The sequence below is a fragment of the Chiloscyllium punctatum genome, chromosome 15 (assembly GCF_047496795.1).
Source record: "Chiloscyllium punctatum isolate Juve2018m chromosome 15, sChiPun1.3, whole genome shotgun sequence".
NCBI lineage: Eukaryota > Metazoa > Chordata > Chondrichthyes > Orectolobiformes > Hemiscylliidae > Chiloscyllium > Chiloscyllium punctatum.
The window spans coordinates 102,959,101-103,022,526 of NC_092753.1; the positions used below are offsets into that span (position 1 = coordinate 102,959,101).

The window sequence follows — 63,426 nt, forward strand, 5'->3', positions numbered from 1 at the left end:
TCACTATCCTATCGACCTGCGACTCCACTTTTCACTTACTATGAACCTGTACTCCAAGCTCTGTTTTTTTCAGAAACACTCCCCAGGATCTTACCATTAAGTGCACAAGTCCTACTTTGATTTGCTTTTCCAAAACGCAGTACTTCCCATTTATCTAAATTAAACTCTGTCACTTCTCAGCCTATTGGCCCATCCACTCAAAGTCCTGTTGTACTCTGAGGTAACTTTCACTGTCTAAGCCACCACTAATTTTGGTGTCATCTGCAAATTTACTAACCATACCTCCTGTGTCCACATCCAAATCATTTATAAATGACAAAAAAAGTAGTGGACCCAGCACTGATCCTTGTGGCACACCGATGGCCTCCAGTCTGAAAAGCAATTGTGCAACACCACCCTCTGTCTTCCACCTTTGAGCCAGTTCTGTATCCAAGTAGCTAGTTCTCTCTGTATTCCATGTGATCTAACCTAGCTAACCAGTCTACCATGTAGAACCTTGTCAAATGCTTACTGAAGTTCATAGAGATCGCATCCACCACTGTGCCTTCATCAATCCTCTTCATTACTTACTCAAAAAAAACTCAAGTTAGTGAGACATGATTTCTCACACACAAAGCCATGTTGACCATCCCTAATCAGTCCTTACCTTTCAAATGCATGTACGCCCTGTCCCTCAGGATCCCCTCCAACAAATTGCACACCACTCATGTCTGGCTCACCAGTCTATAGTTCCCTGGTTTTTCCTTATCGTCTTTCTTAAATAGTGGCACCACATTAGCCAATCTCCAGTCTTCTGGCACCTCACCTGTGACTACCGATGACTCAAGTATCTCAACAAGAGACCCACCAATCACGTCCCTACGATCCCACAAAGTACCCAGTGGACTGACTATGCACAGGTCCTGCACCAGTTCCACAGCTTGAATAACATCCCACCATTCACTGGGGGGAGACTGTATTCCCACAGTGGCTCAGTAGTTAGTATCAGATCACCGGGGACCAGGGTTCAATCCCAGCCTTGGCTGACTATCTCTGTGGAATTTGCACTTTCTCCCTGGGTCTGCGTCAGCTCCCTCTGGGTGCTCTCTCAATCCAAAGATGCCTACAGTGTTCAGGGATGTGTAGGTTAGGTGCATTAGTCAGGAGTAAATGTTGAGTAATGGGGTAGGGAAATAGGTCTGGGTGTCTATGAGTAGTTATCCACCTTTATGCATTTTAAGACATCCAACACCACCATCTCTGTAATATGAACGTTTTTCAAAATGTCGCTATTTATTTCCCAAGTTTTCTAGCTTTCATACCCTTCTCCACAGTAAACACTGATGCAAAATACTCATTTAAGTATCTCCCCCATCTGCGGTTCCATACACAGGCACCCTTGCTGATCTTTGAGTGGCCCTATTCTTTCCCTAGTTACCCTTTTGTCCTTAATGTATTTGTCGAATTCCTTTGGATTTTCCTTAACCCTATTTGCCAAAGCTATCTCATGTCCCCTTTTTGCCCTCCTGATTTCCCTCTAAAGTATACTCCTACTACCTTTATAGTCTTCTAGGGATTCACTCAACTGTTGGTGTCTATTCCTAACATATGCTGCCTACTTTTTCTTGACCAAAACCTCAATGTATCCAGTCATCCAGCATTCATGATACCGAGTAACCTTGCCCTTCACTCTAACAGGAACACACTGTCTCTGACCTCTGGTCAGTGGTAATCCCCAGGCTGTTCAGTGATGGTAGCACTGTCAAATGTCATTGGTCAATGATTCGGATTTATTTTCTTGGAAATGGTCATTGATTGATATTCTAAACCTGGATATTGTCCAGATCTTGCTGCATTTGAACATACTTTAGGAAATTGGAGCAGGAGTAGGCAATTCAGCCCTTTGAGCCCAGTCCGCCATTTAACATGATCAGGGGTGATGTTATCCTGGTCTCAACTCACTTTTCTGCCTGTTCCCCATAGCCCTTTATCCCTCTTTTAATCAGAAACATTTCTAATTCTGTCTTGAATCTGTTGATGGATGATGTCTCCACTGCACTCTGGAGCAGTGAGTTCCACAGATTCACTCCACCTGGAGAGAAGTCATTTCTTCTCATCCCAATTTTGAACTGACCTCCTCTCACGTTATATCTATGTCCTCTTGTTTGAGACTGTCCTACAAGGGGGGAAACATCTGTTCACCTTCCTCCTTTAGTGTTTTATACACCTCACTCAGATCTCCCCTTGTTCTGAACTGAAGCACAAGTGCAAGCTGTTCAACCACTCCTCATACGCCAGCCCCTTCACTCCTGGGATTAACCAGGTGACCCTCCCCTGAACTGCCTCCAGTGCCACACATCCTTCCCCAAGTAAGGAGACCAAAACTAGTCACAATACTCCAGGTCTCACTAATGCCTTATATAATTGTAACAATAGTTCTTTATTTTTATAAACCAGTCCTTTTTAAATAAATGCCGGAATTCCATCTGCCTTTCTTTTTGATATTCTTTATCACTTCAAATTGAACCACATGTTTGCAGAGCTGCCCGACAGAATAGATGTTATTTCAGATCAGTCTTCAACCCACCTTTCTGTGGATTGATCATTTATGTCAATATCGGGAAAAGGCTGGAGAGGGGATGGAGGGGGGTGAGGTTTAGCCATGAGTAGGGGTGGTCGAGGTTGGATGCTCTGCAGAGGGTCAGTGCGGTCTCAATGGCTGAATGGCCTGCTTCCACACTGTAGGGATTCTTTGATTATGAGTATACACCGTATCTGTAAACCCACTTACTGTGGTTCATACATAAGGTCACCCAGATCCCTCTGATGTACTTTGAAACTGCTTCCTATATAAATGATAATTTGCCCTTTTAGTTTTGCGACTGAAACGGACAGCCATCATATTAAACTCCAGCTGCTAGATTCAGACCAACTCTACTAACCTATCAACATCTGTTGATAAATGTTATTTCCACATCACTGCCTGCTTTCCCAACTTTTCTTTTAATTATTCATTTTGTGGGATGTGGGCATCACTGGCTGGTCAGCATTTATTGCCCGTCCCTAGGTGCCCGTTGAAAAGGTGGGAGTGAGCTACCTTCATGAACCTCTGTAGTCCATGTGCTATGTTGACCCACGATGTCATTAGGGAGGGAGTTGCAGGACTTTGACTCAGCGACAGTGAAGGAATGCTGATATTCCTGGCCGTGAGTGGCTTGGAGGGGGATGTGAAGGTGGTGGTGTTCCAATATACCTTCTGCCCTTGTCCTTCTCAGATGAAAATGGTTGTGGGTTTGGATGGTGCAATCTAAGATGTGTAAGAGACTGAGGGGGAATCTTATAGAAGTGTATAAGATCATGAGAGGCATTGATGGGGTGAATGCAGTCAGTCTTTTTCCCAAGGTTGGGGAATCGAGGACTAGAGGACATCACTTTAAGAGTAAAGGGGAAAGAATAAGCAAACGGAATGAGCTGTCAGTGGAAGTGGTTGATGTGGGAACATTAACAACATTTAAAAGGCATTTGGGACAAATACATGGGTAGGAAAGGATTAGAAGGATATGGGCCAAGAGCAGGGAAATGGGGTTAACGTGGATGGACATTTTGGTCAGTATGGACCAGTTTGAGTCAAACGGGCTGTCTCCGTGCTGTAGGACTCTGACACTGAGGATCTTTGGTGAATTTCAGCAGTGCATCTTGTAGATGGTACACGCTGCTGCTACTGAGCATCAGTGGTGGAGGGAGGGGATGCTGATGGATGTGGTGCCAATCAAGCAACTGCTTTGTGCTGGATGGTGTCAAGCTTCTTGGAGCTGCCCCCATCCAGGCAAGTGGGGAGTATTCCATCACCCTCCTGACTTGTGCCTTGTAGATGGTGGGTAGTCTTTGGGGAGTCAGAAGATGACAAGGGAAGTTAAGGACCGTATAAAGACAAAAAGGAAAAAGTATAACATAGCAAAGATAAGTGGGAAATCAGAGGACTGGGAAGTTTTTAAAGAACAACAGAGGATAACTAAAAAGGAAATATGCAGAGAAAAAATAAGGTGCGAAGGTAAACTGGCCAAAAATATAAAGGAGGATAGTAAATGCTTTTTTAGGTATGTGAAAAAAAAAGGTTAAGACTAAGATTGGGCCCTTGAAGATAGAAACGGGTGAATTTATTACGGGGAACAAAGAAATGGCAGAAGAGCTGAATTGGTACTATTGATCCGTCTTCATGGGGAAGACACAAGCAATCTTCCAGATGTAACAGTGGCTGAAGGACCTGAACTGAAGGGAATTTATATTTGCCAGGAATTGGTGTTGGAGAGACTGTTAGGTCTGAAGGTTGAGAAGTCCCCGGGGCCTGATGGTCTACATGCCAGGGTACTGAAGGAGGTGGGTCGGGAAATCGTGGGTGCATTGGTGATCATTTTCCAATGTTCTATAGATTCAGGATCAGTTCCTGCGGATTGGAGGGTGGCTAATGTTGTCCCACTTGTTAAGAAAGGAGGGAGAGAGAAAACAGAATTATAGACCAGTTAGTCTGACCTCAGTGGTGGGAAAAATGCTGGAGTCAATTATAAAGGACAAAATTATGACACATCTGGTTAGCAGTAACAGGATAGGTCAGAGTCAGCATGGATTTATGAAGGGGAAATCATGCTTGACTAATCTTCTGGAATTTTTTGAGGATGTAACTCTGAAGATGGACAAGGGAGACCCAGTGGATGTAGTGTACCTGGACTTTCAGAAAGCCTTTGATAAAGTCCCACACATGAGGTTAGTGAGCAAAATTAGGGCGCATGGTATTGGGGGAAAAGTACTGACTTGGATTGAAAATTGGTTGGCTGACAGGAAACAAAGAGTAGTGATGAACGGCTCCCTTTCAGAATGGCAGGCGGTGACCAGTGGGGTACCGCAGGGATCAGTGCTGGGACCGCAGCTTTTTACAACATATATTAATGGTATAGATGAAGGTATTAAAAGTAATATTAGCACATTTGCTGATGACACAAAGCTGGGTGGCAGGGTGAAATGTGAGGAGGATGTTAGGAGATTACAAGGTGACCTGGACAGGTTAGGTGAATGGTCAGATGCATGGCAGATGCAGTTTAATGTGGATAAATGTGTGGTTATCCACTTTGGTGGCAAGAACAGGAAGGCAGATTACTACCTCAATAGAATCAATTTAGGCCAAGGGGAAGTACAACAAGATCTAGGTGTTCTTGTACATCAATCAAGAGGAGGAACATACTACAGCGAGACTTCGGAGAACTAGGAAGAAGGCTAAAAAGCAGGACGTCCAAGGTGGTTATCTCCGGTTTGCTTCCAGTTCCTCGGGCTGGTGAGGACAGAAACAGGGAGATAATGGACTTGAACGTGTGGTTGGGGAACTGGTGCAGGAAGCAAGGATTTAAATTCTTGGATCACTGGGGTATGTTTTATGGTAACCATAAATTCTACAAGAGAGACGGCTTGCACCTTAATAGATCAGGGATCAGCATTCTGGCAGGCAGGTTTTCTGCTGCAACACCACTACATTTAAACTAAGTAGCGGGGGGAGGGGACAAACTGGATGTTTAAAAAGGAAATTGAAGGGGTAGTTAGAACAAGAGAAGTCAAGAAAGACAACTGTATCAAGGAGGCAGAAAACTGGAAAAGGCATCATGCTGTAAAGTTGAGTGAAATAGGGGTTGATGGGAAGGGTGAGAGCAGTAACAAATTAAAAATTCTATATATGAATGCACGAAGCATTAGACACAAGGTGGATGAGCTTGAGGCTCTTTTGGAAATTGGCAGATACGATATTGTGGGGATAACTGAGACGTGGCTTCAAGTGGACAGGGCCTGGGAAATGAATATTCAAGGCTACACGTGCTATCGTAAGGACAGACTGACGGGCAGAGGGGGTGGGGTGGCCTTGTTGGTAAGGGAGGATATTCAGTCCCTTGCGCGGGGGGACCTAGAGTCAGGGGATGTAGAGTCAGTGTGGATAGAGCTTCGAAACACTAAGGGTAAAAAGACCCTCATGGGAGTCATCTACAGGCCCCCAAACAGTAGTCTGGATGTTGGATGTAAGTTAAATCAGGAGCTGAAATTGGCTTGTCGCAAAGATGTTACTACAGTTGTTATGGGGGATTTTAACATGCAGGTAGATTGGGAGAATCAGGATGGTATCGGGCCTCAAGAAAGAGACTTTGTGGAGTGCCTCAGAGATGGATTTTTAGAGCAGCTGGTGCTGGAGCCGACCAGGGAGAAGGCAATTCTGGATCTGGTATTGTGTAACGAACCAGAATTGGTCAGTGACCTCAAAGTGAAGGAGCCATTGGGAAGTAGTGACCATAATACAATAAGCTTCAATCTGCAATTTGAGAGGGAGTGGGTACAATCGGAAGTGACAATATTTCAGTTGAATAAAGGGAAATATGGAGCTATGAGGGAGGAGCTGGCCAAAGTTCAATGGTGCAATACCTTAGCAGGGAAGACCGTGGAGGAACAATGGCGGATATTTCTGTGTATAATGCAGAAGTTGCAGGATCAGTTCATTCCTAAAAGGAAGAAAGATCCCAGGAGGAGACATGGGCGGCCGTGGCTGACGAGGGAAGTAAAGAAACATATAAAGTTAAAAGAGAAAAAGTATAACTTAGCGAAGATAAGTGGGAAAACTGAGGACTGGGAAGCTTTTAAAGAACAACAGAGGATTAGTAAGAAGGAAATACGCAGAGAAAAAAATGAGGTACGAAGGTAAACTGGCCAAGAATATAAAGGAGGATAGTAAAAGCTTTTTTAGGTATGTCCAAGGCAAAAAAATGGTTAGGACAAAAATTGGGCCCTTGAAGACAGAAACAGGGGAATATATTACTGGGAACAAAGAAATGGCAGAGGAATTAAATGGGTACTTCAGATCTGTGTTCACTGGGGAAGACACAAGCAATCTCCCTGAGGTAACAGTGGCTGAAGGACCTGAACTTAAGGGAATTTATATTTGCCAGGATTTGGTGTTGGAGAGACTGTTAGGTCTGAAGGTTGATAAGTCTCCGGGACCTGATGGTCTGCATCCCAGGGTACTGAAGGAGGTGGCTCGGGAAATCGTGGATGCGCTGGTGATTATTTTCCAGAGTTCGATAGATTCAGGGTCGGTTCCTGAAGATTGGAGGGCGGCTAATGTTATACCACTTTTTAAGAAGGGTGGGCGGGAGAAAGCAGGAAATTATAGACCAGTTAGTCTGACCTCAGTGGTGGGAAAGATGCTGGAGTCTATTATAAAGGATGAAATTATGGCACATCTGGATAATAGTAACAGGATAGGACAGAGTCAGCATGGATTTATGAAGGGGAAATCATGCTTGACTAATCTTCTTGAATTTTTTGAGGATGTAACTCTGAAGATGGATGAGGGAGATCCAGTAGATGTAGTGTACCTGGACTTTCAGAAAGCTCTTGATAAAGTCCCACACAAGAGGTTAGTGAGTAAAATTAGGGCGCACGGTATTGGGGGCAAAGTACTAGATTGGATAGAGAATTGGTTGGCTAATAGGAAACAAAGGGTAGTGATTAACGGCTCCATTTTGGAATGGCAGGCAGTGACCAGTGGGGTACTGCAGGGATCCATGCTGGGACCGCAGCTTTTTACAATATATGTTAATGATATAGAAGATGGTATCAGCAATAACATTAGCAAATTTGCTGATGATACAAAGCTGGGTGGTAGGGTGAAATGTGATGAGGATGTTAAGAGATTACAGGGTGACCTGGACAAGTTAGGTGAGTGGTCAGATGCATGGCAGATGCAGTTTAATGTGGATAAATGTCTGGTTATCCACTTTGGTGGCAAGAACAGGAAGGCAGATTACTACCTCAATGGTATCAAATTAGGTAAAGGGGCTGTTCAGAGAGATCTGGGTGTTCTTGTACACCAGTCAATGAAGGCAAGCATGCAGGTACAGCAGGTCGTGAAGAAGGCTAATAGCATGCTGGCCTTCATAACAAGAGGGATTGAGTATAGAAGCAAAGAGGTTCTTCTGCAGCTGTACAGGACCCTGGTGAGACCACACCTGGAGTACTGTGTACAGTTCTGGTCTCCAAATTTGAGGAAAGACATTCTGGCTATTGAGGGAGTGCAGCGTAGGTTCACGAGGTCAATTCCTGGAATGGCAGGATTGCCTTACACGGAAAGACTGAAGCGACTGGGCTTGTATACCCTTGAGTTTAGAAGACTGAGAGGGGATCTGATTGAAACGTATAGGATTATGAAAGGATTGGACACTCTGGCAGGAGGAAACATATTTCCGCTGATGGGGGAGTGCCGAACCAGAGGACACAACTTAAAAATACGGGGTAGACCATTTAGGACAGAGATGAGGAGAAACTACTTCACCCAGAGAGTGGTGGCTGTGTGGAATGCTCTGCCCCAGAGGGCAGTGGAGGCCCAGTCTCTGGATTCATTTAAGAAAGAATTGGATAGAGCTCTTAAAGATAGTGGAATCAAGGGTTATGGAGATAAGGCTGGAACAGGATACTGATTGGGAATGATCAGCCATGATCATATTGAATGGCGGTGCAGGCTCGAAGGGCTGAATGGCCTACTCCTGCATCTATTGTCTATTGTCTATTGTCAATGAAAGCAAGCAGAGCTTAAAAATGTGTTGCTGGAAAAGCGCAGCAGGTCAGGCAGCATCAAAGGAACAGGAGATAATCGACTTTTCGGGCATAAGCCCTTCTCCAGCATCTGCAGTCCTCACTTTCTCCTAATGAAAGCAACCATGCAGGTACAGCAGGTAGTGAAGAAGGCTAATAGCATGCTGGCCTTCATAACAAGAGGGATTGAGTATAGGAGCAAAGAGGTTCTTCTGCAGCTGTACAGGGCCCTGGTGAGACCACACCTGGAGTATTGTGTGCAGTTCTGGTCTCCAAATTTGAGGAAAGACATTCTGGCTATTGAGGGAGTGCAGCGTAGGTTCACGAGGTCAATTCCCGGAATGGTGGGACTATCTTATGTTGAAAGATTGGAGCGACTGGGCTTGTATACCCTTGAGTTTAGGAGACTGAGAGGGGACCTGATTGAGACATATAAGATTATTAAAGGATTGGACACTCTGGAGGCAGGAAACATGTTTCTGCTGATGGGTGAGCGCCGAACCAGACAACACAGTTTAAAAATAAGGGATAGGCCACTTAGAACAGAGTTGAGGAGAAACTTCTTCACCCAGAGAGTGGTGGGTGTATGGAATGCTCTGCCCCAGAAAGCTGTGGAGGCGAAGTCTCTGGATTCATTTAAGAAAGAGTTGGATAGAGCTCTCGAGGATAGTGGAATCAAGGGTTATGGGAATAAGGCAGGAACAGGATACTGACTGAGGATGATCAGCCACAATCATAATGAATGGTGATGCAGGCTTGAAGGGCAGAATGGCCTACTCCTGCACCTAATGTCTATTGCCTATTACTCTCCGCAGTATTCCAAGCCTCTGAACTGTTCTTGTAGCCATTGTGTTTATGTGGTGAGTCTAGTTGAGTTTCTGATCAATGATAACTCCCAGGATGTTGATAGTGGGAGAATTCAGTGATGGTAACACCAGTGAATGTCAAGGGATGGTTAGATTGTCTCTTGTTGGTGTTGGTCATTGCCTGGTATTTGGGTGATGTGACTGTTACTGGCCACCTGTCAGCCCAAGCCTGGATATGGTCCAGATTTTGTTACATTTGAACATGGACTGCTTCAGGATTTGAGGACTTGTGAATGGTGCTGAACATTGTGCAATCATTAGCGAATATGCCCACTTCTGACCTCACGATGGAGGGAAGGTCATTAAAGCAGCTGAAAATGGTTGGGTCTAGGACACTACTTTGAGGGGCTCCTACAGAGATGTCCTAGAGCTGAGATAACTGACCTCCAACAATCATAACCATCTTTCTTTGTGTCAGGTATGACTCTAACCACCGGAGAGTTATCCCCAATACCCGTTGATTCCAGTTTTTTTTAGATTATATTCCCTACAGTGTGGAAACAGGCCCTTCGGCCCAACGAGTCCACACTGACCCTCCGAAGAGTAACCCCCCCCCCCGACTAATGTACTTAACAGTATGGAAAATTTAGCATGGCCAATTCACCTGACCTGCACATCTTGCTTAGGCTCTGTGATGCCACCCTCTATCAAATGCAGCCTTGATGTTAAGGGCTGTCCCTCTCCCCTCCCCTCTGGGATTCAGCCCTTTTGTCCAGGTTTGACCCAAGGCTGTAATGGGGTCAGGAGCTGAGTGACCCTGGGGGAACCCAAACTGGGGGTCACTGAGCAAGTTATTGCTGAACAAGTGCTGCTTGATAGCTCTGTTGATGATGACGTGTGTCACTGTACTGTTACAACATGGGGTAAACTCTCCGGCTTAATTTAAACCAGCAACACAGAAAAGATTTATCCCATGCAGTAATCTTTGAAAATTTGAGAGGCCAAGAACTATTTAAAGTAAAATTTAACAACTTTATTTCTGAAAGTATAACAGAGAATAATAACTAACATCTATTTACAACTCCTTTCTCCCACCCTGGGCGGCACGGTGGCACAATGGTTAGCACTGCTGCCTCACAGCGCCAGAGACCCAGGTTCACTTCCCGCCTCAGGCGACTGACTGTGTGGAGTTTGCACATTCTCCCCGTGTCTGTGCGGGTTTCCTCCGGGTGCTCCGGTTTCCTCCCATAGTCCAAAAACGTGCAGGTTAGGTGAATTGGCCGTGCTAAATTCCCCGTAGTGTTGGGTAAATGTAGGGGTCTGGGTGGGCTCCTCTTCGGAGGGTCGGCGTGGTCTTGTTGGGCCGAAGGGCCTGTTTCCACACTGTAAGTAATCTAATCATCTATCTTTTACCTTCTCCTTCTACAATACCAGTCCGATAAAACTCCTGATTAAGATTTACAAAACAACACTTCTTATCTCAAAACCAGGCAGCTTTTAGTTCTTTTCCTGTATTCCTGTCTTCTTTTCTCCTTGGGGATTCTGCTTCACAGGTTACTGATCAATAAAGGTACCTTTAAGAGAGCTATTTTTCGGGGGGGTCTGTACATGCTGGTAGCTTGGCAGATCTCCTCCCAAATGTTTAATTTTCCCTGGTCTTTTACTCCCAAAGCATCATATTGTGTCATTGGCTTTTAAGATTGACAATATACAAAATTCAAACTTGATTGGAGTTTTTTTTAGGGGGTATAATTTAAACTGATTGGTCAAATTTGAATCTGTTTCTGTCTCCAAGCAACCAGCAACCCAGTAGTTGGAGCAGATGTTAATTGTGTCTTATTGAGAACACTTGGTGCTGTTACTGCTAGCTTTTACTCTCTAGCATGTAGCTGAGGGTAGGGCAGTTGACGTGGTGTACATGGACTTCAGTGAAGTCATTGATAAGGTTCCACATGGTAGCCTTTTGGAGAAAATGCAGAGGCATGGAATTGAAGGAGATTTAGCAGTTTGGATTAGAAACTGGCTTTCTGAAAGAAGGCAACAAATGGTGATTGATGGGAAATATTCAGCCTGGAGTCCAGTTACTAGTGGTGAGACACAAGGGTCTGTTTTGGGACCACTGCTGTTTGTCATTTTTGTAAATGACTTAAGACGCAGGCATAGGTGGATGGATTAGTAAATTTGCAGATGACACTAAAGTCGGTGGAGTAGTGGACAGTTTGGAAGAATGTTACAGGTTGCAGGGGGACTTGGATAAACTGCAGAACTGGGCTGAGAGGTGGCAAATGGAGTTCAACGCAGCTAAATGTGAGGTGATTCACTTTGGGAAGAATAACAGGAAGGCAGAGTACTGGGTCAATGGAAAGATTCTTGGTAGTGTGGATGTGCAGAGGGATCTTGGAGTCCATGTACATAGATCCCTGAAAGTTTCCACCCAGGTTGATAGTGTTGCTAAGAAGGCTAAGAAGGTGCATTAGGTTTTATTAGTAGAGGGATTGAGTTCCACAATATCATGCTGCAACTATAAGCCAGCTTAACACGTGGCTGCACAGCTGGTGTAGGAGGGAGGGCTTCAGATATGTAGATAATTGGATGCCTTCTGGGGAAGGTGGGACCTGTACAAGAAGGACGGGTTGCCTCTGAACTGGAAGGGGACCAATGTCCTGGGTGGAAGGTTTGCTCGAGTAGTTCGAGAGGGTTTAAACTAGTATGGCAGGGGGATGGGAACCTGAGCTGTGTACCGGAGGTGAGAGTTGATGGAGGTGAGGCAATAGCAAGAGGTAGACCAGCTAGTGGGAAGGAATTTCCTGGCAAGGAACCAAGGGATCAGTTAAAGTGTGTTTCCTTTAACGAAAGGAGTATCAGAAATAAAAGTGATGACCTTAGAGCATGGATCAGTATCTGGTGCTATGATGTTGTGGCCATAACAGAGACATGGGTTTCTCAGGGGCAGGAATGGTTGCTGGATGTTCCAGGGTTTAGAGCATTTAAAAAGAATAGGGAGGGGGGAAAAGAGGAGGGGGTGTAGCACTGCTAATCAGAGAGGGTATCACAGCTACAGAAGTTACCATTGTCGAGGAAGATCTGCCTACTGAGTCAGTATGGGTGGAAGTTAGGAACAGCAAGGGAGCAGTCACCTCGTTAGGGGTTTACTACAGGCCCCCCAACAGCAGGGAGATGGAAGAAAACATAGGTCGGCAGATTTTGGAAAAGTGTGGACGTAGTAGGGTTGTTGTAATGGGTGACTTTAACTTTCCCAATATTGATTGGAACCTCCTTTGAGCAGAAGATTTGAATGGACCTGTTTTTGTAAGGTGTGTTCAGGAGGGTTTCCTAACTCAGTACGTTGACAGGCCGTCGAGGGGAGAGGCCATTCTAGACTTGGTGCTCGGAAACGAGCCGGGGCAGGTATCAGATCTTGTGGTGGGAGAGCATTTTGGTGACAGTCCACAACTGCCTCACATTCTACAAAGCTATGGAGAAGGAGAGGATTAGGCAAAATGGGAGGATATTTAATTGGGGAAGAGGAAACTATGATGCGATTAGACATGAGTTAGGAAGCATGGACTGGGAACAATTGTTTCAAGGTAAAGGCACTATAGACATGTGGAGACTGTTTAAGGAGCAGTTGTTGCGAGTGATGAATAAATATGTCCCTCTGAGACAGGCAAGAAGGGGTAAGGTAAAGGAACCTTGGATGACGAGAGCTGTGGAGCTTCTCATCAAAAGGAAAAAGGTAGCTTACATAAGGTGGAGGAAGCTAGGGTCAAGCTCAGCTCTACAGGATTACAGGGAGGTGAGGAAGGAGCTCAAAAATGGTCTGAGGAAAGCCAGGAGGGGGCACGAGAAAGGCTTGGCAGAACGGATTAGGGAGAACACAAAGGCATTTTACACTTATGTGAGGAATAAGAGAATGGTCAAAGAAAGAGTAGGGCCGATCAGGGATAGCATAGGGAACTTGTGTGTGGAGTCTGAGGAGGTAGGGGAGGCCCTAAATGAGTTTTTTGCTTCTGTCTTTACGAAAGAAACGAACTTTGTAGTGAATGAAACCTTTGAAGAGCAGGTGTGCATGCTGGAATGGATAGAGGTAGAGGAAGCTGATGTGCTGAAAATTTTGTCAAACATTAAGATTGACAAGTCGCCAGGCCCAGACCAGATTTGTCCTCGGCTGCTTTGGGAAATGAGAAATGTAATTGCTTTGCCACTTGCGAAGATCTTTGCATCCTCGCTCTCCACTGGAGTCGTACCTGAGGACTGGAGAGAGGCAAATGTAATTCCTCTCTTCAAGAAAGGAAATAGGGAAATCCCGGCAATTACAGACTAGTAAGTCTCACGTCTGTCGTCTGCAAGGTGTTAGAAAGGATTCTGAGGGATAGGATTTATGACCATCTGGAAGAGCATGGCTTGATTAAATGCAGTCAACACGGCTTTGTGAGGGGCAGGTCATGCCTCACAAACCTGATCGAGTTCTTTGAGGATGTGACTAGAGAAATTGATGAGGGTTGAGCTCTGAATGTGGTTTATATGGTCTTCAGCAAGGCATTTGATAAGGTTCCCCATGGTAGGCTCATTCAGAAGGTCAGGAGGAATGGGATACAGGAGAACGTAGCTGTCTGGATACAGAATTGGCTGGCCAACAGAAGACAGCGAGTGGTAGTAGAAGAAAAATATTCTGCCTGGAAGTCTGTGGTGAGTGGTGTTCCATAGGGCTCTGTCCTTAGGCCTCTACTGTTTGTAATTTTTATTAATGAATTGGCTGAGGGGATTGAAGGATGGGTCAGCAAGTTTGCAGACGACACAAAGGTTGGAGGTGTCGTTGACAGTATAGAGGGCTGTTGTAGGCTGCAGCGGGACATTGACAGGATGCAGAGATGGGCTGAGAGGTGGCAGATGGAGTTCAACCTGGATAAATGTTAGGTGATGCATTTTGGAAGGTCGAATTTGAAAGCTGAGTACAGGATTAAGGATAGGATTCTTGGCAGTGTGGAGGAACAGAGGGATCTTGGGGTGCAGGTACATAGATCCCTTAAAATGGCCACCCAAGTGGACAGGGTTGTTAAGAAAGCATATGGTGTTTTGGCTTTCATTAACAGGGGGATTGAGTTTAAGAGTCGTGAGATCTTCTTGCAGCTCTATAAAACTTTGGTTAGACCGCACTTGGAATACTGCGTCCAGTTCTGGTCGTCCCATTATAGGAAAGATGTGGATGCTTTGGAGAGGGTTCAGAGGAGGTTTACCAGGATGCTGCCTGGAATGGAGGGCTTATGAAGAGAGGTTGACTGAGCTCAGACTTTTTTCATTGGAGAAAAGGAGGAGGAGAGGGGACCTAATTGTGGTATACAAGATAGTGAGAGGCATAGATAGAGTTGATAGCCAGAGACTATTTCCCAGGGCAGAAATGGCTAACACGAGGGGTCATAGTTTTAAACTGGTTGGAGGAAAGTATAGAGGGGATGTCAGAGGCAGGTTCTTTACGCAGAGAGTTGTAAGAGCATGGAATGCGTTGCCAGCAGCAGTTGTGGAAGAGAGGTCACTGGGGACATTTAAGAGACTGCTGGACATGCATTTGGTCACAGAAATTTGAGGGTGCCTACATGAGGATCAATGGTCGGCACAACATCGTGGGCTGAAGGGCCTGTTCTGTGCTGTACTGTTCTATGTTCTATAAAAAATGCTGGTGTGGCCACACTTGGAGTATTGTGGACAGTTCTGGTCACCCCATTACAGGAAGGATGTGGAAGCATTGGAAAAGGTGCAGAGGAGATTTACCAGGATGTTGCCTGGTCTGGAGGGAAGGTTTTATGAGGAAAGGCTGAGAAACTTGGGTGATAGAGTCATGGAGATGTACAGCATGGAAACACACCCTTCGGTCCAACCCGTCCATGCCAACCAGATATCCCAACCCAATCTAGTCCCACCTGCCAGCACCCGGCCCATATCCCTCCAAACCCTTCCTATTCATATACCCATCCAGATGCCTCTTAAATGTTGCAATTGTACCAGCCTCCACCACATCCTCTGGCAGCTCCACACACTCACCACCCTCTGTGTGAAAAGGTTGACCCTTAGGTCTCTTTTATATCTTTCTCCTCTCACCCTAAACCTATGCCCTCTAGTTCTGGACACCCTGACTCCAGGAATAGACTTTGTCTATTTATCCTATCCATGGCCCTCATAATTTTGTAAACCTCTAAAAGGTCACCCCTCAGCCTTTGACGGTCCAGGGAAAACAGCCCCAGCCTGTTCAGCCTCTCCCTGTAGCTCAATTCCTCCAACCCTGGCAACATCCTTGTAAATCTTTTCTGAACCCTTTCAAGTTTCACAACATCTTTCCGATAGGAAGGAGACCAGAATTGCATGCAATATTCCAACAGTGGCCTAACCAATGTCCTGTACAGCCACAACATGATCTCCCAACTCCTGTACTCAATACTGTAAATCTTTTCTGAACCCTTTCAAGGGTCTGTTCTCATTGGAAAGAAGAAGGTTAAGGGGGAGATTTGATAGAGACATACAAGATTAGATAGGGTAGACAGTGAAAGTCTTTTTCCTAGGATGATGATGACGGTTTATATGAGGGGGCATATGTCAGAGGCAGTTTCTTTACTCAGAGAGTGGTAAGGGTGTGGAATGCCCTGCCTGCCAATGTAGTTAACTCAGCCACATTAGGGAGATTTAAACAATCCTTGGATAAGCTCATGGATGGTGATGGGATAGTGTGGGGGGGGGCGGGGGGGGGAGTGAGCTTCGATTAGTTCACAGGTTGGCGCAACATTGAGGGCTGAAGGGCCTGTTCTACGCTGTATTGTCCTATGTTCTTAAAGGTACAGTACACCCACAACTTCATAACAACACACCAACAGGGTGGTGGCTGTACGGAGCACTTTTCACAAATAGTATGTGATACTAGTTCAGATGTTACGTTTATCTGTCTCAGATTTAAAATTAAGAGACTTGGGCCCAAATCAGGTGTATGGAGTCACATATCAGCCAATCTCCCATTGAGTGGTAGAACAGGATTCAGGGGCTGAATGGCCTACTCCAGTTCATATGCATTGATTTTCGAGAGGAGACTCGAGTTGCATTTATTCTACCTGAGACTGAGCTGAGAGAGTGATATGTGAGTGGTTAAAGGTTAAAGCATAGCCAACCAATCTCAGAAGTGTTGTAATGCAAGTGGAATCCATTGTTGGAAAAACCCATCTAGGTCACTTATGTCCTTGAGGGAAGGAAACTGCCATCCTTCCCTGGTCTGACCTACATGTGACTCCACACCCACAGAAATGTCGTTGACTCTCATCTGTCCTCTGGGCAATTAGGGACAGGCAATAAATACAGGCCTAGCCAGTGACACTCACATCCCATGAATAAATTAAAAGAAAGAAAGCCATTCAGCCCTTCGAGCCTGCTCCACCATTCAATATGGTCATGGCTGATCATCCAGTTCAGCCCCCTGCTCCTGCTTTCTTCCCATACCCTTTGATCCTCTTAGCCCTGAGAATTATATCTAGTGATCTTGAGCAATGTAAATGTAATCTTGAGTTTTATATGATGGTGATAAAATACTCATCCTAATTATGTTTTAATTGGCAGCGTGCAATCTCTTCATGGGTTGACATAATCTGAAATGTTATCCAACTGACTTGGCAAGGACAGAAATTTCCGCCACCTACAATCAGACCCCACCACCAGGGATATATTTCCCTCCCCATCCCTATCTACGTTCCAGAGAGACCATTCCCTCCATAACTCCCTTGTTAGGCCCAAGCTCTCCACCAATCCATCCCCCACTCCCACACCTTCCCCTGCCACTGCAGGAAGTGTAAAACCTGCACCCACACCTCCCCCCTCACCTCCATCCAAGGCCCCAGAAGGATCCTTCCACATCCCCCAGAAATTTTCCTGCACATCCAAACACCTCATCTACTGTGTCTGTTGCTCTCAATGTGCTCTCCTCTACACTGGGGAGACAGAATTCCAACTCACAGAGTGTTTCAGGGAGCATCTCTGGGAAGCACGCACCAAACAACCCCATCGCCCTCGGGCTGACCACTTCAACTCCCCTTCCCACTTTGCCAAGGACATGCAACTCCTGGGCCTGCTCCATCACCAAATCCAAGCCACCTGATGCCTTGAAAAAGAACACCTCATCTTCCACCTTAGGACCCTCCAATCACACGGCATCAGTGTTGATTTCATCAGTTTCCTCAACCCCCCCCCACCTTATTCCAGATCCAACCCTCTAACTCAAGCACCATTCTTGACTGCTCCCTTGACCTGTCTTATCTGTCCATTTTCCTTCCCACCTATCACCATCACCCCACACCTGCATCTGTCTCCCCCACCCTCCTATTTATATTTCAGTAACTTTCCCCCCTCCCCCACCTCACATACATTCCTGATGAAGGGCTTATGCCCGAAACAGTTGACTCTCCTGCTCCTCAGATGCTGCCTGACTGTCTGGGCTTTTCTAGCACCACACTTTTCAAAGCTGAGAATAAAGACTTGCTCACAGGTTATAGAGTGGATTGATTTGAAAGGTTATTATCCTCCTTGCAAATATTCAATGTTTAGGATCACCTACGTTCAGTGGCTGTGAAGCCATAAAGGGATTTGAAAACCAGGAAGAGGATTTCATGTAGACCAGCAAGTATGAGGATTATAGTTAAACCAAACCAGGACTTGGATAGTAAAGCTTTTTGAATGAGTTGAAGAATAGTATGTGGGAAGCTAGCCAGTTTGTTAGAATAATCAGTCAAAAAGGTAATGAAGGTTTCAGTAGGAGATGGACTGAGGTGGGTATTGTCTCAATATGCACGAGTTGGGAAGTTGGCAATTTTGCTGAGGATCTGGGGTCTGAATTTCAAAGTTACAAAACAGCCTGAGCCACAGACCAAAGAGAGAATAGAGTTCAGGAAAGGACATCCTTACAATGGTTGCAATCATTCATTTTTTAGATTACATTACAGTGTGGAAACAGGCCCTTCGGCCCAACAAGTCCACACCGACCCGCCGAAGCGCAACCCACCCATACCCCTACATTTATCCCTTACCTAACACTACGGGCAATTTAGCGTGGCCAATTCACCTGACCACCAATTCACCTATACTTTAGAAAAAAATCCAGCTTCTCCAGGGTTGAATGACAGGTAATTTTGTCATTGTTTGCTGTATTTGAGTAGAATTCAACAGAATCAAAAGAGATATGGAGAGAACAAAATTTGCTCTTTTGAAAATTGACACAGACTGGGCAAATAGCCTTGTGTTATCTGTTGTAACTTTGCCAGGGATTATATTCAAAGATGTAAATGTAACCTTGAGTTTTATAACAGTGATAAAATACTTAATCTAATTATGTTTTAGTTGGCAGTGTGCAATCAGTTCACGTGTTGACATCCCCATGGTTTATATAAATGTTCATTTATATAAACGATTTGGATATGAACATAGGATGTATCGTTAGTAAGTTTGCAGATGACACCAAAATTGGAGGTGTAGTGGACAGCGAAGAGGGTTACAACAGATTACAACAGGATCTGGACCAGATGGGCCAATGGGCTGAGGAGTGGCAGATGGAGTTTAATTCAGATAAATGCGAGGTGCTGCATTTTAGAAAGGCAAATCAGAGCAGGATTTATACACTTAATGGTGAAGTCTGAGGAGTTTTGTTGAAAAAAGAGACCTTAGAGTGCAGGTTCATAGTTCCTGAAAGTGGAGTCGCAGGTCGATAGGATAGTGAAGGAGGCGTTTAGTACGCTTGCCTTTATTGGTCAGTGCATTGAGTATAGGAGTTGTGAGGTCATGCAGCTGTACAAGACATTGGTTAGATCAACTGGGAGAATGTGAGGACTGCAGATGCTGGAGATCAGAGCTGAAAATGTGTTGCTGGAAAAACACAGCAGGTCAGGCAGCATCTGAGGAGCAGGAGAATCAACGTTTCGGGCATAAGCCCTTCTTCAGGAAGGTTAGATCACTATTGGAATACTGCGTTCAATTCTAGTCTAACTCTTATCGGAAGGAAAGTGTGAAACTTGAAAGGGTTCAGAAAAGGTTTGCAAGGATGTTGCTAGGGTTGGAGTGTTGATGTTCACAAATCCAGATGACACAAGTTTTCTGTACAACCAGCTGAAGGAGTGACGCTCCAAAAGCTAGTACTTCCAATTAAACCTGTTGGACTATAACCTGGTGTTGTGTGAGTTTTTTTACTTTGTACACCCCAGTCCAACACTGGCATTTCCACATCATGTACAACAGCAGTAGCTTTATTATCAGACAGTCGGCGAGAGATTCAAAGCGTTCCTAAAGTAGCCGAGTGTCTACTTGTAGTGGCTCTTCTTCATGAATCTCTGCCTTATACACAGAGACAGTATATTGTATAGAAATTAGACAAAAGCATATCAGTCACATGGGCGATTGTCATTACATAGTTTAAAGTAGGTAATTATGAATTTACAAAGCTTGATGAATGTCGATGACCTGTGAATGGATTACAGAAACTGATTATCGTATTGGTCATGATTATGTGTTGATAGGAAGAGATTAAGGCAGATGGATTCTGCCTTCAGTAAATGGAGGACTCACTTACCTATGCTAATATGGAGGGGAAGTAAGACACTGGGAGCAGGAGGCATTTTAACAGGGTGGTGCCCAGGGCTATCAATCTTGTCTGGAAAGGGCAAATTCCTCTGTCTGGGGCTACAGGGAATCCACATGTGTGGCTCCAATAGGTTTTATTTCTAAACTACAGTCCGCCTCCCCCCCCCCTCCCTCCTGAGGTGTTCTGTCTGTATTGTAAGAGTACAGGCCTTCAGTTGATGCTGCAGTAAGGCCTTTAGCAGGGAAATGTTTAACCCTTGAGTCCCCAGTGTGTCCTGAAAGAAAAGCAAAGTATGGAACAGGCCCCTCTGTGGCATTTTAACTTCCTCAGGAGGTTTGAGCTATAGGGAGATGCCAAATAGACTGGGGCTATTTTCCCTGGAGCGTCAGGAGCTGATGGGTGACCTTATAGAGGTGACCCATGGGTGATGGGTGACCTTATAAAATCATGAGGGGCATGGATAAGGGTAATAGGCAAGGTCTTTTCCCCAGGATGGAGTCGTCGAAAACTGGAGGCCATAGGTTTAGGGTGAGAGGGGAAAGATATAAAAGAGACCTAAGGGGCAACTTTTTCACACAGAGGGTGGTACGGGTATGGAATGAACTGCCAGAGGAAATGTCTGGATTAGTGGTGCTGGAAGAGCACAGCAGGTCAAGCAGCATCCGAGGAGCAGTAAAATCGACGTTTCGGGCAAAAGCCCTTCATCAGGAATACAGGTAGAGAGCATGAAGGGTGGAGAGATAAGTGAGAGCAGGGTGGGTGTGGGGAGAAAGTAGCATCGAGTACCTGGGAGTTGCAGTGGGAGAGGGACTCCCCCCTGGGAGTTGCAGTGGGAGCCAGAGGAAGTGGTGGAGGCTGGTACAATTACAGCATTTAAAAGGCATTTGGATGGGTATATGAATAGGAAGGGTTTGGAGGGATATGGATCAGTTGCTGGCAGGTGAGATTAAATTAGGTTGGGATATCTGGTCAGCATGGACAAGTTTGAATGAAGAGTCTGTTTCCATGCTGTACATCTCTATGACTCGAAGTCGACATTTCAGGTGTAATCCTTCTTCAGGACTGGGGGTGGGGGCAGGGGGAGCTGCAGATAAAGGGGGTGGCAGGGCAGGGTGGTGAAGTGAGGATAGATGAAGACAGGCAGAGGGTACGACCTGGTTGGTCAATGGGAGGAATGAATCTGGTTGGTGACAGAGAGGAGTGGAAGGGATAGGGAAGGGCTAGGAAGGGAGTCGGGGAATGGGAAGGGAAATTATTTGAAATTGGAGAACTCCGTGTTGAGTCCTCTGGGCTGCAAGCTGCCCAGATGGAAGATGAGGTGTTGTTCCTCCAATTTGCAGTGTGGTTCATTATGGCAATGGAGTAGGCCAAGGATGGTCATGCTGCAAAGGTGTGGGAAGGGGAATTAAATAGGTGATGACTGGGAGGTCTGGTCAGCTCCTCCAAGCCTGTCTGAGATGCTTGGCAAACCATTCCTTAAGTTTACATTTGGCCTCCCTGACCTACCCCTGCAACTGGAGAGCACTTCCACAAGCTCCCACTAGACCCCACCACCAAGATCATCTTCCCCTGCCCACCCCACCTGGCTCTGATTTCTGCAAGGACTGTTACCTCCAAAAGTCCTTGGTTTATGCCACTCTCCCCACTGACCCCACCACCCCCTCCCCAAAGCCCCCAGGTACCTTCTCCTGCAGCTGGAAAAGCTGCAAAACCTGCCAGTTACCACCCCCTGCCCCCACCACCCCCATCCAGGGCCCAAACAGTCCTTCCAGATGAGACAGAGGTTCACCTGCCTCTCCTCCAACCTGGTTTACTGCATCAGGTGCTCCTGGTGTGGTCTCCTCTACATTGGGGAGACCGAGCTAACATTTGCTAAATTGATGTAACTGCCGCAGTAAATGTTTGCTGTAAAGTCTGTCTCCTACAACCTGATGGTCCACAACCCCCTGATGAAGGAGCAGCGCTTCCATATAAACCCTGTTGGGCTATAACCGGGTCTGCTGTGAGATTTAACGTCTGACGCAGTAAAGAACAAAATCTGTGGAAATCTTTATTTATTTTGCTCCAGCCTTTCAACATTCTTCATGGTTTTAATCGCCCTATTTCCTGCTGCGTCCTGATTGGCTCATCCAGGAAGCGTCAGGTCTGCCCCACCAATCAGAGCAGCCCCTCGGGGAGGTGGGGCCTGAATTTGATACAAAAATCAATCGGAGCCGGATCTGGACCAATCGCCATCGAGATCCCGCCGCAGCAGGAGCACGCTCCCCGGCAGTGACCAAGCCCCAGGTACGGGGGGGACCTGGAGACTGGGGGGGAGAGGGCAGGAGAGTGAGCCGTACCCCCCTCCCCGTACCCCGCCCCACTGCCCCCATCTCTCCGCCCCCTCCCCGTACCCCCCTCCCTGCCCCAATGCCCCCCCCGTTGTAGAGACGGAGTGGTTTGTTGCTGATCCTGTAACAGACAGTAGCCCCTCCCAGCTCTCGCTCTGTCTCTGTCTCTGCCTGGCCCGGGGTTCACTCTGATCCTTGTCCCTGTCTCTGGGGCCCTCCCACCCCCACCCCCACCCCTCTTCCCCCACCCCCACTCTTCCCCACCCCCCCCCCCCTCTTCCCCACCCCCATCCCCCTCTCTTTTCCCCCCCCCCACCTTTCTGTTTCTCCCCCCTGCCCTGGCCTCAGGTGTAAACAGGCAGCACGTTCAGATACCATCTGTTACTATCAAAGCTTAGCAATGGAATGGGTTAATAGCAAGCGACAGAACTCTGAGCGTGTAACCTGATCTGTTGTCAACAAACCATTTCAGAACAACAGTAACTGGCTTCTCTGCTGCTTTCATTAAAACATTCTCACTTGTTCAGTTCAAGGGAGATACTTTTCCTGCTGCAGTAACTCTGTCAGATGTTCTTGACTGAATCGTTGTCTTTATTTCTCAGCCCATGATGCAGTCAGAAGGAAGGCAGATGAATGGATCTCTGCAGGAGCTCTCCAATGGGATTGATGATCATGAGAGAAAATGGATTAGACCAGACCTACCGAGTAAATGCACCTGGCACCTGGGGATTCCTCAAACCCAGTCCCCCCACAACCATCAGAGTCTGTGAGTCATTCCCCCTGTGTGTATGTGTGTGTCCCCAGAGGGTTAATGACCTCAACACACAGTTCCTGAGTGCTCTCCCTCACTTTGTCTCTGTATTTAGGAGCTCGGTCAGTCACCCCAATGCCAGTTCTGGATCTATTTAAATCAGGTTATTTTTAACTGAAGTATTCTGATCAATGAGACTGTAATTTGTGTCAGAGTCTGATAGGTCCATGCCCCCCCCCCCCATATTCCTCCTGATTGGCTCGTTGCTGATCCACCTTCATGTGATTGGACCTGTGACACACTCCCCCATGTGACAGTGCTGTGGATTGGTCGAGCAGATTTGGGTGGCTGTGCCACGTCCCCCCACACCCATTTCCACCCAAACATTGAGCCCCAGTAACAGGGCCTGATCCCAGGCACCACAATCATGGCCCATCCAGTACAAGGATAGCAGGCTCATCAAGTCTGTAATCTCACTAAAACCCGATGAGGCAAAAAGATGGTGTGGAGTTAACCCACTGAGGAACAGAGAGATTAATCATTCCCCAGGCTAGGCTGAGGAATTCCAGGGGAAAATAAGAGCTGGAGGGGTTATTGTGCTAAATGGCTTTCTGCGGTATACAAAGTTTAAAAATCACACAACACCAGGTTTCAGTCCAACAGGTTTAATTGGAAGCACACTAGCTTTCGGAGCGACGCTCCTTCATCAGACTATCACCTGATAGTCTGATGAAGGAGCGTCGCTCCGAAAGCTAGTGTGCTTCCAAATAAACCTGTTGGACTGAAACCTGGTGTTGTGATTTTTAACTTTTGTACACCCCAGTCCAACACTAGCATCTCCAAATCATTTCTGCGGTGTGATTGCTTGCTGTTTTGTAACCTAGTTCCGTGTCTTCACAGGCCAGTGACTCCTGACATCCTGCCTAATATTCTCAACAAAATTGGCAACACCCCAATGGTTCGCCTGAACAAGGTCCCTCAAGCTCATGGGCTGAAGTGTGAGCTCTGTAAGTATCTGAGCAGGCAGCAAGCAGCTACTCTTTCCCCCCTCCTGAGGAGTGTGTGTTCACTTATGTGGCTTCTCTTCATGATAAATTGGGCATAGTCACACAGAAATCGCATTAAGACAAGTTGTGGAAGGCAAATAGAGTATTGGCTTTTATGGCAAGGAGATGGAGTATAAAAGTTGTATGAAATATTTCCAGGTGTGGGTCATTCAGCCCATCAAAGCTGCTGTGCCATTTAATGTCATAGCTTATCTGAGTGTGGCCCCAACTTTGTCTAGTCTACCTCCTGCATCAACCAAGAATTTAACTCAGTCAGTGATCCAGTCTCCACTGCTGTTTGGGGAAGCGGATTTCACAGATTAACAGCTCTTTGAGAATACATTACTTGTTAACTCCATCTCAAATGTGAGATGCCTCATTTTTAAACTGTGTCCCCTTATTTTCTCCAGTCCCTCTCCCACCAGGGAAACATTCTGTCAAATCCCCTCAGGATCAGATATGCTTCAATAAAATCACCTCTCATTCTATTAATCTTCAGTCAATGCAGATAATCTCTTCATCCCAGCAATCGATCAAGTGAAAATTCTCTGAACCTCTTCCAACACACTTCTACCCTTCCTTAAACAATGAGACCGGTAATGTACACAGTGTTCCAGATTAACATCCCATTCACATTTCCTGACTGAGTCTGTTCCTTCTGCAATGAACACCAAAATCCCAGTTTATCTTCCTCATGGATAAAAGCAAATTACTGCGGATGCTGGAATCTGAAACCAAAAGAGAAAATGCTGGAAAATCTCAGCAGGTCTGGCAGCATCTGTAAAGAGAGAAAAGAGCTAAAGTTTTGAGTCTAACTGACCCTTTGTCAAAGCTTTACAGATGCTGCCAGACCTGCTGAGATTTTCCAGCATTTTCTCTTTTGGTTATCTTCCTCATGGCTTGCCTCACTTGTATTCTAATCTTGCATGATACACATTCCAGTGCACCCAGATTGCTTTGTACCTCTGAGTTCTATATAATTTATTTCCATTTAAATTACTTACTGCTTTTTTAACTCTTCTAGCCAAAATGGTTAAGTTGACATTTTCCCACGTAAACTCCAAAGGTTTGTCCACTGCTTTAACCTGTCTGTATTCCTTTGCACATTCCTGTCATCCCTTTCACCACTTGCTTTCCAACCTAAGACAGATGTTAGAGGCAGATTCTTCACTTGGAGAGTGGTATGGGCGTGGAATGCCCTATCTTCTAATGTAGCATCCAACGAGCAGCGAAATCAACGTTTCGGGCAAAAGCCCTTCATCAGGAAGGGCTTTTGCCCGAAACGTTGATTTCGCTGCTCGTTGGATGCTGCCTGAACTGCTGTGCTCTTCCAGCACCACTAATCCAGTATTTGATTTTTCAGCATCTGCAGTCATTGTTTTTACCTTATCTTCTAATATAGTCAACTCAGCCACATTAGGGAGATTTAAACAATCCTTAGACAAGCACATGGATGATTTTGGAATAGTGTAGGTGGACGAACTGAGAATAGTTCACAGGTTGGTGCAACATCGAGGGCCAAAACGCCTGTTCTGCGCTGTATTGTTCGATGTTCTCTAGCTTTGTCGTTAGCAATTTAAACAACCAGACTTTCCATCCCTTCAGCTAAGTCATCAATTGGATGCAGGTCGGGCCCGGCACTGATTTCATACCAGTTCACAAGGTACAGCTTGGCTGCCCAAAAATGATCCAGTTCACCTTACTGTTTCTGCTAGTTCATGTAATCCTCTAGCCATATTAATGCTACTCCCTACAAAACAAGCTTTCTGCAGTAACCTTTGTGTTAACTGACCAAATGTCTTCTGGAAATCTAATACACCACATCTAGAGGTTTTCAATTTAAGGGATGTGGGTGTTGCTGCCTGGGCTAGTATTTATTACCCGTCCCTAATTACCCCCTTGAGAGGGTGGGGGTGAGCTGCTGCCTTGAACCACTGGAGTCCACCTGCTGTGGGTTGCCCCACAATGCCCTGAGGCAGGGAATTCCAGGACGTTGACCCAGTGACAGTGAAAGAAAGGTGATATATTTCCATGTCAGGGTGGTGAGTGGCTTGGAGGGGAACTTGAAAGTGGTGCTGTTCCCATATGTCAGCTACCCTTGTTTGGTGGCTTCACCTGGTTGACACCTCACCTTCAGGTCTGCCTGATGCTGCTGTTGGCATGCCCTCCTGCACTCTTTACTGAACCAGGGTTGATCCCCTGACTTGATGATGGTTGGGTGGGGGCCATAATGTTACAGGTTATGTTGCTGATGGTGGCCCACAGCACCTCATGAATGCCCAGTCTTGAGTTTGTCAATCTGTTCAAAGTCTGTCCCATTTAGCATGGTGATAGTGCCACACAACACAATGGAGGTTATTGTCAATGTGAAGGTGGGACTTTGTCTCCACGAGGACCATGTTGTGGTTACTCTTACTGATACTATCATGGACAGGTGCGGCTGGCAAGTTGGTAAGGATGAGGTCAAGTATGTTTTTCCCTCTTCAACAACAAAAACAGAAATTGCTGGAAAATTTCCACAGGGCAGCATCTGTGGGAGGGAAGAAGTGTTAACATTTCCAATCCAGTGAAGTGTCTCACAGAAATGAGGAGACTGTGAAAACTCCTCACAGACAGTGGCCAAGGGTGGACTTCAACCGGTTCCCTGACACTGAAGCTAACCACTGAGCCATTGTGTCACCCATGCCATCTTCTGCTCCTATTTCTTGTTTTCCTTTGCCCAATTCTTGTCTAGCTGTTTCCTCAGACCTTTTTTTTTGCAGAGTGTAATGTGACTGGATTAAAAAGAAACCCAAGATCCCAATGTTTTGGGGACATGAGTTTGAATGCAGATGATGAAATTTGATTTCAATTCAAAGTTCGCCTAATGGTGACGGTGTAACCATAAATCGTCATAAACGCCCATCTGGTTCACTAATGTCCTTACCTGGTCTGCCCTACATGTGACTCCAGATCCATAGCAATAGGATTGTTCGAAGGGCAACTAAACTTGGGAAATAAGTGCTGGCCCAGACAGTGATGGCCACTTCCTATGAATTAAAAAAGGGAGGTATTAGCAGCTGTTGGACTGAGTATCCCAGTTATATTCTATATTATTGTGAGACAGCAGGAAGAATGGAACAGACATTGAGTTATGATGAACATCTACACTGTGTGTGTGTGTGTGTGTGTGTGTGTGGCGCTGGGAACTCAGCAGTTAGTTGTGATCTTGGGTATGTGTAAAGTGTTGAGATCGGATTGTATAGCTCTTTAATGGCACTGGTTAAAGGAGTTAATACAGTTTAAAAAACTCTCTTTCTCCATTAGCAGCAGTCTCTGAACAAGGGGGAAAAGATTCACAAAGGGGAATGGGAATCTGGAACTCTCCTTACAGAGTCCAGGCGGAGTCAGTCATGCAGCACGGAAATAGACCCTTCGGCCTTACCAATCCATGAAGACCATAATCCCAAACTAAATTAGTCCCGCCTGCCTGCTCCTGGCCCATATCCCTCCAAACCTTTCCTATTCATGTACTTCCACATTGTAACTGTACCCACATCCACCACTTCCTCGGGAAGGTCATTCCACAGACAAACCACCCTCTGTGTATACCGTGAAAAAATGTGTCCCTCATGTTTTTAAAATCTTTTTCCTCACTGTAAAAATGTGCCCCCTAGTCTTGAAATCCCCCATCCCAGGGAGAAGACAACTACCATTAACTCTATCATTACCCTTCATTATTTTATAAACTACTTTTAAGGTCACTTCTCAACCTCCTACACTCCAGTGAAAAAGGTCCCAGACTGGTGGTTGGCTAATGTGGTGTCACTATTTAAGAAATGTGGTGAGGAAAAGCAGGGCTCTATAAACTGGTGAGTCTGACGTCGGTGGTGGGCAAGTTGTTGGGAATCCTGAGGGACAGGAGGTACATGTATTTGGAAAGGCAAGGACCGATTAGGGATAGTCAACATGGCTTTGTGGGTGGGAAATCATGTCTCACAAACTTGGTGTGTTTTTTATTGAGGAATAACAGGATTGATAACGGCAGAGTGGTGGATGTGATCTATATGGACTTCAGTAAAGTGTTTGACAAGGTCCCTCTTGGTAGACCAATTAGATCTCATTGAATACAGGGAGAAACTAGCCATTTGGATACAGAACTGGCTCAAAGGTAAGAAGACAGAGGGTGGTGGTGGAGGGTTGTTTTTCAGACTAGAGGCCTATGACCAGTGGAGTGCCACAAGGATTGGTGCTGGGTCCTCCACTTTTCGTTATCTATATAAATGATTTGGATGCGAGCATAAGAGGTACAGTTAGTAAGTTTGCAGATGACACCAAAATTATTGTTGTGGACAGCAAAGAATGTTACCTCCGTATACAGTGGGATCTTGATCAATGGGTCAGTGGGCCAAGGAGTGGCAGATGGAGTTCATTTTAGATAGATGGGAGATTTTTCACTTTGGAAAAGCAAACCAGAACAGGATTTATACACTTAATGGTAAGGTGCTGGGGAGTGTTGCTGAATAGAGACCATGGAGTGCAGGTTCATAGCTCCTTGAAAGTAGAATCTAAGGTAAATAGAATAATGAAAAAGGCATTTGTTATTCTTTTATTGGTCCGAGTATTGAGTACAGGAGTTAGGAGGTCATGTTGCGGCTGTACAGAACATTGGATAGGCCATGCTGTTGGAATACTGCATGCAGTCCTGGTCTCCCTGCTATGGAAAGGATGTTGTGAAACTTGAAAGTGTTCAGAAAAGATTTCCAAGGATGTTGCCGGTTTAGAGGGTTTGAGTTATAGGGAGAGGTTGAATAGGCTGGGGCTGTTTCTCCTGGAGAATCGGAGGCTGAGGGGTGACCTTAGAGGTTTATAAAATCATGAGCAGCATGCATAGGGTAAATATGAGGTCTTTTCCCCAGAGTGGGGTGAGTCCAAAACTAGAGGGCATAGGTTTAGGGTGAGGGGAAAGACATAAAAGAGACCTAAGGGGCAATTTTTTCATAGAGGGTGGTACACGTATGGAATGAGCTGCCAGACATTTTTATATCCCCAACATCCGATCATCTCATTGGTTCGATATTGGCAAAACAACAAATTCATACTTGATTGGGTTTAGTAACCTGGGGCATAATTTAAACCAATTGGTTAAATCTGAATTGTTGTCAAAACAGCAACCAAAATTCTGGTGTCCATTTCACAGCCAAATGTTACATATTTTCAATTTTCCAGGATGCTCTGGGACTGCTATCTAGTCATATACACAGGTGATTGTAAGCTGTCAGTTCACTCTCTTTAAAGGTACAATACATGTCTTCACATAACAGCTTCCCACTCTCCTTTCCCCCCCCCCCCCCCCCCACTTAAAAGATGGCTTTTTTTTCCTCGTTCTTAATCCCGTTCCAATGAAATACATAAGTCATTAATCTAAATTCATATTAATTTCTGCATATAAACATTGGAGTCTGTCCATTCTTGTATATATTTTATCCTTTTAAATTAATGATGATGTATGTATCACACTTTTATAACCTGCAACATGTACAATTTTAGAAGTCTATAACATAAGACTCCAATGAAGTAGTCTAATATTCTTGTTTTTAAAGCGTTCTAAGAATGTAAGAGGATTGTGGTCAGTGTACACAACTGTCTCTGACGCATTGTTCATCACATCAACATTAAAATGTTGTAAGGCCAGTACCAAACTCAGGAGTTCCTTTTTGATGGTAGAGTATTTTCTCTGGTGAGTATTGAGTTTCTTTGAAAAGTAGCCAATTAGCCATTCAATTCCATTGTCGTCATCCTGTGGCAGTACAACTCCAACTCCTATATCACCAGCATCGAATACAAATTTGAAAGGTTTCAAAAAAAAAGACTGGTGCAATTGTTAATTATGCTTTTAAATTTACAAATGCCTCCTGGCATCGTTCTGTCCACAGAAATTTTGTGTTCTTCTTTAATAAATATGTTAGCGGTGCCACCACACTGCTGAAGTTTGGAACAAACTTCTGGCTGAATCCACTTCGACCCAAAATTCGAAACACCTCTCCCATTGAGGTTGGTTGTAGAAATTCCTCGATGGCCTTCATCTTTGCGTTCCTTGGGGTCAACCTTCAATGACTGTTCTGTCCCAAAACATCACCTCTGCTATCACAAATTTGTTTCTCTTTAAGTTTATTACCAGTTTCGTTTCTCAAAATCGTTCAATGAGCTCTTCCAACTGTATCATGTGATCTTTCCATGACTCGCTAAAGATCACTGCATTATCCAGATAAACGACAGTTTGTTAACCCAGCCACAACTCTGTTCATGATTCTTTGGAATGTGTTTGGTGTATCCTTAATTCCAAAGGGCATCACTTTGCATTGATATACCTCATTTGGGGTTACAAATACAGAAATGTCTTCTGCTTTCTCTGATAAAGGTACCTGCCATTAACCACACAGTAAGTCCAACTTTGTGATCATGATTTGGAGATGCCAGTGTTGGACTAGGCTGTACAAAGTTAAAAATCACACAGCACCAGGTTATAGTCCCACAGGTTTAATTGGAAGCACTAGCTTTCGGAGCGACTCTCCTTCATCAGGTGATAGTGGAGGATATAATTCTAAGGCACGGAATTTACAGTGTGATGTAACTGAAATTATACATTGAAAAATCCCTTGATTGTCTGTTGAGTCTTTCATCTGTTCGAATACTATGATAGTTTCACTTCTTTCATGTGTAAATTACAAAACCTTTTTAAAAGTTGCATTCTCAGGTTAGCTGTAACAATGGGTGTTAGCTAGACAATATGTTGAAGGTGTTAGCCCCCTGTGTTCTCTGTCTGTGCCACGATGTTTAGATTAGAATCAATCTCACTTTTTAGATAACAGAGCTTTACATGAATTCATGCAGTTTCTGAGCAAAGTACAATGTAACTCTGCAAGTACAAATTCACCCCACAAAATATGTGTGCATGTGGGTCTTTGTGTGTGTGTGTGTAGTGAGTGTAGAGTGTCTTAAATCTATGAGGGGTGCATGTGAGTGTGGGAGTGTGTGTGTCTAGGGTGGGGGGTTGTGAGTGTCTGAGAGAGTGTATATGTGTGCATGAGTGTAGAGTAGTCGAAGTCTGAGAAGATGCCTGTTTGTGTGTTTAGTGCAATGGTGGTCACCTGTAATGTGACATGAACCCAAGGTCCCGATTGAGGCCCTCCCTATGGGTACCAAACTTAGCTTTCAGCCTCTGCTCAGCCACTGCTTGCCACTCCTCGACAAACCAGACAGACAGACACACAGACAGTCAAAGACCCACATGCACACATATTTTGTGGGGTGAATTTGTACTTGCAGAGTTACATTGTACTTTGCTCAAAAACTCCATGCATTCATGTAAGGCTCTGTTATCTCTCTTTTTTTTTTAGATTGATTCTAATCTAAACTTCTTGGCATAGACAGAGAACACAGGGCGCTAATACCCATTGTTAACAGCTAACCTGAGAATGCAACTTTTAGAAAAAAGGTTTTGTGATTTACACGAGGTGAAACTATCATGGTATTCAAACAGATGAAAGACTCAACAGACAATCAATTTTTCAATGTATAATTTCAGTAACATCACACTGTAAATATTTGCTATAAATTCTGTGCCTTAAAATTGAGCCCTATACTATCACCTGATGAAGGAGCAGCGCTCCAAAAGCTAGCGTGCTTCCAATTAAACCTGTTGGACTATAACCTTGTGTTGTAATTTTTAACTTTGTGATGTAAGTGCCTTGTCCAACTTTCTCTATACAGTCCTCCAATCTTTGCATTGGATTTGAATTTCATTTTTTTTTGTTGCGGCATTAACCTTCCGATAGTCCACACGATCATTGAGTCCGATTCAGTTTGGGAACTAACACAATTGGCGAGCCACTCACTGACTCGATTCAATGATATCTTAGTATTGCATCCAATTCTTTGTGGACCTGTGTGGCTTTAAAAGAATTAAGTCTGTAGGGGTGATGTTTTATCGGAACAGCATTCCCTATTTCTACTTCCTACACAATAGCATATGTCCTCATACTGCTGCAACAAACCTTGCAACTGGGTCTTTTTGCTCTTGAGACAGATAATTACTAACCTAGCCCACTCCTCAAGGACTTCCTCATTGTTTAATGAATTTTGAGGTACATCAAACTCCACAACATCTGGATTTGATTCCTCACTCTGCGGGCAGTAACTAACATCTGTTTCTCCAGTCCCTTCTCTCTATTATAATGTTTTCACATATTCACATGACATATTTGATACAGTTTTTTTTATCCTATCCGGCATCTTTACCAGATAATTTACCTGACTCAACTTTTTCTCAATTTGATAGGGACCACTAAACTTGGCTTTGAAGGGATCTCCTACCACTGGTACCAATACTAATAGGTTATCCTCTTGGGAAAGCATCCAAATTTAAGTTTGTATCTGCCACCTGCTTCATTCTATGCTGTGCCCTCTTCAGGTGCAGTTTAACTAACTCAGCTACCTAATTTCATCTCTTCCCTCCCTGCTGATACATAATCCAAGTGTGAGATCTCTGACTTCGGTCCTGTCAAACTTTCTTTAATTTCAAAGGTCCTCTCACTTCATGTCTGAATGTTAAATCAAAGGGAGTAAACTGAGTTGATTCATTTGGGGCATCTCTAATGGCAAACAATACGAATGGGATACCTTTATCCCAATCATTCGGGTAATCCTGACAGTACGCTCTTAACATGGTCTTCAGGGTCTGATGCCACTTTTCTAAAGCTCCCTGGGCTTCAGGATGATACGCATTGGACTTAGTGTTGTATACCTAAGCTATCCATGACTTCCTTAAACAACCTAGCAGGAAAGTTGGACCCTTGGTCTGACTGAATCTCTCTGGGTAGCCCATACCACATGAAGAAAGCTACTAAATCTCAACCACCCTTTTTTTTTTGCCTTTTAATATTCCATAATGGAATCGCCTCCGAAAATCCGATCGACATGTCCGTTAATGGTTAGCAAGTACCAGTTCCCACTTTGATTGTGTAGGTCCCCTCCCTAAAACAATCATAACCCGTGTAAAAGGTTCTTTGAATGTAGGAATTGGCAACAAGGGGGCTGGTTTTATTACCACCTGTGACTTAGCCACCATTTGGCATGTATGACACATATGGTAAAAGTTAATCACATCCTTGTACATCCCAGGCCAATAGAAATGCTTTTGTACCTTAGCCCGAGTCTTTTGGACCCCTAGATGACCACCTACAGGTAGTTCATGTGTTACCCGTAACACCACCTGTCTGTATGCTACCAGCAATATATCTACTATTGTCTTGTTTGCAACTGAAGTTTTTCTAATTGTACAGCACTTGTCTGTTTCTCTGACGTACCTACGTGCTTGACCAACTCCATTACAATTTCAGTTTTCCTTTTGAACCTGGTTAAACCCAATTCTAACCATGTCCTTCCTCTATCTTTCTAAACTTTCTTGGCAAATTTGGGAAGCATCTTGAAACTCTAGAACCTCTTTAGCAATCTTAAGAGCCATTTCTCTCTTTTAATTTAGCCAACCACAAGTAACTGAAATTAAGCAAATTGTCTCACCTACATTTTATTTAAAGGTCTCTGACGCTAATTAGCAAATGTTTAAATCAGTTGCGATCTTTTGTACCCCCAAATCTGTTCAAATGCATCCAAATCTCAGATTTCTGTCTAAACCTGTCCAAATCTTGGACCCTAGCTCCCAAACTGTTATGACACGGGTGATGAACCCCTTTCTTAATTAAATCAAACATCCAGAAAAACTCACCTCGCCGTGTAATCTGTTAAAATGAGTGACCGGGAACTCTCAAATTCCACAATTTAAAGAAGATAATATTAATTTATTCTTTAACTCTAAAAGTGAAGTAAACATTAAGTAACAACTTCTCACAACTCTAAGGCCCCCCCTTTCTTTTAACTACCTCCAAATCTTAACAATATGCTGTTCCAATAAGACACTTATTAAAATTACATTACATTAACTTAATTTCAAACCACACAGCCATTGTTGTCTTCAGCATCAGTCGTCTTCCGGCTGAAGATCTCCCTGAGCAGCCATCTTTCTTTTTACTGTGAATATCTTTCATATGAAAGGGTACCTTTTGATAGTGTTTCCTAATGTCTTGGGTCTCTTTCAATGGCAGTTGCTCTGTCTTCAATTTTCAAAATGCCTGCATTTTTATATCCCCAAATTGGATCATCCCATTGGTTCGATGATGGCAGAATGATAAATTCAAGCTTGAATGGGTTTTAGTATCCTGGGGCATAATTTTAATTTGGTTAAATTTTAATTGTTGTCAAAACAGCAACCAACTATGGTATCTATTTCACAACCAAATGTTAACATATTTTCAGTTTTCCAGTACACTGAGACTGTTCATGTAAGCTCTGTGCAGAACAGCATTCACTTTCTCTCAAAGGTACAATTCACACCTTCAACTTCATAACAAAGGGAATATAAGAAGCTGATTCGAGGTGGTGTTTAGCTTTTGATCGACTAGAGAGTCATCTGGCATTGGCAGAAAGAGTGGAGGCTGCAAGCAAATTAGGTGTGATCTTATTAAATGGCAGAGCAGATTGATGGGCTGAATGGACACTTTCTACTCCAGAATATGTACCTGATACACAGCTGCCTCTCATAGGGCTTGTCTGAAATCTCTCTTGAACTCAGCCCTGAGGCCAGTTCCTCAGCCTCCCTGAAACTAGCTTAAGGACTCCATGTCAAATCCAGCCCTAACGTCCCACACCCTCCCTGGGTGCTGCATGCCCATGTACAATACATCCCACCGTCCCTTACCCAGGGTATTACTGAGTCTCTAATCCCCAGGAATGCCAGGACTCCACACCCCATCTTCCTGAGAGTTTGCTCCTCCCTGTAGCTTAGATCTATACTGGGTGACTGGAAGATGACCCTGGGGTGAACGTTGTTGACTTCATATTGGTTTGGTTTCAGTGGCAAAGTGTGAATATTTCAACGCTGGGGGCAGCGTGAAGGATCGTATTGCCTTGAGGATGGTGGAAGAGGCAGAAAAGGCTGGAGATCTGAAACCTGGTGACACCATCATTGAGCCAACCTCTGGAAACACGGGTAGGTTGTTATCCAATAGTTATCCGTTGACCGTTCCACCAGTGAACAGTTGTTCATGAATGATGTATGTTCCTCACAGGGATTGGGCTGGCATTGGCTGCTGCTGTTAAAGGATATCGTTGCATTATTGTTCTTCCAGAGAAGATGAGCACAGAGAAGGTAAAAGCAAATCAGCCAGCGTGGGGAGAGGGTGGGAATGGGGAATACAGATCCATCCTTTACGAAATCATGGTATCACGGTGTTTGGAAGCAGACCCTTTGGAACATATTAATTTTTAAAATTGGAATACCAAGGATGCTGGAAGCTGGAATAAACATCAAGTCCATATAGATTCTGTAACATGAACAGACATTGGCTGAGTGGGATAGTCACTCAACTCATAACCCAGAGATCCAGGTCATGTTCTGGGGAGGGAGATTTGTTTTTTTTTAATTCACGTGGGAATATGGGCTTTGTTTACTGCTTGTCTCTAGTTGCCATTGAGATGGTGGGAGTGAGCTGCCTTCTTAAACTGCCGCAGTCCACCACCTCTGTTGACCCACAATTCCCTTAAGGAGGGAATTCCATGATTTTGACCCAGTGACAGTGAAGGAGTGGTGACATATTTCGAAATTGGGATGGTGAGTGGCTTAGAAGGGAACTTGTATCTGCTTATTCTTCTAAATGGAAGCGGTCATGGGTTTGGAAGGTGCTGTCTAAGGATCTTTGGTGAATTTCTGCAGTGCATCATGTACCCCCTGCTGCTACTGAGTGTCAGTGGTGAATGAAGTGGATGTTTATGGATGTGGTGCCAATCAAGCGGGTTGCTTTAACCTGGATGGTGTCAAGCTGGATGGTTGCTTTAACCTGGATGGTGTTGTTTGAGCTGCAGCCTTCCAGGCAAGTGGGGAGTATTCCATCACCCTCCTGACTTGTGCCTTGGGGATGGTGGACAGGCCTTGGGGACTCTGGAGGAGAGTTGCTTGCTGCAGCGTTCCTCACGCCTCTCCTGTTCTTGTAGCTACTATTTATATCGTTAGTCCAGTTGAGTTTCTGGACAACAGTAACTCTTGGAATGTTGATTGGTAATCTGTTGAATGTCAAGAAGTAGTGGTTAGATTGTCCTTTACCAGTGATAGTCATTGCCTGGCATGAATGTTACTTGTCAGCCCAAGCCTGGATATTATCCAGATCTTAGGCGAAAGTGAGGACTGGAGATCAGAGTCCAGATTACAGCAGGTCAAGCAGCATCCAAGGAGCAGGAAAATCGAGGTTTTGGGCAAAAACCCTTCATCAAGAATGAGTCCATTGTCCAGATTGCTTCAGTATCTGAGGAGTTATGAATAGTGCTGAACATTGTGCATGTTAGGTGAACATCCCCACTTCTAACCTTATGGAGGGAGAGTCATTGAAGCAGCTGAAGATGGTTGGCCTAGGACATTACCCTGAGGAACTCCTGCAGAAATGTCCTGCCAGGGCTGATAGTTCAAATTCCCTTTTTGAAGATTAATGTAAATTCCATTAACAAATCTGGAATATGAAGCTAGTCTTAATGGCAGTGACCACTGAAGTATTATCTGTAACATGGAGAAATCTGCATTAATTTGGAAGAGTTGGTGCAGATTTCTGAAGGGAAAATAATATTTAACCTGTTGAAGATTTTTTGAGCCTGTTACCTCTTCAGTGAGGGTAACGCTATTGATGTGTACATTTGATACGGTGCCACACAATAGACTTAAGGAAAGTTATAGGTCATGGTATGAGGGACATTGGCAACACGGATGCAACAGAGAGGATGGCAGTGTAGAACTTTGAGAGGACCTTAAGTGAAGTGGCAAACAAATGGCAGATAAAGTTCAATGTAGAGAAGTGAGAGATGATGTCAGGACGTGGACAGATGGTATAAAAAGAGACCTTTTCTAATGGGGAATATACAGGAACAGAAATACAATGTGTGTGCATATGGATGAGTAAAGATGGCAGGGTTCATTAAACTGTATAGTCCTGTAGAACTTGAGAGACACCCTTTAGATCTGAGCTAAAGGATGTGAATGCATTGGAGAGAGTGTGAAACGGATTATAGAGTCATATAGCATGGAAACAAGCCCTTGGGTCCAAATATGCCAACCATGTTAATCAATTAAACTAGTGCCACTTGCCTTGGTTTGGCCCATATCCCTCCCATTCATGAACTTCCCCAAATGTCTTAAATGTAATTGTACCTGTATCCACCACTTTCTCTGGCAGTTCATTCCACCCTGAACCACTCTCAACATAAAAACTTTGCCCCTCATCACTTTTCAATCTTTCTCCTCTCGCCTTGAAAATATGCCCCCTAGTTTTGAAATCCCTACCCTACTGCCTTATCCATGCCCCTCATGATTTTACAAACCTCTATAAGGTCACTCCTCAGCCTCTGACACTCCAGGGAAAACCAGCCCTAGCCCTATTTTTATAACTCAAACCCTCCAGTTGTGGCAACATTCTGGTAAATATTTTCTGAATCTTCTCCAATTTAATATCCTTCCTATAGCAGGGTGATCAGAACTGCTTACAGTACTCCAGACGAGACCTCACCAACATCGTGTGCAACAACATTATGACATTCCAACTCCTGTATATAAAGGTCTGAGCAATAAAGGTGCCTGGGAAACTTTAGTTACAAGGAAAGATTAAAGAACTTGGAAGTGTTTTCCTTGGAGGCTGAGAGGAGATTTGCTTGGTGTTTTTAAATGATTGAAGTATTCAATGCTTGTTGGGCATGGGAGAAGCTGCAGTTCCTGACTTCTGCTACAAGGGGAAAGAGCCTCTCAGCAAGTACCCTACCAAGACCCCACCAAATTGGAACTGGGTTTCACCCTGTGTAGCTGTCCCTCCTGGTTATCTTGCCTGTTGACTTTATTTTCTGAAGGTTGATGTGTTACGAGCTCTCGGGGCGGAGATTGTACGGACACCAACAAGTGCCAGCTTTGATTCACCAGAGTCTCATGTTGGTGTTGCCTGGAGACTGAAGAATGAAATCCCCAACTCTCTCATCCTGGATCAGGTGAGTCAAGGTGTCTTCTAATTAATGGCTGGATTTCACCCCCACGCCCTCTCCCCATCCCCACACTGCCTGCCCAAATGGAGGGGAGGGGAGGGGGTGGGTGGGGAGTGGTGAGGTGCCTCTTTGGGTAGTGGGAGCTGTTTATTGTTCAAAGCTGTGACACCTTTCTCTCTCGCCTGCAGTATCGGAATCCTGGAAACCCACTGGTTCACTATGATCACACTGCAGAAGAGATCCTCAGGCAATGTGAAGGTATGAGATGATTGCAATTATGGGATAGCAGGGTTGTCATAATACCTTCAGTATTGCACTTGCTGCTGTTTATTGGGAAGTTTTTGGATCAAGCCTAATTCTGTAATGAGAATGGGGACAATGAGATTTGAGGGGGGGGAGGTGGTGGTCGATGATGTGGGAAGGGGAGTCCTGGGAATATCATGGGATATCCCTGGTAGGGAGTTGTGGGAGTAAGGGGGAAGTTTTAAGACTTTGGGGAAAGGTCGATCCTGGCAGTTGAGGGGGAGTAGGGTGTGGGGGGAATGGGAGTGAGGGCAGGATGACATGGGGTTGGGAAGGGGACTCATTCTTTCTTTCCTCCTTTTTCTTTTAGGAAAAGTGGACATGTTTGTGGCTGGAGCAGGAACTGGAGGAACAATCACTGGGATTGCCAGGAAACTGAAGGAGAAATGTCCAGGCTGCAAGGTACCTGGTCAGGGATCTGCAACATCAAAAGCCAGGAACAGGAGAAGGCCATTTAGCCCTTGGTGCTGCCCTACCATTCACCATGTTCCCGACTAAGCCTCTATGCTAGTGCTATATTTCTGTTTTCTCTCCATACCCTTGCTACCTATAAAACCTAAACATTTATTTATCTCTTTCATGGATACAGTCAGTGATTTGACCTCCACTGTTTTCTGTGGTAGAGAATTTCACAGGTTGACCAGCTTCTGAGTGAAGAAATCTATATTCATCTCAGTCTGAAATGGTCTACCCTGTATCCGGAGACTCTGCCCCTGGTCCTAGACTTCCCAGCCAGGGAAACCTCCTCCCTGTATCAAGTCTGTCTAATCCTGTTAGAATTTTATACATTTCAATCAGATCCCCTCTTGTCCTTCTAAACTGGTTCTGCTGGGCCTGTATTCACTAATCTCTCCTCGACAGTCCTACCATTCCTGGCATCAGCCGAGTGAACCTCTGATGCACTCCGCCTATTCCAATTATATCCTCTCTTCAATAAAGAGAAAAAATGCACACAACACTCCAGGTGTGGTCTCACCAAGGCCTTGTACAACTGCAGTAAGACATTCCTCATTGTCCTTCATTACAAGATGTTGTGTGTTCACAATGTATCATTGGTAGATTAGATTAGATTACTTAGATTAGATTACTTAGTGTGGAAACAGGCCCTTCGACCCAACAAGTCCACACTGACCCGCCGAAACACAACCCACCCAGACCCATTACCCTAGGTTTACCCCTTCACCTAACACTACGGGCAATTTAGCACGGCCAATTCGCCTAACCTGCACGTTTTTTGGCCTGTGGGAGGAAACCGGAGCACCCGGAGGAAACCCACGCAGGTAGTATCCCTGTCTCGGGGTTAGAGGGTTCGAGTTCCATCTACTTCAGAGCTGTAACGTGTCTGAACAGTTTAAATAAAAATATCATAACATCTGCCTTCCTGATCTCTTGCATCACCTGCCTTTTTCACTGACTGATGTACAAGGACACCCAAATCCATTTGCACATTCGCATTTCCCAACATATCACCACTTCAATGACATCCCTTTTTTTTAACACCCAAAGGTATATAACTTCCCATATATTCATGTTACACTGCACCTGCTGTGTGTTAATCCACGCACTTGTCTAAATCATCTTGAAGCATCCTTGCATCCTCCTTACAGTGCTCAATCTCATCCACTCTGTCATCAGCAAGTTTGGAAATATTGGTTTTGGTTCTCTCATCCAAGTCATTTATATATAGTGGATAGCCTGGCTTCAAATATGGACCAATGTGGCCTCTCACCTGAAAAATGATGTGTTTATTCGCACCTTCTCTTTTCTGTCAATGAGCCAATTCTCAATCCATTCAAGTACATTCTCCCTATACCCACTGAGTTCTTACCGAAGATCATATCCAAAGTTGTCTTGAGATCTAAATACACCATGACTGCTGGTTTTCCCTTATCTATCTTATAGTTACATCCTCCAAACATTCCATAATAGAATTGTAGAGTCATGTAACATGGAAACAGACTTTTCGGTCCATACCAACATTAATCCCAAACTAAACTAGCCCCACCAGCCTGTTCCCGGCCCATATCCCTCCAAACCTTTCATATTCATGTACTTATCCAAATGTCTCTAACATTTGTAATTGTGCCCACATGCACCACCTCCTTAAAGTCCATCCCACATAGAACGGCATCTGTATTTCAAAAGAAATAAGCCCTTCATTTATTCTTTTAAATCTCTCTCCTCTCTCATGAGTTAAGGGTGATTTTGTTTTTTATAAATCCCTGCTAGTATTGTCCGATCCTGTTAACGCTTTCCAAATAGGAGTATGGATCACATAGAGGCAAAAGGTTTTTAGTTTTAAAAAGGCATTGTGTCAGCATAGCCTTGGTGGAACAGCCTGTGCTGTTCTGTTATCACATCTTTTGTAAATACACGTGTTTTTCCCACTGCCGATAGGAGGCTAACTGTATGTAACACTGTGTACTCTTCCTCCCTTTAAGTCAGGTTAGATTTCTCACCCTACAATCTGTAGGAACTATTCCAGATTTTACAGAATTTTTCAAAAATGACCAATGTATCTGAGTTCCAAGGTCACTTCCTTTAGTATGGTGGGATGTAGATTTGCTCACTGGGAGTTTGTCAGCCTTTAACCCTGTTAATTTCCCCAGCATTGATAGCTTCCTAATATTGACTGCCCCTGTTCCCTCTCTCAACTTTTGACACTAACATTTCTGGCAGGTTTTGTAATTCCGAAACATCCTTTTAATTGTGAACTATTGCCTATCAACAATCAACACCTTTTCAGGAAACCTATTTATTCAGGGGGTTTGTTGGCTTTTTTGTTTAATCGATTGGGATATTTGTTACACCCCATCTCTCACTGTCTCTCAAAGAATTATTACTTACCTACCTGCCTGAGAATGGATGCTGGCTTCATCACAATTGAGTGTACTGCTCAGCCATTTAAGGTGATTAAAAGTCCACCATGTTGCTGTGGGTCTAGAGTCACACACAGGCCAGACCTGGTAAGGATGACAGATCTCCTTCCCGAAAGTGCTTGGGTGAACCAGATGGACGTTTTTTTTAACAACAATTTATGATTAGTCGTCATTGTCCCCAGTTACTGAGGCCAGTTATGTTGTCCAGATTTATTTAGCCATGTTGATTTCTGAATTTGTTTAGCATGGACCTGAGGATTATTACTTCATTGCACTGCAAGGATATTGTGCCTGGGGGACTTGTTTTCATTGACTCTAACTCTGGGCCTTGTGCTCCTGACTTACTGTCTTTAGATTATTGGAGTTGATCCAGAAGGTTCCATCCTGGCAGAACCTGAACATCTCAATCAAACAGATGTCAGCACGTACGAAGTGGAGGGTATTGGCTACGATTTCATCCCGACAGTTCTGGATCAATCAGTGAGTTATCATTTGTCCTGTCCAGTCTTACCCAGGAACTAGGCCTCATTTGGACTTTCTCCTATCATTTGGTGGTCTTCTTCCAGACGAGTGCCTGGTGTCCTAGGGCTGGTCTTATTACTTTGCTTCCTCAGTGGTCTGGTCCCTGGTACTGACTGTTGTCAATCTCCACAGGTTGTGGATAAATGGTACAAGAGCAATGACAAAAACTCCTTTCAAATTGCTCGTCAGCTGATCCGGGAGGAGGGGCTGCTGTGTGGTAAGAAATTGGGGGTTTGAGAGGTGGAGGTGTGGGCAGGGATCAGGATGGGGGCTGGAATAGCATTGGGAGCTCTCATGTAATTCTAGGAAGAGTTCCTAAGGAGGTATTGAGCTGAGTAGAGAGTGGTAATGTGGGGTTGGTGAAGAGGCTTGGGATCCTGGTGAGCTGGGCAGTGATTGGGTTGGAGCACCATGACAAGAGCGTGGATCTGAGATGCTAGCCTGTATTCCAGGTGGAAGTTCGGGGAGTGCTGTCTCTGTTGCTCTGGAAGCTGCAAAGGAGCTTGAGGAAGGTCAGCGCTGTGTGGTCATCCTCCCGGATTCAATCCGCAACTACATGTAAGTCCCAGCCTTCACGTGACCCCCTCCCTCACCCCCCAACCAACCTCAACATCCGGCAACGCTGTGTCCCCGCCCCAACCACAGTCAGTCAGCCTACTCACCCTTCACTTCCTCACTCTCTCCCTTTTCACCAAAACTATGGTTATGGGGAGGATGATGGAGAAGTGAGGGAAAAGCTGCTTTTGCTGACTGATATCATTCTGTTTCCAGGACCAAGTTTCTCAGTGATGACTGGATGACACGGAAAGGATTCCAAGTGAGACCACCAACCTACTGCAAGAAACCCTGGTAAGAGAACTCCCAGCAAACCCTTGCTGGGGGACAGGGGTCTCCCGCACACACTGGCCCCACCCCTCTGGGGGACAGGGGACCCCGCATGTGCTGACCACCCCAGGGTGGGCAGGGGGTCCCCCGCGCGTGCTGACCCCTCTGTCTGGGGGCGGGGGGGGCAGGGGGTCCCCCACGTGTGCTGACCCCTCTGTCTGGGGGGGGCAGGGGGTCCCCTGCACACACACTGACCCCCCCCCCCCCCTCCCCCCCCCCACCTCTCTGGGGGACGGGGGTCCCCCGCGCACACTGACCCGTACTGGGGTTGAGGATGATGTAAAGTTTGTCCCTCTTCTTAGGTGGTGGACATGTCATGTTGAGCAACTTAATGTCCCGCCTCCACTCACTGTGCTGTCATCGTTTTCCTGTCAGAGGACGATTGAGATTCTTCGCGAAGAAGGTTATGATCAGGCTCCTGTACTCAGTGATAGGGGGTAAGTGTTCAAGGGGCCAGTGTTTGTTTATCCCAAACTGGTTCCATTGCCCTACTCTCTCCATGTTTCATTGTCTTCCTACAATTGTAATGTGTTTCATGTCGTATCCTTAAATGATGTAGTTATTCAGTTCCTCCTTGTGTTTAATAACTGCCATGTGTGAAGTAGAATATCTGTTTGTTTGTGTTGTTGTGACATTGCCTGCCCAACTGGACTGGGTTGTTCCTCTTTGTTAAAACTAACTCTAACTGTTAAAACCTTAGCTAGGTCTGGACTGCACCCTCTTGAGTGCAGTGGATATGGTCCCACAGTGTGCTCCATCAGCCCTGAGATAATGGACTAGAGAGTTTGTCTCTTGTAATCTTTCACATCTCACTACAGGAGTGCACTGAAAATCTCACATTGCTTTCCTGCAGCTCCAGTTCATCGACAAATCAGATTTCAAATAGAAACACAAACCGGCCATTTAGCCCTTCTAGCCTGCTCCACTATTCATCCTGATCACCTCAATAGCCTGTTGCCGGTTTTCACTTGATATTCTCTTAGCCCCAACTCTTGATATCAACTCCTTGAAATCATTCAGTGTTTTGAGCTCAACCACTTCCTGTGGCAATGAATCCCACATTCTCCCCACGCACTGGATGAAGAATTTCTCCTCATCTCAGTCCTAAACTGCCTGCCCTATACCTATAGAGTATGACACTGGGAACATCCTTTCTGCATCTACCCTGTCTAGTCCTGTCAGAATTTTACAGGTTTCTGAGATTTCACAACAGCTACCTCTGTCCCCCACCCCCAGTTCTCTGACCTCCAGTAAATAACACTCCACACTGGTTCAACATCAATCCCTCCATCCCCGGAATCAGCCTGGTAAATCTTTGCTGAACTCCCTCCATAGCCAGAACATCCATCCTTGGGTAAGATTAAAACTACAGGTATAGTCTCACCAAGGCCCTGTACAATTGCAACAAGACATCCCTGCTCCTGTACTCTAACCTTCTTGCTAGGAAGACCAACATACTATTTCCCTGCCTGTATGACCTTCCTCAGTGACTGGTGTACGTGGAGTACACATTCATCTCTATTTTGTAGCCATGATCTGCCTTCCTGTTTATTGTTCCCGAAGTGGAGGCCCTCATACTGCATCTGCCGTTCATTTTCCCACACATTCAGCCTGTCCAGTCATTGCTTGTTCAAACTGCTGTAAGGACGTCAGGTTACATGTTTTTCAGAATGTGTTGTAATCAGATTTTAAGGAACAATTTTTGACAACTTGTTCCTCATTTCAGGACACTGTTTGAAGAGACAGTGCCTTTCCACATTAGAGACACCCTGTTGTTTTTGCAGAGACTGAGGGCCAGTTTCTCCCTAGGCTGTCTCAAGGTTGATTTGTTTATCCTCATTCCAAGCTTTCCCACACCATCTGGTCACTTCTTTTCTCCTCTGCTTCCTTCATGTCCATCCTGATTGCTCATCCCAAACACTTCAACCAGCAGCAACTTATATAGAAAAGTTACCAACCTGAATATTCTGTCTGGGAAGTCTGTCCAACACCATCTACACCTCTCTCGCAACGACAACATATTTCAGTCCAGCCCCAGTGTCTCAAAGGAAAATGCTGGAGAAATGCAGTAGATCTTGTGGCCTTTGTAGAGAGAGAACCTGAGTCAATGTTTCGAGTGACATATGACCTTTCATCAGAACTGATGAGGTCTCGATTCTGGTGACGAGCCCTTGGGCTGAAACATTATTTCTGTTCCTCATTCCCATCTCAAAAACCTGCAATGCCCTTGTGTCCCTTTTTAGAACATACAATGCTTTCCAGTGTGGAAGTAGGCCATTTGACTCTTTTAAGGCCGCACCGACCTTCTCAAGAGCATCCCACCCAGAACACTCCCCATCCCTGTAAACTTGCGTTTCCCATGGCTATTGTACCTAGCCTGCACCCCACCACTCCCACCTGTTTTGACATTAATCTGTAAATCATCCTTGCCACCTCTATGTCCCTGAATTCTTCAGGCCTTGTGTTTGAGCTGGGGGGAGGTGGATGGCACTTTGAGGTGGGGGTGGGTGGGTGGGGTGTGGGTGCTTTTTGTGGAAGGGCAAGTGTGATGTGGGGAGAGTGGAATGTGTTGGGACTGGGGTCAGTGGCTGGGACATGCTGCCAGATACTGTGAATGTTTTTTGTGTGATTTCAGGGTGCTTCTGGGAGTGGTGTCTCTGAAACAGATGCTCAGCTCCATCTTGGCTGCAAAAGTTAAACTAATGGACCCAGTCACTTGTGTTCTCTGCAAGCAGTTTGGGAAGGTAACATTCTCCACTGTGTAGATACAGGGGCTTGGTCTCTGTTAGAATCTCACAGCGATACTACCCCAAGACAAGGTGATCCACTGGTGTCACTGCCATTGATCTTACCCCAGTGCCCTGTTTGTTTATCCAGTTCTCCTCCAGTTTGTGGTTGAATCTAGCACCATCGCCCTGGGAACTGAGGTAGTGAATTCCAGATCCTCATACCTCACCATGTCTCTGTAAAAGAGAAATGTTTCCTCCTGTTACCTTTGGTTCCTCTGCCATTTGTCACTAACCTTCCAGCAACAGAAAACAGTTTCTCCTGATTCACTCTATCAAAACCCTTCCTTACTTTGAACACACTGATTTTAAATTTCCTCATCTCCTCTGTTCTGATGAGAACGGTCCCAACATCTCCAGTCTCTCCATGGCCCTGCCATTCAAGTAAATTGTTTGTGCAACCTCATCAAGATGTAAACATTCTTCCTAAATGATAAGAATTAGACCGGATATTCCAGCTATGGTCATGTTTTTTAAAGATTTAACATACCTTTTTGATTGTGCTGTTTTTTTGAAGCCAGGGATGCTGGATGGGATTTATTAGCGACTCATTGAGCCTGTCCTGAGCTTCAATGGTTTATGCTCCCAGATGTCGTCCTCCCCTTTCTGTCCATCCTGCCCCCCCCCCCCCCCCCCCCATTTGTTTATTTCTCTCTGTGCACCAATACCACTCTTTTACAATTATACTTTTAAAAAAAAATAATTTTCTCACTTCCTATTCAAGTGAGTCACCCTATTTCCCTTGTGTTCCTGTCTATTTTCACCAGTCAATGTTCTTCTCAACTCTGTCACTCTCCTCATTGTTTACTACGTTTCTGAGTTTTGTGTCATCATTATGGGTGGTTCTTTGTTATCAGGTGGCCACCTTTCAAGATCTGGTGCTGGACATGCTGAACAGCCAGACAGCTCTTCCCATCGGTAGGAATGATCCGGAGGGTGGGGTGGGCATTGTTTACTGGGGCATGAGTGGGGATGTGGTCAGGACAGCACAAGGTTAGACAGTAAATTTCCTGCCATTCTGCCCCATCAAACACTCCCAGGACAAGGACAACACTGGGTTAGATACAGAGTAAAGCTCCATACACACTGTCCCCATCAAACACTCCCAGGACAGGGAGAGAGTGTGGGGTTAGATACAGAGTAAAGCCCTCTCCCCACCCTCTGCATTGTCCCCATCAAAGACTGCTTGGTTGATGACATGATGTGCCTAAGACATGGTTTGTTGTGGGGTTAAAATGGAAGGCGATGTCATTTTGTTTAACCTCTCCTTACTGAAATAGAACATGGAGGTAACTGAAACTGAGGGGTTCAGGCTCTGGTCTTTTGTATTGTGGCCTCTGAGGTGTGTGTTTATTGAAGAATGAAAGAGTCAGCAGGCTATTGAGCCTGATGTCTGTCAGTGTGGTTTGTTAGTGTCATTTGTGGATTATCCTGTCCTTTTGGGGTAGTTGATTTGGACTGTCTGATTCTCCAGATGTTCATGATTATCTGATTGTAATTTTGTGTTTAGGTTGAGAGGAATGATGATCTGGGGAAGCTGTCCTCTATCCTGGAGACAGATGCATTTGCTCTGATCATGAATGAGCAGGACCAGTGTAAGTAATTTTAGTCAAACCTCTCAAGTACAGACATTGCCCAGAGTCCTCATAATTAACCTCCATCATGGTTTGCTGCTCAAAATTAGAATTGAATCTCTCAAACAATTATCTTCCATGTTAAGTTTCCATACAATTTAGTGGTGACAGGGTGGCACATTGCTGCGTCAGTGCTGGGGACCCAGGTTTGATTTTCTAGCTTTGGACAACAGTCTGTGTGGAGTTTGCTCTCTCTCTCTCTCTCTCTCTCTCTCTCTCTCTCTCTCTCTCTCTGTGTGTCTGCGTGGATCCAATGCTCCAGTTTCCTCCCACCGTCCAGAAATGTGCAGGTTCGGTGGATTGGCCATGGGAACTGTGGAGTTACGGCAATAGGATGGAATGCTCTTCAGAGGGTTGGTGCAGGCTTGATGGGCCGAATGGCCACATTCCAGACTGTAAGGATTCTATAAAGTGAAAATTAGCCCCTGCCAAGTGAAATTTAATGATTTCCTTTCAGGCTGGGTCAGACAAGGAAAGAAGAATGTTATTTAAATGAAGAATTCCATGGTAGAGCTGGGTTGGTGTGTTCTAGTAAATAAATCACATAGTTTAAGATTAGATTAGATTAGATTACTTACAGCGTGGAAACAGGCCCTTCGGCCCAACAAGTCCACACCGACCCGCAACACACCCATTCCCCCACATTTACCCCTTTACCTAACACTACGGGCAATTTAGCTTGGCCAATTCACCTGACCTGCACATCTTTGGACTGTGGGAGGAAACCAGAGCACCCCGCACAGTCAGTCACCCCAGTCAGGAATTGAACCCGGGTCTCTGGCACTATGAGGCAGCAGTGCTAACCACTGTGCAACCGTGCCGCCCAGATCTTTTTGTAACCTTAGAAAACCTTCTTCACTGACTACTCTGCACCAACTTTGGTGCTACCCACAAACGGGCTTCAAAGAAAATTCTCCTGCCAGACGGTAGTATCTGCAATTCTCCGCCAGGAAGATTTTGGAAGCTGGATAACTGAAAGTATTTGAAGAAGACGTAGATGGAATTTCGAAATATCAGGGAGTTGAAGGATACGCAGAGCTGGGCCATGAACCTATGTATAGTCAACAGGCTTAATGATAGCCTAACATAGAATATAGAACATTACAGTCCCAGGTACCAACCCATGCTGCAAGTTCACCCACCTTTTTCCAAATGCGCTTGGTGATGAAGTAAACACACTTCAAAACACCTTCCTATTTTCCACTGCAATCTTACGACGTTGAAAAGTTAGTTTTGCCCTCACTACTCTCAACCTCCTGGACACTGAAACTCCAATTTAGGTTCCCATCCCCCTGCTGAATTATTTTAACTCCTCCTGAACAGCAGTTGCATATCCGCCCCCCCCCCTCCCACCCCCTCCCCAACACTCTTCACAACCAGGATATTGGTACCGCTCTGGTTCAGGGGTACACCATCCTTCCTGCACCATCCTTGAAGCCACGTGCTCAACTCCTCTCTCTTCATCATCATCATCCTTGTCTCGCTAGCACATGGCATGTTTTACCAAACCACAGAAAAGAACTCTGTTCGCTCTAGCTTTAAGTTCCCACCCTAGCTTCCTGAATTTCTGTCTTAAATCCCCATCGCTTTTCCTACCTATTTCATTAGTGCCTATGTGGTTCACCACTTGGGGCTGCTCCCCCACACCCCTCAAGGATCCCGAAAACACGACCAGAGGCATCATGAACCCTGGCACGTACGAGGCAACCCACCAACCGCGAATGCTTCTCATTCTGACAGAACCGTCTATCTGTCCCTGTTGCCTACTTCTGCTCCTGTTTTCAATGTTCTTATATTACATAATTTAATTTAGTAATTTAGATGACAAATACAAACATAGGGGTGATAGATTTAGGACAGATATCAGGGATAGTTTCTTTACTCCATAGTAGGGTTATGGAACGGCCTCCTTGCAACAACAGGAGACTCGTCGATTTTTAAGGGCATTGGACATAAATGTGGATAATGAATTAATTTCACAGGTCGGCACACTGAGGGCTGAACAGCCTGTACTGTGCTGTAATTAGATTTGATTCCCTACAGTATGGAAACAGGCCCTTCGGCCTAACAAGTCCACACTGACCCTCCGAAGAGTAACACACCCAGACCCACTCCCCTATCCTGTATTTACTCCTGACTAATGCACCTATCACTACGGACAATTTAGCATGACCAATTCGCCTGACCTGCACATTTTTGGACTATGGGAGGAAACCCACACAGACACAGGGAGAATGTGCAAACTCCACATAGACAGTCACCTGAGGTGGGAATTGAACCCAGGTCACTGGTGCTGTGAGGCAGCAGTGCTAACCACTGAGCCACCATGCTGCCCTATGTTCTATATGAAATGGCCCCTGGAGCCTGCTCCATCATTCAGTAAGATCGTGGCTTATTTGTCATTCAAGTTCCAGATTCCTGTCTACTCCCAATAACCTTGACATCCCTGGCAAACACCACTTTTAATGAATTGAAATACTGTGGGTGCTGGAAATCTGAAATAAAAGCAAACATCATCTCTAGTGACAGAAACAGTTAATGTTTTGAGTCTTGTATGGCTTCTTCAGGAGCATAATACTGGACTGATTGTTAATGTTTATCTCTCAACAGATGCTACCAGATCTGCTGAGTTTCTCCAGAACTTCCATTTCTAAGAATCTGTCCACCTCCATTTTGACATATTCAGTGAATTTGTTCGTGCTGCTCTAAGTCAGACTGTTCTGAAGTCTCTCAATCCTCAGAAAATTTTTCTCCTCATCTGTCCTAAAAGGGTAACCCCTAATTTTAAAGTACTGCCCCCCAACTTGCCCCTCTAGTTCTGGACTGACCATCCACCTTGTCAAGACCATTTATGATGTTATACACTTCAATCAAGTCATTGGTTTCCATTAGAGTTCAGAATAGTTAGCAATCAGTCTGTCCAACCTTATGACATAGGACAACCCACTTGTTCCAAAGGTCAGTCAAGTAAGCCACCTATGAACCACTTCCAATGTATTTACATCCTTCCTTCAAAGTAATGAGACTATCACAGCACTTAGTGTTTAATAGACAATAGGTGCAGGAGTAGGCCATTCTGCCCTTCGAGCCAGCACCACCATTCATTACTATCATGGCTGATCATCCTCAGTCAGTATCCTGTTCCTGCCTAATCCCCATAATCCTTGATCCCACTATCCTTAAGAGCTCTATCTAACTCTTTCTTGGACATTGGTAAGATACAATGTCCTTCTCTGCTTTTGCATCTTCAAAATTAACAACTTTATATGTTCCTACATTTATACTCCATCTGGCAGATTTGTCTCCATGTCTCTTTAATGGCTATCAAATCCTATTTATTGATGTCAATCAGTCTTGTTATGAATTTTGAGTATTCTAATAGTCTTGTTTTATTTTAAAACATCAATCAATACTATCTAGTGTTGATTGTTGGTGTATTCAAAGAAGCTTCATTCAACTAACTTCTGGGGTGAAGGGTGTTACCTTTTAAATATTCAGCAAGTTAGCTCAGGCCTTTGAGGCAAGAAGAATGAGGTGATCTGATTGAATGTGTCACATTCTGAGGGGGCTTGACAGGCTGTGGACTGAGAGGATGTTTCTCCTTAGATTCTAGAGGTGGGGGGGTGGGTAGTAAAGTTTGTAAAAACGAGGAGTCTCTCATTTGAGATAAAAGAATACAGGGAATTTATGCTGAGGATTACTAATGTTTGGAATTCTCAGAACAGTGGGGTATGTGTCATTGCTTAATTTCAAGCTGTTTTTGTCAGTCGAGTTGAGGCTTTTTGAAGCAGTGGAGTTAAAGCTATAATCTGGTTGTTTTATCTTAAAAAGCAGGCTCAAGGAGCTTAATAGCCAACTCTTGTATTTATTGCATATGGATACACAGTGGATATTTGGGGGAATAAAACTGGCAATGGCCATTCCAGGACCTAATTTCCATGCAAAGCCTATCTCCAAATGCCATTTTCCTTCATGATCCTTCTGTTCCCAGGCCCCAGTAATAGTATTAACTGGCTGCTCCTTTCCTATGTCCTCATTAACAGTCTGTCCCTGTTTTTGCTTCCAGCTCAAGTGGATGGTATTCACTGTAAGAAACCGGTAGTACTTGGTGTTGTGACGACAATTGATCTACTCAGCTTCATAACTCAGAAGGCGATGACTGTGAAATGAAGGGTGGTCTTCCACTCAGCAGACTTTGGTACATTGTCTGGTGTGGAGCAGAAGGTTCCTTTTCTCAGTTAGCTGTTCTGGGCTCTGTTACACTGCACTCAGTTCATTACTGTATTTAGTTTGTAGTACCATGCTTATTCCTAGCAGTCCTCAAAAGGCTGCCTACACCTTTTTTGAATTCCAAAATTTTTTTTTTCAATTTTAAGAGTACCTCAGATCATAGGTGGATCAATGTCTTTAGGCCACTTGGCCTGAAACATTGACTTTCCTGCTCCTCAGTTGCTGTCTGACCTGGTGCTTTTCCAGCTCCACGTCAATTGATTCTAATTTGCTGTCTCCAGATTATACAGCTATTTATGCTTCATTAAGTGTACCTCAATTGATGATTATTCCTCTGTTTAATGAACTGTTCCCTGGAGTTTATTGTCCTCTATCCACTCCATTTTCAATGAATGATCATGAGTCTGTATTATCACTGGATTGACTTTTTTTTTCTATGCCTAGGTTAAACTGTGATTTAATAAATGAATATATTTCAGATGTTCCTTTTCAATGAATCACTTTTTACTTTTCAGTAGCGGGGGCAGGGGGGAAGCATTAACCAGAAGTTCAACATGCTAAAGACAATGGTTACACGGGCAAATGAGAGACTAGGAACACCAGCATGTAACTCACCTCCTGACTCACCATAAGCCTGTCCACCATACAGAAGGCACAAGTCAGGAGTGTAGTGGAATACTCTCCATTTGCCTGGATAAATGCAACTCCAACAACTCTCAAGATGAATGACACCAGCCAGACCAAAGCAGCTTATTTGATTGGCGTCACTAACCACCAATACCCATGCACACTGCTACTGATTAACAAGATGCACAGCAAACATTCACCAAAGCTCCTCAGATAGCACCTTCCAAACCCACAACCATTTCCATCTTGAAGGACAAAGGCAGCAGATACGTAGAAACACCAAGGCTTCCAAGTTCTCCTTGCCAACCTGACTTGGAAATATATTGTCATTCCTTCAGTGTCACTGGGTCAAAATCCTGTAAGTTCCCTCCCCTCAGGGCATCATTGATCTACCTACAGCAAACAGACTGCAGCAGTTCACTACCACCTACTGAAGGGTAAATAGAAAAGGAAATGCTGGTCGAGACAGGAATGACCACGTCACCTAAATCAATTTTAAAAATCCACAGGTTAGAGTGTCTAAAACTTCCTTTAAAATTGTGGATAATTCAGAAGAAATGTTTTGTATACCTTCTTTAGTTGATGCTCAACAAGCAGTTCCCAGATTAGGAAGGTATGTATTATCAGTTTATAGAATCACAGAATCCCTCGAGTGCAAATAGATTGTTTGGCCCATCAAACCTGTACTGACTCCCCAAACAGCATCCCACCCAGTTAAATCACATTGAAGCTAAAGCTGAAAGTGCTATTGTGTTAAAAAATGAATTCTGAGGAGTTGATGCAAATCTCCCCATGGATCTGAAACAGGCAAGATTGCTCATGTTGTAAAACAATATTGAGGAAGCATATGAGGTTCCTATGGCAGGTCATGTCAGAATATGTAAAATATAAGAACTGATCACTGACATTTCTCCCAGCCAGGTTCTCATAGGGACACAGTGAAGTTCTGTACAATGTACCATAAACACGTAAAAGTAGATAAACCCCTAGGATCTGATCAGGTGTACCCTTGAACTCTGTGAGAAGCTAGGGAAATGATTGCTGGGCCTCTTACTGAGATATTTGTATCATCAATAGTCACAGATGAGGTGCTGGAAGACTGGAGGTTGGCTAACATGGCACAACTGTTTAAGAAGGGTGGTAAGGACAAGCCAGGGAACTATAGACCAGTGAGCCTGATGTCCGTGGTAGGCAAGTTGTTGGAGGGAACCCTGAGGGACAGGATGTACATGTATTTGGAAAGGAAAAGACTGATTAGGGATAGTCAACATGGCTTTGTGTGTAGGAAATCATATCTGACGAACTTAAAGATTGAGTTTTTAGAAGAAGTAACAAAGAGGATTGATGAGGGCAGAGTGGTAGATATAATCTATATCGATTTCAATTCGACAAGGTTCCCAATGGGAGACTGGTTAGCAAGGTTAGATCTCATGGAATGCAGGGCGAACTAGCCATTTGGATAGGCAAAAGTGAGGACTGCAGATACTGGAAACCAGAGTCTAGATTAGAGTGGTGCTGGAAAAGCACAACAGGTCAAGCAGCATCCGAGGAGCAGGAAAATTGACATTTCGTGCAAAAGCCCTTGATAGGAATGGAGGCAGGATGCCTGCAGAGTGGAGAGATAAATGAAGGGGCTGGGAGAAGGTAGCAAAGAGTAGATTGGTTGGATGGAGGTGGGGATGGAGGTGATAGGTCAGAAGGGAGGGTGGAGTGGATAGGTGGGAAGGGAGATTGGCAAGTAGGACAGGTCATGGGGACAGTGCTGAGCTGGAAGGTCAGAACTGGGTATGGTGGAGGGAGGAGAAATGAGGAAACTGGTGAAGTCTACATTGATGCTCTGGGGTTGAGGTGTTCCAAGGTGGAAGATGAGGTGTTCTTCCTCCAGGTACCAATCAACCCCACTGCCCTGTGGCCCAACATTTCAACTCTCCTCCCCCCCCCCCCCCTCCTCCCCCCTAGAGACCTAGTGAGCTTTGAGAAAATTTGTAGCTCAGGTTGAGGTTCTGGATGTAGGTTTGCTCACTGAGCTTGAAGGTTCACTTTTCGACGTTTCATCACCCTGCTAGGTAACATCTTCAGTGGGCCTCAGGCAAAACACTGCTGATAAGTCCTACTTTCTAGTTATATGTCTAGACCACCCCCTGAGAAAAAGAACAGGAAGTGATTTCATCACAGGAAATGACATCACCAACCCAAAGAAAACAAAACATGTCAATAGAAAGCAGGACTTATCAGCAGTGCTTCGCCTGAGGCTCACTGAAGATGTTACCTAGTAGGGTGTCGAAACGTCTGGAAATGAACCTTCCAGCTCAGCGAGCAAACCTATATCCAGAACCTATGCCCTCTAGTTCTAGACTCCCCCACCCCAGGGAAAAGACTTTGTGTATTTACCCTATCCATGCCCCTCGTGATTTAATAAACCTCTCTATAAGGTCACCCCTCAGTTTCCGACACTCCAGGGAAAACAGCCCTAGCCTATTCAACCTCTCCCTGTAGCTCAAATCCTCCAACTCTGGCAACATCCTTGTAAATCTTTTCTGAACCCTTTCAAGTTTCATAACATCCTTCTGATAGGAAGGAGACCAGAATTGCACGCAATATTCCAACAGTGGCCTAACCAATGTCCTGTACTCTGATCAATAAAGGAAAGCATACCAAATGCCTTCTTCACTATCCTATCTACCTGTGACTCCACTTTCAAGGAGCTGTGAACCTGCACTCCAAGGTCTCTCTGTTCAGCAACACTCCCTAGGACCTTACCATTAAGTGTATAAGTCCTGCTATGATTTGCTTTCCCACAATGCAGCACCTCACATTTATCTAAATTAAACTCCATCTGCCACTTCTCAGCCCATCTGGTCAAGATCCTGTTGTAATCTGAGGTAACCCTCTTCGCTGTCCACTACACCTCCAATTTTGGTTTCATCTGCAAACTTACTAACTGTACCTTTTATACTCACATCCAAATCGGTTATATAAATGATGAAAAGTAGCTCAGAACTGGGTATGGTGGAGGGACCGATCCTTTCCAGCACTGATCCTTGTGGCACTCCACTGGTCACAGGCCTAGAGTCGGAAAAACAATCTTCCACCTCCACCTCTGTCTTCTACCTTTCAGCCAGTTCTGTATCAAAATGGCTAGATTAGAGTGGAAAAGTACAGCAGGTCAGGCAGCATCCGTGGTGCAGGAAAATCAATGTTTTGGGTAAAAGCCCTTCATCAGAATGGAGGCATGGACCCTCCAGGGTAGAGAGATTTTGAGTGGGGGGGGGCTGGGGAGAAGGTAGCAAAGAGTACAATAGGTGAATGGAGGTGGGGATGGAGGTGATAGGTCAGAGAGGAGGATGGGGGAAGGTAGCAAAGAGTCCAATGGTCGAATAGGGTGGTATGTGTATGGAATGAGCTGCCAGAGGAAGTGGTGGAGGCTGGTACAATTACAACATTTAAAGGCATCTGGATGGGTATATGAATAGGAAGAGTTTGGAGGGGTATGGGCCGGGTGCTGGCAGGTGGGACTAGACTGGGTTGGGACATCTGGTTGGCATGGACGGGTTGGACCAAAGGGTCTGTTTCCATGCTGTACACCTCTATGACTCAATGTCAATTTGTGGGAAATCCCAAGCTAGCTCCTTTAATATCTATACTGGTTTCTGGAAAACACTACACTATCTAGTACAATGTTGATAAATTGTATAGGACCAGAGTCACAATCAAAAGGGCATCAGTATATCCTTACTAATACAGTTCTCACAAACCAGGCCTGTGAGGATCATCACAGCTAATGTAGTGTTGAAAAATGAACTCAGATTTTTATTCATTATGGACTACCAATAGAAATACAGTTTGACCAAGGTTTCAAATTTGTGTCTAAACATTTTCAGGGCATTATGCATAGTGTGGGTATCAAACAATTGAAGACCACAGCACACCATCCAAAAACACAAGGAGTTTTAGAAGACACCATCAGATTTGAATGATTAAACAACAATTAAAGCGCATTGTTCTGAATATCCATGTAACTGGGATTGGACTTTGTTATTTGCAGTCAGTGTCACCAAAAGAATCTGGTAAAAATCTGTCCAAATTGACCTGTGGTCATGGTATTTTCTCATATGAAGGGCATTAACATTGATCAAGGAAACATTTTTATGAGAGGAAGATGAAACTTCAACATGGATAAGAGCCTTTGTTTCTTGAGAGACTTTAAACCTTTCACAGGCAAACATGAAAGAAACAACAATTAAACATGCAAAAACAAGAACATTTCAAACAAGAGACAAAGTGTTACTGTTATTATCTTTACAAGGGGAAGCTTTGAAAGTGAGATTCAGTGTCATTCAAAGTCATTAAAAGAGCTAATCAAGTGAATTATCTGTTAAAGATACTCCTGATCTGGAAGAACTGGTTATGTCAGATTAATGTGTGAAAATGATACCACTGTAGACAGGAAGGTAGAGGAACACATATGTCAGGTGCTGAATGTAGTGAATGGTAGAGATAGTGAGAATAAGGTAGAAGGAAATGTAGACGATTCACAAATTGATTCTCCTATCATCCAATTAGCCAATAACAAAAGATTGAAAATAATTAGACTCCACATTCTTGTATTTAAAGGAAAAGACAATGGGAACCTCTGGATCAATTAGACTGCATTTGCTGGTGTTTAGAAGAATACGAGAAGATCTTATAAAAACCGATAAAATTATAACAGGACTTGACAGAGTAGATGCAGGAAGGATGTTCCCAATGTTTGGGGAGTCCAAAACCAATGGTCACAGGCTGAAGATACAAGATAGACCTTTTAGGACTGAAATGACAAATGTCTTCACTCAAAAGGTGGCAAGCCTGTGGAATTCACTCCCACAAAAAGTGGTCAAGGCCAAAATATTGAATGTTTTCAGAAAGGAGTTAGATATAGTTATTAGGGCTAAAATATCAAAGGGATGGGGAGAATGAAAGAACAGGAGACTGAGTTATATGATCAGCCATAATCACACAAGTCAAAGAAATTTGTAGAGATTCACTAAGATACAATGGAATCTAGTTCAATCTGCACCAATAAAACATCATCCTTATTGTTAAAGCCCAGAAAAACAAGTTCAGGTAAAAACTGAGTTTCAAAATTTATTTTAAAAATCATTTGTTTGAACTGACTTCATCAAACCCTTCAAAATAACAACTGAGGCTAGTTACTTAGGAGTGGGTGAGTCTTGTGGTAAAGTGATGAATTGGGCATAGAGAAGGCAGTGGTTGGTAAAATATTTATTAATAGGACTTGGGTGTCACTGGCTTGGCTAGTAGTTATTACCTATCCTGAACTGCCCAGGGCCCACTGTCAATTGTTGTAATAGAGAACACTTGACAGATTAATACATGGAATGGATTGGTTGTCAGAAATGCACAGCACAAGAAAAGCCCATCACATCCATGCTGGACTAGAACAACCAACTATTCTAATCCCATTTCCCAGCTCTTGGCCCATAGCCTTGTATGCCTTGGCATTGGACAAGGTTCATCAATGTTCTTTAGGGAAGAAAATCTGTTACCTTCATCAGGTCTGAGCTACATGTGACTGCAGACCCACAACAAAGTGACTGACTCTTAATTGCCCTCTGAACTGGCCCTAGCAAGCCACTCTATTCAAGGACCAGTCAGCCATGCCACATCCCATGAACAAATTAAAAAGAAACCCACCAAAACGTTACTGACCACAATCCCTTGGTCACCTTAGATTTAAACATTAGATTGCTTTGGGGAGTTTCTTAGTTCAAGATCAAAGAATTGTTTGTATTATTAAAAAGATAATATCATCAATGCCACCAAAGAGCACAAAATAATGGGGTAATAGTTTGGAAATTAAGGTGACCAGAAATTGGGTGGATATTTCAGAAAGCATGAATAAAGATCAATAATGGAAATCTGACTTTTTAAAATAAGTTTTTATGGTATAGGGAGCAAGTTAGGAATACATAGTTATATTTGAGGACCACAAGTAACAGGAATATGGAATGGTTTGAATATTCCAGATTATAAAGGTTTACCAAGGTTTTGACATGAAGTGTGATTTCCTGGAATGGTTCAACATTAATGAGAGCTATGATTTGCCATCTCCTTACTTCAAAATCAAGTAAGTTTGGAAAAGGAGACAGGTAAAGATTTGAAGAGAGATAAAAGATGAGGCTCATGGTGTTAATTGCTGGACTGACTTGGTTTGGAACAGTTGGATTCATGGGCTGACGATTGCCAGGCAATACTCTGCTGAAGTTGGTTCTTGTTTTTCCAGTACCTCGGTGTGTCAGTTGAAAAGAAAAAGACCCCCAAAGTGTTCAGTAAGCAAATCTATGTCTCCTTAGAAAAAGAGGAAATTTTGCAGCGGAAGCAGCTACACAGATGGAGCCTGAGAAAGTTCCAGACCTCTGTTTCTGACCACCTCCTAAACTCTGAAAGCTGAATTGTCACTCTTATTCAATCGCCCAAGTCTGACTGACGTTTTAGCTGAACTGAAGCCTGATTTGAAGATTTTCCATCACTCAACAGCAGTCAACATTTTGATCGCATTGTTAGTAACTCCTGGAAACTATGAGACGTCATCCCAATTAATCCCTTAAATTTGGACACCCCTACAGGAGTGTGTCCTGCCTTTTGCCATTTTCTTTAAAAATCCACTTCACATTTGCACAGCTTTGTTGGTCTTGTTGGCTAGGGATTAAGGGGCTATTTTTATTTCAGATTATTGTTTAGTTGTGAATTAGTTTTATTTTTACCACTTGCTTAAAGTTTTGCTGATAACAAACTCAAAAATAACTTATAGTCATAGAGATGTACAGCATGGAAACAGACCCTTCGGTCCAACCCGTCCACGCCAACCAGACATCCCAGCCCAATCTAGTCCCACCTGCCAGCACCCGGCCCATATCCCTCCAAACCCTTCCTATTCATATACACATCCAAATGCCTCTTAAATGTTGCAATGGTACCAGCCTCCACCACCTCCTTGTTTAAGAAAATTTGTTAAAGTCTTCTTGTGTTCCAGTTACAGAAATGGGAAACAATTTAGCCATTTTGATGTTTGATTTAAAACATTTATATTCAAGGTACAGTTTGTGGAGCAGAGCTTTCTTCTGATCAGAGCTGTAAAGGTATTTTGCTGGAGGGTCTCAATGGATTTTTTCCTTTGCTCATAGGATGTGGGCATGACTGTCTAAACCAGCATTTATTGCTCATCCCTAATTGCCCTTTAGAAGGTGGTGGTGAGCTGCCTTCTTGAACTGCTGCAGTCCATTTGGCGTAGGCGGATCCACAAGATTTTGACTCAAAAGGTACAATGGTATATTTCCAAATCATGATGGTAATTGACTTGGAAAGGAATTTGTACGTGGTAGTTCCCACGTCTGCTGTCCTTGATCTCTCAGACAATGGAACTAACAGATTTAGAAGGTACTGGTGGAGGAGCCATGAATTGCTGCAGTGCATCTTGTAAATGGTACACACTGTTGCCACTTAGCATCAGTGGTGGATGGAGTGAACATTGAAGTTGTGAGATAAGGTGTCAATCAAGGGGGTGGGAGTGTTCCAATGTACATGTTGCCCTTGTCTTTCCAGATGGTAGATGATGTAGGTTTGGAAGAGGCTGGCAAAAACATACACACTACTGCCATTGTGCATTGGTGAATATTGAAGGTAGTGGATGGAGTGCCTTTCAAGCAAAATACTTTGTCCTGGATGGTATTAAATTTCTTGAATATTGGTGGAGTTGAGGGTAGACACAGAGGTTGTTCCATCTAGCTGGGGAGTTTAGAATATGAGGCCGCAGTTTTAGGAAAAGATGAGGAGAAATATCTTCACTCAGAGGATGGTGAATCTTTGGATTTCTTCACTGCAGAGTTTTGCAAATGGTTTAGATAAATTTACTTAACCTTGAGATAATTTTTATTCCCTTGGAAACAAACCATAGGACAAGCCACGCTAAACTTCCCATAGTATTAGAACATAGAAAAATACAGCACAGAACAGGCCCTTTGGCCCACGATGTTGAGCCGAGGATTATTCCTAATCTAAAATAAAATAACCTAACCTATGCACCCCTCAATTCACTGCCGTCCATGTGCATGTCCCACAGTCGCGTAAATGTCCCCAATGACTCTGCTTCCACCACCACCGCTGGTAACACATTCCAGGCATTCACAACTGTCTGCATAAAGAACCTTCCTCTAACATCCCCTCTATATCTTTCTCCTAATATCTTAAAACTATGACTCCTTGTATCAGTCAATCCTGCCCTGGGGAAAAGTCTCTGCTATTGACTCTATCCATACCTCTTATTACCTTGTATACCTCGATCAGGTCACCTCTCTTCCTCCTTCTCTCCAGAGAGAAATGTTCAAGCTTAATCAACCTCTCTTCGAAAGACAAGCCTTGCAGTCCAGGCAGCATCCTGGTAAACCTTCTTTGCACCCTCTTCAAAGCCTCTGTATCTTTCCGGTAGTAGGGTGACCAAAACTGGACATAATATTCCAAGTGTGGACTCACCAGGGACTTATAGAGCTGTACTAAGACCTCACTGCTCTTAAACACCATATGCTTTCTGAACAACCCTATCCACTTGGATGGCAACTTTGAGCGATCTATGCACTTGAACACCAAGTTCCCTCTGTTCCTCCTCACTGCCAAGAATTCTGTCTTTAATCCTATATTCAGCATTCAAGTTCAACCTTCCAAAATGCATCACTTCGCATTTATCCAGGTTGAACTCCATCTGCCATTTCTCAGCCCAGATCTGCATCCTGTCTATGTCGTGCTGCAGTCTACAATAGCCCACGATACTATCAACGGCACCTCCAACCTTTGTGTCATCTGCAAATTTATTAACCCACCCCTCAACCTCCTCATCCAAGTCATTTATAAAAACTACAAAGAGCAGAGGCCCAAGAACAGAGCCCTGCGGGACACTACTGAACACTGACCTCCAGGCAGAATACTTTCCATCTACAACCACTCTCTGCCTTCTGTCAGCCAACCAATTCTGAATCCAGAGAGCCAAATCACCCTGTATCCCATTACTTCTTGACTTTAGTGATGAGCAGGCCAGATGGATTAACCATGATAAATGCAGGGTTACAGTGATAAGGTGGGGGAGTGGGACCCTCTTTGGAGGGTCAGTGCAGAATTCCCTCTTTCTGGAGTGTAGGGGTTCTATGATAATGGGTGGGAAAGTGGAGTCAAAACTGAGGATCAACCATAACCATTTTGAATGATGGAGTATGCTTGCCTAACTAATATCTTCTTTCAGAGCTCAGTCTGAATTTTTCCTGGAAATGTATTCCTGCAAAGTAGCTTTGGATGTTTTATTGTTAAAGGTGCTTAAATGAAGTGATCAGGTACCAGTAAAACAGATGACAACAGACAGTTCTTAATGAGGGGCTATACTGGGCTCTGCTGTGATACTGCCATGACTGAATCTGTTGCTTCACCTGTGTTAGTGAACTAATAGTAGAAGGCAGTGAGAGCTGGAGAATTGAGTGAGAAGGAACGTGGAATCGAAAGGACAAAGGAAATCTATTAAAACTCAGCAACAATTGATCTTCATGGCAACAGAAACCCAGAAATATCACTCCTTAATGTTTCACCTTCTAAACATTTTTATGCTGACACGTTGCCTCCAGATATATTTCAAAAGTTAAAAACGTTTTTATTTTTATATATTTTTTGCTGCAAAAGAGACTAGAATAAAATGCAATGTTACAGCTAAAGAAGCAAAGCTCCGGTTCTACTGAGCACAGTGGAAATGTTCAAAATCCTCACACTGGTTCATCAAAGCTAACACATGCAGGAAACTCAACACCGAATTATTTCTCTTAATAAATTCTTCAAATCTTTATAGTAAATACAATTGCCTCCATACAAAAATACATTTTTATCCAAAGCAAATCCCCCAACTGAAGCACAATTCATAAAAACATATTTATACTGACAGGTTGGTGAGCATCAGTGGAGTACTGGATAGATTCACTGTCACAACGTTACAGAAATCTGGAACAGGGGCAAGAAATGGTCTAGGAAGGGCATTGCTGAGATTCCGAATAACGAGGAGCCAAAAAACTCAGACGGGGATGGGGAAGAGAAGAGGTGTAGAGATCAGGGAGAGTGTGGGCAGTAAGTGTGAGGATTTCACAGCATGGACATACATGGCAAACTATTCACAGCAATGTTCACTAACATCAGCCATTCAGCACAACCTGCTCTTTCTCTATTACCTTTCACATGTCTCCTTTATAGTCAAAGAATAAATAATTGGAAACATAAAGATTTAGAACAAAAGTGAAGTTCTGATGAAGCACTGGCAATTTTGGCAGTGGTGTTGATGGCTTGGGTTATCCAGGGACTTGGAGCCATGCCCTCACTTCTCTATGGTTTGGGATCTGGTGAGGAGCCTGGGATCTGGTGTGTAGCCCTCATCGAGAGTAATTACAGCCATTAATTGTTTCTCAGAACTGGAGAATTTTATAAAGGAACAGCATTGAAGGAGGAATACAGACAGAGGATGGGTGATGGGAGAACACTAAAGGAAATGTACAGAAACATAAACTAATGTATAAAGTGTTTGGGGAAGGTGTGGTGGCACAGAAATCAGGAAATGGTAAAATGGCACAAATGATTTTCAACGTTCACTTCTTGATCAGTTTACCAGGGGTTTGGGAAGGGGATTCCATCATTTGACCAAATTTTCTTTGGGACTAAAAATCAGGCCTGATGTATCAGAAGTTTTTTTTAAAACTTGTCGTTCCCTTGGGAAACTGATTAATTGACGGTTTAACATTAAAACGATTTCTTTTCCACTGAACATTCTGAGCCCTCATGTGTCTGGCCACAAAACACTGAGTGACATGAGGCAACAAATTATTTATGTGATTTGCAACATCTAATGCAAGTGGAAAATCCCCCGCGCTGATTAAATCTGCTGTGTAAATGTGCAGGTTGCTGAGGGCTTCTGTCTGTTTGATCTTCAACACAATGATGACCATATTAAGTACAGAGCACAAGGGTCAGGGCAAACAATTTGCAATAATCTTGTTTTTACAAAGATTGCAACACTTTCTGTCAATAGTATTGACCCTAGGGGCAGGAAAGTAAAACAAATCAGATCAATAGTTTGAAAACTGTAATATTTGAACATATTATTGCATACAGGAGTGCTCAAATACATCAAAGTCTTGCTTGTAACAATGTCATAATCTATACTACATTAAATGTAAGAAAAAAGTTGATAAGCTTTCACTGATGGACAATGACAGAACATGTATTGCTGTCTCTCAGGGAACAAATGTTT

The 63,426-nt window shown here is 44.2% G+C and overlaps 1 protein-coding gene across 4 annotated transcripts; it reads left to right on the forward strand.

Annotated features, from left to right (window-relative positions):
• The first annotated feature begins 22,162 nt into the window (after positions 1-22,162).
• Positions 22,163-51,953, forward strand: LOC140486538 (cystathionine beta-synthase-like). Of its 4 annotated transcripts, none has more exons than XM_072585818.1 (16): positions 22,163-22,287; positions 22,934-23,097; positions 23,983-24,089; positions 35,080-35,214; positions 35,294-35,373; positions 38,106-38,240; positions 38,423-38,492; positions 38,848-38,939; positions 41,771-41,896; positions 42,071-42,155; positions 42,391-42,496; positions 42,710-42,787; positions 43,126-43,260; positions 45,459-45,567; positions 47,120-47,204; positions 51,310-51,953. In XM_072585818.1, exons 2-16 carry the CDS (start codon positions 22,937-22,939, stop codon positions 51,411-51,413), a joined length of 1,608 nt encoding a protein of 535 aa, XP_072441919.1. In that variant the 5' UTR covers positions 22,163-22,287; positions 22,934-22,936; the 3' UTR covers positions 51,414-51,953. The 4 variants fall into 4 exon arrangements, with proteins under 4 accessions (XP_072441919.1, XP_072441921.1, XP_072441922.1 ...); XM_072585820.1 differs by lacking the exon at positions 51,310-51,953 and adding an exon at positions 46,467-46,527; XM_072585819.1 differs by lacking the exon at positions 22,163-22,287 and adding an exon at positions 22,686-22,810.
• The last annotated feature ends 11,473 nt before the right edge of the window (positions 51,954-63,426 follow it).

Excerpts from the sequence above, each read along its gene's own strand:
- LOC140486538 (XM_072585818.1), top strand. The coding sequence starts at position 22,937 with ATGATGCAGTCAGAAGGAAGGCAGATGAATGGATCTCTGCAGGAGCTC. Across the intron at positions 35,374-38,105 it reads AGAAGATGAGCACAGAGAAG|GTTGATGTGTTACGAGCTCT; the intron begins GTAAAAGCAAAT and ends TATTTTCTGAAG. Across the intron at positions 47,205-51,309 it reads CATGAATGAGCAGGACCAGT|CTCAAGTGGATGGTATTCAC; the intron begins GTAAGTAATTTT and ends TTTTGCTTCCAG.